The 69,484-nt window shown below is 40.7% G+C and overlaps 1 protein-coding gene across 1 annotated transcript; it reads left to right on the top strand.

Annotated features, from left to right (window-relative positions):
• Positions 1–9,082: 9,082 nt before the first annotated feature.
• PUM3 (pumilio RNA binding family member 3) lies at positions 9,083–48,675 on the top strand. Its single transcript, XM_024734309.1, has 18 exons — positions 9,083–9,120; positions 14,520–14,611; positions 15,535–15,753; positions 18,320–18,455; positions 19,049–19,124; positions 21,180–21,273; positions 21,535–21,601; positions 23,010–23,184; positions 24,169–24,272; positions 25,271–25,349; positions 27,489–27,587; positions 28,500–28,553; positions 32,450–32,530; positions 39,466–39,608; positions 40,275–40,497; positions 42,155–42,242; positions 44,571–44,661; positions 48,367–48,675. The coding sequence occupies exons 2-18, from the start codon at positions 14,530–14,532 to the stop codon at positions 48,497–48,499; spliced, it is 1,944 nt and encodes a 647-aa protein (XP_024590077.1). The 5' UTR covers positions 9,083–9,120; positions 14,520–14,529; the 3' UTR covers positions 48,500–48,675.
• The last annotated feature ends 20,809 nt before the right edge of the window (positions 48,676–69,484 follow it).

Raw genomic sequence — 69,484 nt, 5'->3', positions numbered from 1 at the left:
CCCCAAAAAAAAAAAAAAAAAAAAAAGACAAACACTGGATTGTGTGCTCCCCAAAAACCTAACTTCTACTTTCAATGCGAAGTCACGTTTTGATTCAATAGTTTATATAATTTATTGTCCCAGGAGCTATTTTTTTGAGATTTTTCTTGGAAGACCTATTGCTTTGAGTTGCTAAATACTAGATAATACATTAAAGAGTATATGGTAGAAATTTATCTTGTCCCCCTAAATATAAAAAAGACATAAGGTTAGGCTTCTAAAACCCTGGTGATGGTTCTGGTTTTTGTCCTGGTCTTGACACTAAACCAGTCATATGACAGTGACAGGCAGAATGTGCACCACTCAGGTCTTCCTTCAGGAGAGAACTTGCTGCAGGAGGTGAGCGGTGGGGTTAGCTGAAAGCCTCCAGCTCTCAGACCTTCGGCATCCACCGCAGTGTCCAAACCAAGGCCAGAGGCTTCCGGGGCTGCTCCAAGCCAACAACAGAACGTGGCTGCGATGCAAGAGCCAGGCCGTCCCTGCCCAACTCGGAACTCTTCTAACAGCCAGTTTTTGCTTTGAGTCTCCACACCAGCCTGGCCAAAGCATTCTCAGAGCTGTTCCCTGGGGCTCTTCCTGTACAATCTTTCCTTCCCACATTGCAGTCCGAGGCCCTTCCTCTTACCCCACTTCCTCTTCCCTTTATCTTTACAGGCTATTCCCTGCATAAATCTTATGTTTCTAACTCTGCTTTTGCTTCCCAGAAAACTTGAAATAGCACCACTGGTACCAGGAGCGGTTCCAGAAAGCTGGCAAGAAGATGGGGTTGGAGACGGGGTCACTCACCACAGGCTGGTGAGGAGGGTCCCAATCCAAGTGGTAAGTGGGGCACAGCTAGTCATTGGCACAGATGGTTGTTCAACTACTAAAAACAATCACCACTGATGAGCAGGGGGTCCCCTGGTGGAGAGGAATGCCCTTGCCAGGGCGGTGGTTCAGACATTTGAATGTTACGGGGGGCTTCCGTGTATCTAAGGGGAGTGGAGTTGGAGGACTCCCTGCAGAGTGACAGTGGGGCCCGGAAACAGATAGTTAAAGGCGAGCGGAGGAAGCAGAGGCATCTCTGGTCACTTACAAAGAGGCTCCTGTCCCTTGCGGGAGAGGACAACGTGAAGCGCAAGCCCAAGAGAGTCGTGGATCTCCAGAATCTTTAAAACGCTTAGCCCAGGCAGCCTGTTACACTGAGGCCAGTGGCCCGCTTGGGAGAACTTGAGACCCTGAGACATGGGATGGGGACATGAGTGGGTGCCCCCAGTTTTGCTCTGCTGACTGCCCTGAACATGCAGAGCTTGCAGCGGTGGCCACACTGCCTCGTAAAAATCCACACTCTGCTTGAGCAGGAAGACACTGCAGAGGCCTCTCCCTGCAAGACAGCACCTGCTCCCCGACGCCCTGCTCTCAGGTGCTGCCCCCGCTGCCTTTCCTGGCTGCCAGGCCAGTAACTAGGGTTAAGTCCAGCATAGCCCAGCAGAGGACATGCTGGACCTGATGAAGGAGAAGAGAAACTACCCCCCTCCCATGGGACCAGCACGAGTTGGCCAGCATGTAACTGTCAGGGGAGAAGACTACCCAGGGACTGGGTTAGGAGGATGCTTGACCAAGGGGCTGGAAGGTAAAAGTGAACAAGTGGGAAAACTCTGACTTGGGGTCACTTTCTTGGGACATGGGATTTAATACTCCAGCGAGGACCCTGGAGGAATGGGGCAAACACTATGTTTTTACTCAAATCACAGAGCAGAGGTGAAATGCCTGAGTTACCACAGCAGATGGTAAAATAGGATGGAAAAAACAGATGGAAAAGAGGATCAGAAACAGTTCACACTCCTTGGAATGAACAACAATATTCATTTACAGTTTTGCACCAGGGCTATGTTAGCTCGCCCACCTTCTGTCTTAATATAGTCCAAAGAGATCTGGACCATCTGGACATCCCGCAGAACACCACACTGATCCATTACATTTGTAAAGTAAAGACATGGCTAGCGTGCTAGAGACCTTGGTAAGAAGCATGTGTTCAAGAAGGTGGGAAACAAACTCTACAGAGTTTCAGGGACAGGCCACTTCAGTAAAGTTTTCAGGAGTCCTAAAAAGCTAAAGGAGGTACACATTTTTAGGGTCAGGGGCATGTCAGGATATCCCTCGAAAGTAGACACGTTGTTGCCTCTTGGATTCCCTATTACAAACAAGGAAGTACAGTATCTGGGGGGCCTCTTCAGGTTCTGGAGGCCAAATAGTCCACATCTGGGAATCTTGCTCTGGTCCATGCACTGGAGGGTGTGGAAGGCTGCCACCTGTGAGTGGAGCCTGGGTCAGGAAGGAGCTGTACAGCAGGTCTAGGCTGTAGTGAAAGCAGCCTCTCCACTTAGAGCAGAACAATGGGCAGACCCTGTGGTGTGGGAAGTGTCAGTGGTGAGAAGAGATGCAAGCGCAGAGTTCACGGTAAACCCAAGTAGGAGGATCATATAACACAGGGCCTTGGGGTTCTTTAGCAAAGGCCTTGCCATCTGTAATGGAGAATTATGTGCATCTGAAGAAATAGCTCCTAGCATGTTACTGAGCCCTCATAGACACAGAGTGCTTAATTATAGTGTACCAATGACCATCCACCCACAACTGCCAGTTAGGAGGTAGGTTCTGTCTCACCTGTCAATGCATAAAGTGAAAAGGGCCCAGCAACAATCCATTATAACATGGAAATGGTATATCAGGGATCGAACCCAAGTAAGACCGGAGGGCATGAGTCAGCTGTGTGAACAGAAAACCCAGACCTCCATATCACCCACATGATTACACCAGCTCCCCTTCCTCGTCTCTCCCCGATGGCCACAGAGCAGGGTGCCTTACAAATAGCTGATGGAGGAGGAGAAAGCCCAAGCGTAGTTTACAGGTGAGTTGGCTAGGCTCGGGGGTGCAAACTGAAACTAAATAGTAGCATTACAACCTCATTCAGGCTGAAAGACAGCAGAGGGGGAGAATCTTCCTAATGGGCAGGCAGTGCCCCTGGTCATCCAATTGATGAGGAAGGAGAAGTGGCCCAAGGTGAGAACATGTAGAAATTCCTATCATTGGCCAATGCCCCAACCAGCTGGTCAGGGACCTGGAAGGAAAAGGACAATGGGAAACAATGAGGTCCAGGGTAAAGGCAGATGGGAGTGGACACAGCAAGTGACAATTTTCACATTGTTAATACCCATCAAAAGGCATCTGCAATAAACACTGAACAACCAAGAAGACAAAAACGACTTGGCCGGTTGACATCAGTGAGCTTGCAGCCCTGGGCACTCTAGAGCTGGCCTGATGGGTACATGAACAGAGAGGCCACAATGGCAGAGATGGAGGCTACGCATGGGCCCAACAACATGAACTTCCACTTACCAAAGCCAGTCTCTAGTGATTCCTCTGAATGTAGAACCTGCCAGCAACAGAAACCAGTGCTGAACCCCTGATATGGCACTGTTTCCCAGAGACCAACAGGCCACCTGCTGGAAAGTTGATGACGCTGGGCTCCTTTTATTATGGAACGGCCAGCTGTTTCTCCTCATAGGGATAGAGCCCTATTCCAAGTATGGACTCGCCTTTCCTGCCCAAGAGCCTCAGCCAGCACCGCTATCCAGGAGCTAAGAAGTGCCTGATCCATGCTCATGGAAAACTACACAACGTGGCACCGAGTAGGGAACACACTTCACAACAAGGGAGGTCATGTGATCCACAGGACATATCCCATACTGCACCATCCAGAGGCAGCCGACCTGACAGAGCTTGGCGTTGGCTTTTTAAAGGTGCAGTTGAAGCACCAGCTTAGAGTCCAGAATCTGCAAAAATGGGATGCTATCTTCCAGAATGCAGAATAAAGCTAAATCAGAGATCTCTATATACTGCTATAAGAAGACTACATAGGCCTGAGACCTAAGGAGCAGAAGCAGGAATGGCCTCACTTGCCATCATTGTAAATGGCCCTCTGGGGCCATCTGTGTTTCCTGTTCTTACAGCTCTGGGCTCTGCAGAGTTCGAGGTCTTTGTCTCAGAGGGGCTGTATTCTTGGCAGAGGACAGAGCAAGAGTTCCACTGAACTATGGATGCTACCTGGACATTTTGGACTCACTGTGTCCAGGACCAACAGTGAGGAGTCACCATGTTGGCAGGAGAGATGAACTCTCCCCAGTAGGAGGAGGCAGGGACGTGTGGGATCACTGTAGAGCCCAGGTGATCCACTTAGGTGCCTCTCAGTACTCCTTAGCCCCCAGTATATCTGTAAGTGGACCTCTGTAGTAGTCCTTGCCTTACAAGGGTATGCTTACCAGAGTCTCAGAACCCTCAGTTAAAAGATCTTTTTTTTTTTACCACATCCTTCTCCCTTTGTCCCTCCCTTCACAGGTGTCAGATCAGTATTAGATCAGTATTATGGTCTGAGGATTCCCTCTTACTCGTGTCCCCTCTATCCTTATCTTTCACAGGCTTTCCCCCCAGTAAATGTCTTGGCCTTCTATCTTGGCGTCTGTTTCGTGGAGAATTCAAACTGACATAATGGGCTTAGGTTAGTTGGCTAATCTTTTCTCCCTCTTAAAAGGAGGAGGAAAGTTGGGTAGGTGTGTAGAGCTAGATATCATTGTAAGCCCTGACTTAACCTGTCTATAGTTTTTAAAAGTAAAATGGCAGAAATAGTTAGAAAATTAGTAATTTATTAATAAGCTTGGTTATCAAGTCTTTATTGCTCAGAAATCAAGGAAATCACAAGCCAAAATCAGTCACTAGTTTCCAAAGGAAATACTTCTCATAAAGCCTGAAAACAAAAATTTAACAAAAACTTAAACCAAAAACAGGTTAATTGTTCTCATCCTCGCTAACACCTGGGGCTGGTACGTTTGGCCTGAGGAGTTTTGTTTTACCATAGTGCATTGTTAATGCTCCACGTATAAGTGATAACTCGTGGGCTTTAAGTGATATTAACTAATCTTTGACATGATCTTTCATTAAAGGTGGTATTTTATACTACAGTCAGATACACTTTCATTCTGATGGTCTGGCTCCTGTGGGTGTCACCAAAGAAAGTAAAATTAGGACAAGGTCAATTTTATGTTTACTAGACAGTAACTAGAACATTCTAAATGCACAATTAATGTTTAGACTATATTTGTGCACTTTTTAGCAAATGTGTGGTATTGAAAAACATAATCCACTCTAGTCAGAAGCAGTTCTTCTTTACTAAATGAAAATGTGTTGGCAACTGCTCCGTTTCCATGGATTTATGACTCTAATAGGTCCTGAAAATAAAACCCAGTCTTTGCCAAAATCTCACTTATGCTTTATATCAATAACATGCCCTTTATCCCTGCTTATGCATTTGGGAAACAGAGAAACTATACCAATTAGTTAAAAATCCATTAGTTAGAACTCTAAAGAGCAGATTTGGAGGGAGGGGAGATGTGTGGGAGCTGACACCTAACACTTTATTTTTATGAAAAAGAGAAAAATTGTACAGAATCATGATGAATTGAAAAAAAGAGTGAATATTTTCCAGAATACATTTGGAAGTGTATAGTTCAAATTTAAACCATTTTCAATATCTAATGATGTTAAATCACTGCAGGAGACCTCAAGCAACAAGAGAGATACAGTTATGTCCAAGACATTCTACTTAGAGAAACAAGTGCACTATACATTTAATTCTCTAATTCTAGTGACTGCAAAAGGATTAAACAGGGTTTAATCCTCAGATAACTGGAAAATCAAATCACCAACTTGAACTCCATTCCCTAAATAAGCAACTCTTAACTTTAGCTCACCTTAGCGTGTTCTGGGGGAACTTTCCAAATTCTCAATGCCCAGGTCCCACTTCAGACTAATTAAATCAGAATTACTGTGGTTGTTGTTGCTGTTTTTTAATCCACAGGTGATGTGTGGCCAAGATTGAGATCCACTACCTTGGATACTACAATTGTTTTAAGTTTAAGCTTACTACAGTTATTTTAAGTTTTAAACCAGTTTAAATTACAAATTAAATCTCTACTGTTGGATGAAAGCATATTTGCCAAGTTACCTTTAATTTTACTAGAGCACTGGAAAAAGAATGAACTCCAAATGCCTGGTTAACATTATGTCTGATGGTCTTCCAATCCTTGGGGTGGCCATGTGACTGAGTTCTAGGTGCTTAAATAGAAGGGGAACCCTGCCGGGTCTTTTCCCTCTGAGATAAAAGGATAGCACCCTACTGGGGGGAAAAAAAAGTGGATTTCATCTTTTCTGCATTCTCGTAGCCCTGAACTCTGATATAAATCCGGAAACTGAGAAGTACATCTTGTAGTCAGAAAACAATAGTGAAATAAGACAGAGAAAAACAAATACTGTGTGATCTCACTTATATGTGGATCTCACTTATTGTGAGTCTCAAAAAACCCGATGTGGATCTCACATTGTGAATCTCAAAAAACCTGAATTCATAAAAACAGAGAACAGATTGGTGGTTGTCAGGGTCGGGGGGGATCAAGCATAGGGGAAATGGGTGAAGGTGGTCCAAAGGTACAAACGAAAAAGGAAAAAATGAAATCAGCTTGGGTCTGTGATGACACTGTTGAGCCACTGAACTACAGCAACCAATTGCCTTCAGAATTTTTGTTGGGGGAAGAAAATTATTGATTAAGCCACTATTAGCTGAACTTTCCATTACTTGCAACCAAAATAATTTCGAATGAATACACCTTGGTATGCGCTCGCTCTCTCTCTCCCCCCCTCCAAGCTACAAATCACTAAACATTTACTATTAGCTGATAACTTTATCAGCTTTTGAGTCACACAGCAACCCCAAAAGATAAGTGCTGTTATTCCCATTTTACATATGCAGAAACTGAGGCCCATACAAATTAGTTATCCTGTCCTCAGCATAGCCCAGCAGAGGTCATATATTCCTTGGATTTTAGGCCAGGTTCTTTTGATTCCAATGCCAGTGCTCTTAATTATGTTGCTATAAACCTCTTGCATGTGTACAGGTCTAGTTGTCCTGATTAAATTGCATGCCATATCATTTAGGAAGAGCATTTTAAGCTTCTAGGAATACATATAACATTCAACATTTAGATCATTAAATATTTGAAGAATTAACGGGCTTAACTTGGTCAACTGTAAAATTATAGAAAATTTTGTTGGTGGTGGTGGTGGTCTGCGAAACCGCAAGATACTTCCAACTCACTCCAAACAAATAAAACACTCAAGTCAATCTTTCCTGTCAACTTTTTGACAGCACAGATTTGATAAATAACACCATAAATAATAATCTAGGACTTAGGTATGTGACTTTTTTTCTCCCTGGTGAGAAGGCAGAAGAATATTAGAGTTTGATGTATATGTTTAAGACAGCTACATGGATGTGTCTTAGAGGATATGGGGTGCTGCAGACTGGTGTTGAAAGTACAAATGCATCTCTTCCAGGTAGGGTGTATATGTTAAGATTTTGTTATTATTAGCTAGCACATACCATACTATTTGCCTGATAGGTGCTGTTGATGGACCTCCTGCCATTCCTGTTCTGTATTCTCTCCTTTTGAGCTTTCACTGGAGAACTAATGAATTAGAGAAAGCCGTCCAGGGTCAGTCACGTTGAGTTTGGAGTCAGACTCACTGGATCAGAAATACTGAATGTTTCCCCTTTGTCCATAACATGAGGGGGAAAGATGTACTTAACTGTTCTTATGAGACTTATATGAGCTTATCCAAACATAATACTAAAGGCAGACAATAAGTACTTATCAATGGTCTGTGTGCTGAAGAGCGGGATAGGTGTCTGGGAAGTAATGATGGCCCCCGCCCTCAAGAAGCGTAGTCTAGTGAATCATCAGTCTCAAGCCAGTGCCTTAAGAGGCGGGAAGCAATGTGATTTAGAAGACAGTAAAATCTGATGCTTGACACCCCTGAGATCAAGTCCCATTCCTCAACTTTTCTGAGTGGCCCTCCAAAAGATATGTCAGTGTACCAACCTGCAGAAGCTATGAAAGTGACCTTATTCGGGAAAAGGATCTTTGCAGATGTAATTAAGTAAGGACCTCCAAATGAGATCATCCTTGATTACCCTGATGCGCCCTAAATCCAATGACAAGTCTTTATAAAACGTAGAAGAGGAGAAGACATAGAAGAGAAAGCCGTCTGAAGACAGAGGCAGAGGTTGAAGTCATGCAGCCCAAGCCAAGTAACGCCTGGAACCACCAGAAGCTGTAAGGGGCAAAGAATGCGCCCCCTAGATCCTTCAGAGAGTGCGCGACCTCGCTACCAGCATGACTTCTGACTTCCAACCTCCAGAACTGTTAGAGAATAAATTCTGTTGTTTGACCAGACCAGGTTTGTGGTGTGTCTTCATCTGTAAAATGGGGACAACATCCTAGTCTCATTTCCTGAAATGTTAAGTGGGGTAACTGCTGTCTGGAGGAACGCGCAGACGGTTAAAACGGCAAACGTTTATTGAGCGCTTGTCCTGATCATTCAGTGTGCTAGGCGCTTTCCCTGTGTGACTTAGCCATCTCTATTTTATTAATCAGATAACCAAGGCTCAGAGAAATTCAGTCATTTGCCCAAAGGCATACAGCTAAGAAGCGGAAAAAACCGAGATCGCAATTCTAGCCGACTCCCGAGATTTCCCTTTAACGTCCCCCGCTGGACTGCCAGGGAGGATGCAAATGAACGCACTCTCAAAGCGTTAACTAGTTTAGCCTCCGTTCCAGCTACAAATTAGCCGAGCCAACCAAGCCTCCGCTTCCACAACTGGTCAACACTCGTGGGACGCCGCCGCCTCCCCCGGCCGGGAAGCGACAGGGTTAATGACGTCACTTTTAGGAGCCGCTATCACGTCCTCGCCCCACGGATCCTTTCAAGGGCCAAACCCCGCCTGTGACGCAGCCCTCGCGCTTCTGGACGAAGGGAGAAGAGAAGTGGGCCAATAGAAATACCGAATTTCCGTTTTTCCGGCTAATCCCCGCCCCTTGACCGAACTCGGCCGAGGAAGAAAGGAAAAGGCGGCTAGGGGGCGGGGCAAAGCGAGGAAGCGGAAGCCGTGGCGGCGGAGCTGGGACGAAAGCCTACCTGGGCAACACGTGTGCGGTGAGTGCGGAGGCCGCTCCCGGGAGGGATTTGCGGCTTGCTCGGCGCTGAAGTCGGAGGGTGTTTCGGGTAGAGGTGTTCACACATGTCACCCGCTGGGCGACCTTCTGTGCCTTTTTCTGTTCTGGGAGTTTGGGGGTTGACGGGAGCCTGGCGACAAGGGCGGTTTGCAACTCCTCTCCCTGCCACGCTTTCAGCCTTTTTGTCGTATGTTTGACATCCGCTCTGCGCCCGGTCAGTGTTAGATGCCCAGTTTGCAACCTGAATGTACAGTTGCAGGTTGTAAGCGCTGGGAAGGAAATGACCTGGGTGCCGAGATACAAGATAGGGGAGTCTGACGTGATCCTGAAGCCGAGACCTAGAGCGTGGCGAGAGGCAGCCCCGAAATCTGAAAGCCCAGGGAAAACTACTTTCCCCAGAGGCCGTAACTTGGGCTAAGTCCCTGAGGTGGAAGGGGGGCCGATGTTCGTGAGCTAGAAGTTCAGCCATATAAAATAAAGGAGTAGGGTGAGAGGAGGTTCTGTGGGGCTTTGAAGGCAATGGTGGGAGTTTCGATTTTCTCTACAATGGAAAGATATTCGCGTTATTAGAACGCAGTGAAGGCTTATAAGCAAGGGAGAAACACAGTAGGCCCTGGTTCTTTTTGGAAAATGGATAATAACTTGGATTATTATTGATTATATAGTTGAATTATTGATGATGGTTTGAATTAGGGTGGTGGTACTGGAGATTGAAGTTGAAGGGTTAGAGGTGTTTTTAAAGATTCGAGAAGAATTAATGAAAAATTGAATGTAGCAGACAAGGAAGAGTAAACTCTCACAGGTAAATCTTAGGTTTCTTGAGCAGTGGAGTGGATGCTGTGCCATTGCTGAAATGGGGAAGAATAGGGTGGGGAAAATTAGATGAGGATGTTATTGTTCGGGGGTGGTTCGCAGTGGTCATATAGTTAAAGAATTTTATTTCGGTTCTATTAAGTGTAAGGTGTTTGTTAGACACCTAAACGGAAGTTTCAGGTAGGCAGTTAGATACAGAAGCCTGGAGCCCAAGGAGATGTTCCTAATGGAGAGATAATTTGGGAGTCCAGCATAAAAAGCCACGGGATTGCACGAGATCACCTAGGGAGAAGAGAGAGGGCAAGACTTGAGGAATGCCAGCATTTAGAAGTTGGGTATTGAATGGTCATTACTTTCCAAGTGCAATGCTGAGCCTGCTGAGAGGAGTCGAGATCAGTCACGATCAGTCACCTGTCCCTCTGTTTCTGGGAAATCTGTGCTCTTTTCCTTCACGAGGCGGAATTGGGCTCTTTCAGCTCTGTGGCTCTCTGAACACTTTTTATATACTTCAGTTATAATGCTTAATTATGCCATGTTTTAATTTTCTGCTTGCTTCTCTCTATGACACCACACTTTGATTTTATTTTTGTATATATATTTTTAAAACCTATTAGCTCTCTAGCACATAGTGTGTAGGTATGCAATACATTTCAAGTCCAAAGCGATGTTATAAGAAGGTCATCAAAATGTGCCATAGGAATAAGGAGAATCATTTGAGAAAGAGGGCATCTGGAGGAGGAAGGATAAGAAATTGTCATTTAGGCTGGATTTGAAAGATGGGTAGGATATATATTGATAGAGAATGGCTTTAAAGTTTGGCTCCTGAAAAAGAACAGTGAGGGAGTAAGGTTGGCTTCAGTGTGGTATTGTGATGTGGGTAAGTTAGGACTAGGTTTTGAATGGACGTGAATGCCAGACTGAGTTTGAAATTTTTCCTATAAGCAGTGGGAAGCTTTTGAAGGTGTTAGAGCAGGGAAATGACATGAAATGGCTGTGATAGCGGACGACTAATTGGGCAGCAGGCAGTGGATCATGGCAGACTGGGTCTAACGGCAGAAAACATTGTGAGCAAGAGATAGAGTCTGAATGGGGTAGTAGAGGGAAGGGCAAAAAAAAGAGGAGACAATTCCAAGACACTGAAGTGTGATGGTTGGATGTGATGGTACAGGGTCCCCAAGCAAATGCATTTTGCTAAGTGAGAGAAGCAGGACCCCAAAGGCTGTATATTGTCTAATTCCATTTATAGGACATTTTTGAAAAGGCACAAAGCTAGAGGGTAGAAAAAAGATCAAGCATTGCCAAGAGAGCGAGGAGAGGATGATTGCAAAGGGGCTCCACGGGGGCCTTTTAGGAGTGTGGGACAGTTCTGTAAGGTGCTGTGGTAGAGGATACATGACTGTGGGTTTCTCAGAATCAGCACTGTACACCAAAACGAATGAACTCGACTCTAGGCAGATGGAAAGAAGGTCAACGGACGTGTCCGGAAATGGAACGCAGACTGGAGCAAAATGCGTCTAACTAGTACAGAGGTATAAAAAGACGTCACTGAAGGAGTGGCGGGAAAAGAGCTGACCTAAGTAACTTTGGAAAGCAGTGTTTTAAATGGATACTGTGAGGGAAAAGACAAAAAGAACTGTAAATAAACACATTATAGTTGGTACATTTGTTTTTACCAACTATAACCCTGTGGTACGTGAGTAGAGTTGGAGACATTAGTATGAACTTACTTAATAGGTACAGAAATACAGGTTTGTGTATACACATAGGCTAATATACATACATATATTACCTAGCCCTGTCTGGTGAAAAGACCTAGAAGCAGTGACACCCCAGTGACAAGCACACCTAGCACTCAGATCTCAATAAGAGGGTTTCTCTAGGGTTCCTTGGAGAAATGACTGATCTTAGGGCTTGTGCAAGGAAAATAAAAGGTAAACTTGGAACAAGTGCCAGGAATTAAGGACATGCTAAGGAAAAAAAAAAAGAAAAGGATGGACCATATGAAAAGGACACAGAAGCAACCTTAGAGATTTCAAAGCTGGAACAATTTTAGCAACAAAATACTAAGCAACAAAATACATTTTGTTTAGCAACAAAATACAAAGATACTATTAGCCCATATGCAAATAATAAAATACTATAAGCAACAAAATACATTTTGTTTAGCAACAAAATACAAAGATACTGTTAGTCCATATCGCAAATAATAAAATACTATGAGGCCATACTGATGTAAATAAATGATGAAATGAATGAGGAGAAGGAATAAATGTTCCCTACAGAAGAATACAAAATAATGAAGGTAAAAGCAAGGGAAATAGAATATCATCATGTAAACACCACGGAAATTGCTGCAGGCAAGATCCACTGGAGAGTGCTAAAATCAGTGAGGGATACAGGATATTTGCATGATCTCAAAACATATCCAAAACATTTATTAATTGCTTTGGGAATTTTAATGCATTGATTCAAATTCTTTAATACTCCCCACTCTAGAAAGTGGAGCTTAATTCTCCTCTCCCTAAGTTTGGGCTGAATTTTAGTGACTTGTTTCTAACAGAGTATGGAAAGGGAGACATAGGGCTTCCCTGGTGGCACAGTGGTTGAGAGTCCGCCTGCCGATGCAGGGGGCATGGGTTCGTGCCCTGATCTGGGATGGGCCCGTGAGCCGTGGCCGCTGGGCCTGCGCGTCTGGAGCCTGTGCTCCGCAAGGGGAGAGGCTACAACAGTGAGAGGCCCGCGTACCGCAAAAAAAAAAAAAGAAAGGGAGACACAGTAACTTTACAGCAGAGACACCTTGCAAACACTACAGTAACTTTACAGCAGAGACACCTTGCAAACACTGTGTTAACCAGTGATCAAGGTTAATATCACTAGTCATGTCGATATCATGCTCCTAATGTGATGGGATGAGAAGGGCACTTCATCTCTATGGTATTCTTCCCTCAAATCCGTAAGGCCAGTAGAATCATAGGAAAATGTCAGACAGACCCCAAAGGTAGGATATTCTACACACTGCCTGACCAGTACTCTCCAAAAGTGTCTTGGTCATGAGAAACAAGTAGAGATGGAGAAGCTGTCACAGATTGGTGGAAACTAAGAAGACTTGATGATTAAATGCAAGGTATCCTGGAATTGAAAAACAATGTCAGTGGAAAAACCGGCGAAATCCAAATTTAATAGCATCATATTAATGTTATTTCTTAGTTTGGGTAAATGCATCATGGTAAGATGTTAACATTAAGGGAGGCTGAGGGGTATACTGGACCTTTCTCTGTGTCTTTCCCAACTCTTCTTTAAAACTGAACTTATATCAAAATAAAAAGTTCATGCACAGAAGAGCTAAGGGATGCAGATGTGGTTATGAAGGCTATAGCCAAGTGACAGTGACCCTACAGTCATTAATGATCTAAGGAAACGGAGTAATTCAGAGGCCATTCATTTTCCAGAGTGCTCTTTGAGACCCTACTGGTCCCTTGAGATATTCCAGGAAAAAGTGGTTCAACCACGGTTGGGAAATCCTGCATACTTTAGCTTGTGCTTGGTGATTAATGGCTTAAATTAGCAAAAGAATCTGCCTTTCCTTAAACATGCCTCCTTCATTATTTTCATTTAAGAGTTTCCCAAATACATTTCACCCCAGAACCCCTTGTTTGTCTTATATCTATTAATATCTTGAGAAATTTGTTGTTCTTCAATGGAAAATTCTTGTCTAGAAATATCTGGAATTGTCTAGGGATCCCTAGCATCTACTCGAGAGGGTCAACTTTAGAAATTTTGAAATGAGTTGAATATGCAACTTTGGAAGGTACAGAAATAGACAAATAAAACATAATAACTTTTGCTCTTGATACATTCGGCTGCTTTCAGGAGCCTTGGGCAGCTGAAGGGTTATCTGTTGTTTGCCATGTGCACGGTGGGGTCTCTATCCAGAAGCAGCCTGTTAGGCAGATTTCTTTAAAATGAAATATTAAATATTTCAATAATCTTATTTCGGAGGTCTTTGAAAATTACTTGATTGCCTCTAAAAGAATAACAGATTAAACGTTCGAAGTTAGTTTTTGTTTTAGCTACCTTGGGTTACATAAGGAACTTTTAGATAATCTACTTTCATTAAATTTGAATATATGATAAGTGCAATGTTTGTTGCTGGCTTTTTAGGATAGAGACCAAAAAATCAAGTGGTAATATTGTCATTTTCTCATCACAAAGTCTTCCCAGGTTGTAAGTAATGCAAACACTGACAGTTTTATCATATGCTTAGTGTAAATAATGATTTATTTTTAGCCATTACTATTGCTGAAACGTTGCCTCCAAAACATCACACACTAGCCAAGGTGTGTGTGTGTTCTTAGTTTTTGTATTGGTATCCTATTTATTTTCGCTCTTACAATCTTAGAAGTCATGATTGTGTAGTTCCTGGACTCATGGGTGCCTGTGCTGGATGCAGCTAATTTGTCCTGCATCTGTGACCTCAAGGAGTAAATGTGGCAGTGACCACTAATGACTTTTATTGGATGAGAGCAATTCAGTGATCCTTTTTTGGATTTTGTTTTTGTTTTCCAGAGTTGCTATAATGGAAGTCAAAGGGAAAAAAAAAATCACAGGAAAAGGTACAAAGCCATCACAAGAAAAAAACAGATTTCATAAAAACAGTGGTAAGATACTCAAAACATGCTTCCCATGTGGTTTTTTTGGCCCTTGGAGGGAGCAGTTGGTGGTATGAGGGGGCATGTAGCAGATTCCAATCTATTCATGGGTTAGAGTTAGGATTAAAGTAGTAGGAAAAAGTAGGTGTTACTATATATGAGTTTGCATGTTCCCTGTGAAACTTAGACCTTTAAGAAATTGCCAGGATAATTAGTGAATGCTGTACTTTTGAAAGATATGTCGGCTAGTGATGCTGTTCCCTCACTTAAGTCACGCTAATTCACAACAACATTGTAACGTTTGATAAATTGTGGCTGATTAATACGTGTACTGGTGAGCCAGATCTTTAGGATTTCTCATTGTGATGTCTTTATTGTTCCATCAGGTGTCAGTATTGCAAAATAGAAAAGTCAGGAATTGTGTCAATGACTAGTTTCCTAAGCAATCTTTTTTTTTCTTGCAACTAGAAATTCTGAAAAATAAACATTTTAAATTTGTTTATATATGATATACTTTCTAAATTTTAAATGTTCATTTTATTCTTAGATTCCTATTATGTTATTGATGCCCTAAATACACACACACAGACACACACAAACATAAAAATAATATCTCATCTTGTGATATGTGCTTAAAACAGAAGTACACCTAACTGACAATAGTGGTTATCTCTCGAATTATGGGTAGTTTTTATTATGTATTTCTCTACTTCGTAGGTTTTCTATAATGAACCTGTATTATAATTTTATAATCAGAGTAAGTTTTTTAATTTTGTTTTGATTTTTTAAGTCCTACTGTGCTCCGTTTTTGAGAATAAAACAAAGTATGTTTCACTAAAGAGTGTGTAATTTTCTGTAACAAATACAATCCAGAGGATAAAAGATCTAGGCCCAGGATCATTGAACTAACAATTATTTATTATTGTCACTAGATTCTGGTTCTTCAAAGACATTCCCAAAAAAAGTTGTTAAGGAAGGTGGACATAAACTCACAACTAAGAACTTTGAGAGAACTGCCACAAAACCTGGGAAAAAAGGTGTGAAGCAGTTCAAGAATAAGCAGCAAGGGGATAAAATACCAAAGAACAAATTCCAGCAGGCAGATAAATTCAACAGGAAGAGAAAATTCCAGCCAGACAGTAAAAATGATGGTAAGCACTGATTCCTTTAGCAGAGTTTTTGCAAAAGCGTTGCCTTGCCTGAGCTATTGCCTGAACCACCGTGCACAGGGACTCTAGAAGTCTGGTAGAGACCTTCTGTTCTTGTTCCTTGACAGGCAGCACTTGGGGTGGGGGCAGGGGAAGGTAGATGGGATTAAATAAAAAACAGAAAGCATCTTCCCTGGTCAAAATTGTCCTCTGGTACCTAGAATTCCTTACTTCCTAGGCCCTTGCTGAATTCCCCTAGCTGTGGAATTACGCTAAATTGTATTGGCTTTATGCATTGGAACCTCAATAAAACATTCCTTTCTGTAGGCTAAAATTAATGAACTCATTCATTCAACAAACAAATACTTAAATTTAATACTTAAATAACCAGTGTGTCCCAGCTAAACATCCACCTTGGCTAAGGATGCCCTGGTGAACAAGAAACATATAGACCCTGCCCTCACAGGGCTCAGGCCACTCTAATATCATCAACCCATCAGATGGCTCAGAGCCGGTAAACAGTTCTAGAGAAGGTGTAATATACATGTGACAGATTTGACTTGAATTGGTTGAACAGGCTAGGTTGCTAACTGATTAGAAGTGTTGGCAGGGCTCCTCTTTGTTGAAACAAACTACTAATCTCTTCGTCATGATGTTTAAGCGGTTGTCTTTAACCCAGAGCTTTGCCGTCTGTTGTACAGCCTGCCCTTGCTGTGCATCGTCTCTCCTGCACTGGTCTCAAACGAGCAGCTTCCAGGTTACGCGTGCTGTCATGCATATGCCTTCTCTGCAGCATCATGAGAACTTCTCTGGTGTCTTTCATACTCTTTTCCTCCAGCGTGGCATAGCCTGACACTGCTCCTTTGCTGCCAACTGAGACCACTGCCATGGGGCCTTTTTACTCCAGTTCTTTAGACCTGGTCCCTGTTCTCTGCTCTGCCTAGGGCTGCTCCAAGACAGGGGCATAGGGAGAGAGGAAAGGGGAAATTTTCATTATTTCTCATTAGGCCTGGAGGATTCTTTCATGCTCTAGCTTCCATCTTTTCTCTTTTCCCCTTCTCTTCCAGCTTCTTTTTCCTACCTACTCTTTCCTAGCTGCTCTATTAGGTCCTAAATCTTCCTTTCCACACTGGAGTTCTTGACACCTGCATTTTAAGTGCACACACATCTTCATCTTATTATAGTGGACCCCTGGTTCCTTTTGCTATGGGAGGTAAGTTCCCAGCATCTCAAAATGGAACTGAGGGGAATTGGATACTAGACATCCCCAGAATTGGTTGTATCCGCTGCAACCCGGCATGGCATATGTCAAGGGTGCCCAAATATTTGTAGAATTAAATGAACTCTGGATTGCTTATTATCCTCTGCTGCACAGTACATGATGCCCTAATATTAATGGTAAATATGCCTTCTGTTGCCTGTAATCCTCTCTTACCAGGCTGGGAGTAAGCAAGTGAGCAGAAAGGGGAGTAACTAAATACACTATAGTATATCGAATGCCATTAAAAATTATATTCTTGGGGAATATTTAGTTTCATGGAAGAATGCTTACAACGTAATAATGTTTAAGTAAAGACAATAAGGAAATTAATATAAAACGTGTAGGGGAAAAGACAAGAAGGAAATAAAATGTTAATCCCTAGGTTTTGAGATTATAGGAGAATTTTGGTTTTTGAGTGTATTTCTAATCCGAGAGGGGGAGATATCTGGAAATAACTTATTCTCCTAAGGGTTCTTTGCAGGGTACTCATGTAAATAATACCCATTTTATTAAGTTTTTTTTTGTTTGGCCTCTTTGGGTTTTTTCATTCAATTAATAAGTTATTTAGATTGTGAAGAGCAACAGTAACCAAGAGAAGGATACTCGACTTTTATAGCATGACCCTAATCGTAGAGAACTGAGGAATTTTGATTGTGCATTGTCATGAGTAAGAGACAGCAGAGAATAAAGTTGTAGAGCCACATCTGGGTTTGAATCCTGACTCTGCCACTTAGGAGTTAACGTGACCTTGGACAAGGAACTTACCTGCTCGGTGCCTTTGTTTCCCTGGCATGAAGGGAATAATAATAGTACCTACCTCGTAGGGTTGTTGTAAGAATTAAATCACTTAATACATAACAGCACTCAGAAGAGTGAATTTTTGAATATGGTTTTTCCTATGTTAATTTGGACTAATTTTTGTTTTCATTGAGAACTGATTATACCTAAAGTCCAATGATCTTAATGTTCTAGAGTAAAATTTTATTTTACAATTGAGAAAGATGCTTAAACTTTTAAAATCGCTTTTATAATCTGTTTAGTTCCTTTTGTTTTTTTAATAGGTATCCTGTTAAGATTAAATAAATAGCTGTTGAATAAATGAACAGTTGGTGTCAACCAAATTTAAAATGTGTAAACTGCTCAGAAAGTGAAATAAAGTATACGTTGGTGGGGAATGATGTTTTCCCCCTTCTAGTTTCCTCAGTGAGTATTGATCTTGATTAGTGATTGCCATAGGTGCCTAATTTGTCCTCGTGTATGGCACTGAGAATGTTAAATGTAATTGAAAATAATTTCTGTGATGACTAGACACAGCAGTCAAGAAACCCAAATGGGATGAGTTCAAAAAAAAGAAAAAAGAACTGAAGCAGAGCAGGCAGCTCAGTGATAAAACCAACTACGACATTGTTGTTCGGGCGAAGCAGATCTGGGAGATCTTAAGAAGGTAATGCTCCTTAACGGCATCCTTATTAGGCCCTTTGAGATGATGGAGGAGTAACAGTGTACCTAGTAAACAGTGAAATGTCCTAAGATAAATAACATAGCGCTTGGGTTATTGAGGGAGTACTCATAATACTCCAGTAGAGGCATCAGTGCTTGGATGTCTGCCTGTTGCAGAAATGTGTGGAATCATTCGGATGGTGTCACATCTGCTTATGAAAATGAATGAGAGTTAAAATGGATTTGACGTCCTTCCTGAGAAATTTCTGAGAAAATGAAGGACAGTTCTTTTCGGCTAGGTTTTGAGATACTTGAGTACTTGGTGTCTTGGACTTGTTTTATTATTTTCTTCACTTTTGAAGTTCTGGCTGTTAAGATTTAGATTGATGCGTAAAATTATACCTTGTGAGATGAGTTTCTGCCTTTGAGAAAATTACTTTTCTCTGGCTGCTCTGGAATAGTAATTTTAATGTCCAGTTTGCTCTCTTCGAAGAGAAAATCATACTGAAGTGGGTGAACATACACTGGTATGGTTTTTATTTTTGTGTGTTTAAAATAATGTCTTTACTTAGACTACGTTTCCTGCCTCTCTTATAGAAAAGATTGTGACAAAGAAAAAAGAGTGAAGTTGATGAATGATTTGCAGAAGTTGATTCAAGGGAAAATTAAAACTGTAAGTAGGGCATACTCAGCTGCAATTTTAACAGTTGAAATTGACTCGCAGTAAAGGGTAGTTGACCGTTGTGGCAGGTGAAATTGTTTCTGTTTTTAATGTATTTGGCCTCAAATTTCAAATACCTTTTATAATACTGATTAAAAAATTTAATAGTGAGAGACCTTACTGCCGGGAAATTATAAAAAGGCTATCAAGTGTTTGGCTGTTCATTTTAAAATAATTTACTTAAAATAAATCAGTGTTCTTTTAAAGTTATCTCGAGAAATTTATTAGTTCAACAGTGTTCGTTAGAATGTCTTGCTGTGAACTCTATACTTTTGTATGTTCTAAATTGCTGGCTATTTTGTATGTGTGATGCAAACACATGATTACTTTCTTCCTGCGTTTACAAGCATCATGCAAAGATCTTTAAAATATAATAGATTTGGGACTTCTGAATTGATTTTTGTTGTTGCTGTTTAATCCTGTTTTATAGTAAACTTCTGTTGATTCTTGTGTATTTGGGTAAATACTTAGTGATATTCACTTGTAAGCCAACAGACACGGTATCTTCGGAGACCCTTGAGGGGCAGCCTTTGCCGAACCACGTACGTGGGTCTAACCAGATGCTGTATTGCAGTTTGAAGGACTGTCTTAAAATAGTGAGTTCCCAGCTGCTGCTTTCTTAAAGCCAGCAAGGTCTTTTTAGGTTGGAACTCCTCCTCGTCTCTAGCAGTAGTCTGTTACACTCAATTTATAAATACTTTACACTCAAGATCCTTTCCCAATTACCCTTAGGTTATTACTGCGTGCCCATGGACTTGGGGGTTAGTCTGGTATTCAAATACCCACTCTGCTATTTAACATACGTGTGCCTTTAGACAATAACAGCCTATTTATTGATTATTTACTGTGTGCTAGGAATTATGCTAACCAGTGCATACTTTGTATCCTTTAACTTAGTCATCATCCCTATTAAACGTTTGATACATCTGGGCTCAGAGAAGTTGAGTTTCATCCCCAGGGTCACAAGGATAGCAAGTTCCTTAACTTCTCATAAACTTACTTTAATCTATAAAGTGCTAATAACAACAACCCACTTCTAAGGTTGCTTTGAGTTTAAATGAGAAAAATATATTTAAGCGCATATATTGGTTACATAGTAGGTAATCAACATATGCACAAAACAGCCTTATTTCTTTTTAAAAATTATTTTTAAAGTTTTATCAAAAATGTCTATGCAAATCTCCGTTAAGGAAATTCTTCAGAAATCCATGACTTTGATGAAGGTATACCTTTACCTTCTGACTTGTTAGAATTTAAAAATTTAAAGACAGACTCAGCAACGAGTAATAAGCACTATTAAAGTAGACTGTAGCATATAAAAAATAATAGTGCATGACTGATTATCTGCGGTTATTGCTTTAGAAAATTGATCAGCAAGTCCTTCAGTGAGGATCTAATCCATCCAATAGTTGTGAGGGGGCTTGGGTTGGAGAATCAGATTTGAAATTCTAGGAATATAACTGGATGTATGTTCAGGGATTATAATGAAAATGTGAGAAATGGAGTGATTAGCTCATAATGTAATTGCCAATGTGTATCTAGATTATTATAATAATTAGGTATAATTATTTATGTAGCAATACTTTGGTTGCCAAAGCCAAACATTCTTAGATCATTTATATTTTTTAAAAAATCATAGAATAATAGAATTTTTGCATTGAAAAATTCCTCTTTTAGGGAAAGTAACTATCAGAGAAATGAAAAATGAAGTGTGTATAATCATTAGACAGGTTTGGTTTGAATTATAATGATAGAATCTTGCAGAATACTTAAATGCATTCCTGTCTCGATGCTGTACGGTAGCCAGCAAATCCAAAGAATGCCATTATGAACAATTAAACAAGAATTTCTACTCCCAAGTAACCTAGGTTTGATTAGCTATGAAGACCCTACTTTTTTTTCCTCACAAGGAATTGTAAAAGAGGCAGCAATACAACATAAATAATATGATAGAAAGATATATTTTCAGAGAGAATTTGTCTAAAGGCCCCAACTGTTTTCCTACAGATTGCGTTTGCACATGATTCAACTCGTGTGATCCAGTGTTACATTCAGTATGGCAACGAAGAGCAGAGGAAACAGGCTTTTGAAGAACTGCGAGGTATTTCTTATATATATTTCGTAATTGTTTGTAAGAAGTCGCTTGTTTTCTCTTGAAATACCCAACACTATCCTGGAAAAGAATTCTGTTGAGGGATAGCAGTGTGTCCTCTGCAGGACCTTTTCTGCTTATTTGTATTTTTTGCCTGGGACAAATAGAGAGTTATTCGTTTGTGTTCCCAAGATCGTGCAGTTAGTTCTTCCCTTGTTTCTGGAGGACTGGAATGAGGTTATCATTAATGTAATGTATTTTGTTTTTCAGGTGATTTGGTTGAATTAAGTAAAGCTAAATATTCCAGAAATATTGTTAAGAAATTTCTCATGTATGGGTGAGTTGTTCTATTTATAAAATGTTTTTATTAGTTTTTTAAAGGTGTGGATACCTATTGTGTGCAAATAAGTGTTGCTTAAAAGTTGCATAATAGGAGGCTTAAGCAGATGCTTGTGATGTTTGCGATAAATATGGTCTTAAAAAAATTAATGTTATTAAAATTAATGTACAATGATGGTATTGTCTTCATTGTTCTTACGAGTATATCTTGAAGCCCTGGAAGAAGAGAAATGGTTATAATGAACTTTAAATTAGTCACCAGTTATTTAGAAGATGGAGTGATGGGAGGGGCAGGTGAGTAGGCTCAGAAGCAGGGTTAGTGGGTTAGGAAATGTCGAGATGGGAGGATTTCCTAAACTAGGTGGAATTGATACTTGTCTTCCTGTCTCAAGTATAATAATGGGCCAAAATATGCTAACCAACAACAAAAAGTACAGCTGACAAATTTTCAAAAACTGTATTCCTGACTAGAGTTACTGGCCGCTTGATTATTTTAGGATAGAATAGAAATATTTGTGATTAAGTCCTGTTTTGAAAGAGAATCCTGGGGCTTCCCTGGTGGCGCAGTGGTTGAGAGTTCGCCTGCCGATGCAGGGGACACAGGTTCGTGCCCCGGTCCGGGAGGGTCCCACATGCCGCGGAGTGGGTGGGCCCGTGAGCCATGGCCGCTGAGCCTGCGCGTCCGGAGCCTGTGCTCCGCAACGGGAGAGGCCACAACAGTGGGAGGCCCGCGTACCGCAAAAACAAACAAACAAAAAAAGAGAATCCTGGAATATGTTTTATTCATATTATCCTGCATGTTTGACTTTTACCTTCTCCTTTTCTCCTTCTACCCCGCTTCTTTTAAGCTGAACAATTTACTAATGGGAACTGACATTTATTGAGCACTTACTGTGTGCTGGTTATAGTTCTCAGCGCATCTTAACTCATTTATCCTCACATCAACCTTATTCTTTCTATTCTATGACTAGAGAAGCTGAGGCACAGAGTGGTGAAATACCTTGCCTGGGATCTTTCAGCTGGTAAGACCCTAGGTCTTTTCAAACCTAGGCAGGCTGGCCCCCGAGTCACTTAGAAATGCAAGGTAGAGGGAATTCCCTGGCGGTCCAGTGGTTAGGACTCTGCAGTTTCATTGCTGAGGGCCCAGGTTCCATCCCTGGCTGGGGAACTAAGATCCTGCAAGCCGTGCAGCGCGGCCAAAAAAAGAAAAAAAACAGAAAAAGAAAAGAAAGAAATACAAGGTAGAAATACAAGGCAATTTGATTTTCCTTCTCGTAGCATTTCTCTCTGTTAGCCACCTCCACACACAATGATGAGCTGGTCTCAGAAGAAGTGTGTTATGTTTTGTTGCCACCCATCTTTCTCCTTCTATCACTTCTCTTTTCCCATGGTCACGCTGGGTTTAGGAGTAAAGCGCAGATTGCAGAGATAATGAGAAGCTTTAAAGGTCACGTGAGGAAGATGCTGCGGCATGCGGAAGCGTCCGCCATCGTGGAGTACGCCTACAATGATAAAGCCATCTTGGAGCAGAGGAACATGCTGACAGAAGAGCTCTATGGGAACACATTTCAGCTTTACAAGGTGACATTTCAAGACATTTTTCCTAGAGATTTTACTTTCTCTGTGTGCTGTTCCTTACCTTCCAATGCCCTGTTTTCAGAATGTATTTTTACTTTGGTTGTTCCTTTAAGAGACTACCTCATAGCCTTTATGCTTTTGGATTATTTTGTCTCTGGTGTAATAAGCAAGTGATCATACTTACATTTCATTCTCCCAGAGCACAATCTTTAAATCCCCTATAAATTAAAACTACTTTTGTTACTCCTTCCCAAGTACTGTGTGTAATGCTTTGGTACTTCTGTTTCTACAGTCAGATAGACCAAGGAAGAAGATTCTTAATAGTCAGTGAAGCTCTGTAAACACCCCTTAACCAGCTCTGGTTGGAGGGCATCGAGCTCCCTGTTGCTGCCTTCTCCCATGTTTCCTCATGTTTGTGGATTACCCTTCCCCGGGTCATATGCAGAGAGGAAGCAGAGTAGAGAGACCCAACCTTGGATTTAGTACAAGGCTGGTAATGGGACTAGGACAGTTAAAGGATCAGTTTCAGACTTTAGGATACAAATACGCGTATTTATCTCAAGGGAGATGGATTGATTCCTGAGTTTCTTCTGCTAGTCAGTTTCAGCCCCTGGGATGAACTTAGTGCTTTGTTTCCTTTGTCACAGTCACTGTAGGAATATCCAGCTAATTACAAAACCTGGTGGCAAGAATTTGTTAACTGACTACTTGCTCTTATGATTAGGCACATGCTAGGTGCTTGGCAAGTATGAACTGGCTGGTTGGTTATTTAGCTTGGCTCTGGAAGTACGATGGTGGGTGTATAGAATGAGAATTAGATAATCAAAAATTACCCTGTGAGTGTATCTACAGTGGGGCTTTTGTTATGTAAATATGGGAAATCTAAAAATTTAAGTTTATGTAAAATGACAGTAATTGATTTTCTTTGTTCCGAAGTTGAAGAAACTTGATTAAATTTAGAGGGGTTTGATTTATCTTCTGTTGCAGTCAGCAGATCACCCAACTCTGGACAAAGTATTAGAGGTACAACCAGAAAAACTAGAGCTTATCATGGATGAAATGAAACAGATTCTAACTCCAATGGCCCAGAAGTAAGGAAGCTGTTTTTTTTTTTTTCTTAACAAATGGCATTTGAAGGAGGAAATTTTTACATAGCCTTTGCAGAGAAAAGGTGCATAGTTTCCCAGTTATAGTCTGTTATTTAAATTGGATTGTGAGACCTAAAAGCCCATGCATTTGGCCTTCGTGGAATTTGTACCACAGTGGAGTGGTTAGGGCATTACGTCTGGGACCAGACTTTCTCGGTGTGAATCCTGGTGCCTCTCTCAGTTACTAACTGTGACCTTGGGCAACTTAACTTCTCTGTGCCTCAGTTTCCATATCTGTACAATTACGATAATAATAGTATATATTTCATAGAGTTTTATGAAGATTAAATGGGCTAATATTTCCAAAGTGCTCAGAACAGTGCTTTGCCATTAAAAACAACATGTTTTTGCCGTCTACATGGATACTCCGTGTGAACTTGAAGTCTTTGGTGCCTGATCATTAGCCTCCACTGTACACCTGAATTCACCAAGTGTCACACTAGGAGGCTTGGATCAATTAGGTATTGTTGCAATTGCTGATACTGTTTTCATCTATTTAGGATTTAACTGCTAAAATGATTTTGTGAAACTGACGCATTATAAAGGAGGCTTGACAGAAAGAAAATAGCCATTAAAAAATAGTCTACATGTGGATTTCTAATCACATGTCCATTGTTGTGTAAAAGAATATAGATGTCCTTATTTAAGAAAGTCGAGTGTATTTTGAATGATAATTTCATATTTGCTGATTAGATACTAGAAACTTGTACTCTGGTCTTGGTTGTAGATGGCACCCAAGACCTATATATATTTTAATAGGTCTAAAAGTTTTTTTTTTTTTAGTCTTAGTATTGCTAAAGATATGATTTATTTTATGACAAATGACATTTGCTAAAACCATTTCACTCGTTTTGATTATTTTAGGGCGACCGAGGTTACCTATCTCTGTATTATTGCGGTACCATTTCTGACTTTTTTTTCTTCTTTTATTCTGTTTTCAGAGAAGCTGTGATTAAGCACTCACTGGTACATAAAGTATTCTTGGACTTTTTTACCTATGCACCCCCAAAGCTGAGATCAGTAAGTTCTTGGTTTTAGGTTTTAAACTGAAACATGTAGAACTGTGTAAAAAATGTGGAATACTGCTTTGACGTATATTGGCTTTTGAAAATTTTAAAGAATTGTTTCCTTATTTAGAAAAGATAATGTGCTAAACTCCCTTTGAAGAAGTCTACTAATTCCATTTAGATTTTTGCCAGAAAGACAGTAGAATTGACCATAATTTTATCAGTTTCATTGAATTTTTATATTTTAATTATAATCCAGAGAGCATCCTCTAGCTTAACCTAATCAGAAAATTAACTAACATGGAGGAATATTCGGCATTCAGGGAGTTCAAAATTCACCTGTATTGATACAAAAACAAAAAATTATATTGGTGTTAAAAGGTTACGGGAGGACACTAAGTGAACCGTGAAAAACTGGACCTTACATGAGAGTGAAGGTAAATTGCACTGCCCTTCAAGTCAGTGATGGGAATATAGATGATAATTCATTTAGTCCCCTGAATTTTGCTTGCCTCATCATACTGTGAACTCATCATCCATTTGTTCTCATTCTAATAATAAGCGATAACCAAGTAACGAGACTCACGTCTTTTTAACAAATAGGCCAGATTAAACATTCGTAGGAATTTTGACCCTCTCAAAATTGACATGCAAAATAGTTCTCCAAGAGTAGCCGCCTACCTAAGCGTGTGGTTCAGTGGCCACAGCAGCTGCTGATTCTCTTTAGGGGACTTCTCTCTTGTTCTGGCACAGCACAGTATCTCACAGTTCTGGATTTACTGAGGCAGGACTTTATTTTCAGAACTGAGAAAATAATCATTTGAATATATTCCACAGTAGAAAGTCTTTATCTTTTTAATGTTGAATATGTTTTAGTAATAGCAAAAAATCATTGGGAACTTAGTGTGAATATAAAATAATCAGACAGGTCTTCGTGGCCCCGGGGGCATTTTCAATAGAGAGACTTTAAAAACAAAAACTTTTGGAGGTAAAAGAAGCATAATTGGAATATATGTTTAACTCCCCAACTGGATAGCTTTGAAGAGATTCATAAGTTCAGGTATGTAAGCTGAAAGCTATGTTCTTGAGATTTATCCTGGAAAAAGATTGTGAGATAGTTAAGGGTGAAATTGCTGTTCCTTATTGATAAAAATAGGCCACTTTTCTCCTTCCTGGCAGGAGACTTTGTATTTATTTAATATAAATTTTTAAATTGGGAATGGACTAAACTGGCCCCGCAGCTGTTAGCTGGCAGAACTCACTTATGTCCTATATGCTAGACTTCCAAATACAATTATGAAATTATATACATTGAAAATAAGGAATAAAGATTAAAAATAAGCTAAAATTACCTTGTAATAAATTAGTGATTGGGTTTTTACTTAAAGGTCATTGAGTAAAGGCCTAGTGAAGACCTAGTCTAAATGTTAATGTAGGGATAAATATTTCTTAGAGAAATGTTATTTAAGTGTCTTTACGGTGAATTATTAATATGATTTCCAGAGGTAATCCAGTGATAAATTAAAAAAGAAAAACTTTTTCAGACAAAATTAGTGTTTTGGTTTTCTGCTTGTTATATACATGACTCTTTTAGGGAAGAACATTTTATTTATCTGGCTTTTTTATTAAAAACTCCCTTCTTCCCACAGCCAACTCTTAGATTTTTCTTTTCTTGAGAAGTCCCTTAGAATATACTATACGTATACAGTTGACCCTACAACAACACGGGGGGTGGGGTGCCGACACTCCCGTCCCCCTCAGTGGAAAATCCGCCTATAATCAGCCCTCCCCATCAGCAGTTTTGATTGCGGATTTACCCACCTTCAGATGGTGTAGTGCTATAGTACATATTTACTGAAAAAAATCCGCGTGTAAGTGGACCCGCCTGGTTCAAATCGCACTCGGGGTCAACCGTATACGTACTTTTTTGAACAGACGTTGGTAAAACTCAGGGATTTTAATAGAAATTGCCCGCCAGCAGTACTTACTGCTCTTGATGGAAAAGAATGTTTCCAGGAAGCGGTTGTTAAATTGTTTGCTACCTATACTTTCTGCCTTTCATTCTCTGAGCATAACTGCTCCTTAGTAGACAGATTGTGAGAAAGTAAAAAGAAAGAGTAAACCAGAGCCCTGAACTGCATTTATTCCCCAGGAAGTGATTGAAGCCATCCGAGAAGCAGTGGTATACCTGGCGCACACACACGATGGCGCCAGGGTGGCCATGCACTGCCTGTGGCACGGCACGCCCAAGGTAAGCGTCAGTCAGGGCTTGACTTGCCTTTCCTTAGACGTTTTCGGTCTCCTTGGGGTTTTGCCCTCTTGCGCACAACAGTATCATCTTTGCAAAGCTGTGCCTCAAGACCTCACAGAAACTGGCTCCCCTTTGAGCCTTCTGTTTCTTCCCTACTGGAGTCTTCTTAAAGTTCGAAAACCTTGGGTTGTCTTATATGGGGAGGCGTGTGTCAAGCAAGTAAACACACTATTTATGTTAGGCTTAAGTTTATAAAAGTTTTGGTACCCGTCAGCCTCTTTGATTCCTCATTTAATGATCTTGTGGGAGAGGGAGAGGAAAGAGAAGAAAATAAGCAGCTGTGCATTTGCTCCCATGGTTCTTAAGTACTTTGAGGGAAAAACTAATGATCCATGTTAATTATAGAAGCTTAACAGAAATTATCCTCATTTCCTTGATTGGTATAATTCTGCCTTTAAAAGACAGTTGTATTTTGTCCACTTTTTTCTTTCGTCCACTTTTTAATACAAATTTAATTTCTCCTCAACAAGTAATGTATTGAATGCCATCTGTATGCTAGACTTTTATGCATTTGAAGACAGTTCAGACATTGGAAGAGGGATCTCAGTTCTTACTATAAAAGGAGGTAGTTTCACTAGGTTTGCCTTGCAACTAATAATTTTATGGTTCCATATTTATGTCTCAATGGATTGTCACATAGAAGTCTAAGATTATAATAGCTCTGAAAGGATTTATAGTGTATTGCGTTTTTTGGTTCTGGTTGAATAACTATTTTCACCAATGAAAAGTATGCCACTCCAATGAAAGTTTAATATTATATAAAATTTTTAACTATGAAATACCTTAATCTATAACTAATCCGTAACTAAACCTGTAGCTATAAGTTCATTGAGACAGTTTTTCTTTTTTAAGGACAGGAAAGTGATTGTGAAAACAATGAAGACTTATGTTGAAAAGGTGGCTAATGTAAGTATAAAAACTACATATTTCTTGGGGACTTCCCTGGCGGTCCAGTGGTTAAGACTTTGCCTTCCAATGCAGGGGGTGTGGGTTTGATCCCTGGTTGGGGAGCTAAGATCCCACATGCCTCGGGGCCAAAAAACCAAAACATAAAGCGGAAGCGATATTGTAACAAATTCAATAAGGACTTTAAAAAAAAATGGTCCACATCAAAAAAAAAAAATTCTTAAAAAAAAAAAAAAAAACCTACATATTTCTTTTAACTATTTTTAACAATAAAATGTATTTATATCTATTATAGGAAATTTGAAAAGTTCAGAAAATTACCAAGAAAATTATTTATTGTTTCATTTTGTTATAATCTATTTTATGCATATGCGTGTCTTTTTATATATTATTAAATTTACACAAAATGAATTTCTCCTTTTTTCATTTAACATTGTACTGTGGCAATTTTCCATTTTTATTAGATAAGTTTTGAAGACCTGATATTTAGTGTCTAGGTAAATTGCACTTCAGAAACTTGTTACCAATTTTCATTACCACCAAAACATAACAGAAAGTGAAACTTGTCTCTTTTCTTAGATTAAATTTGTAGTGTGGTCAAAGAAAATTTTAGTTAAGTTTTATAATTCTTTGGAATCTTTTGGAGATGGTATAACAGCTTTTTGAATGAAATTGGAGGATATAAAAATTTTTTTCTAAAGGATTAGTTGCCTCAAAAAATAGTATTTCCGTGTATTTAAATACTAAATAGTTTTCCATAATAATTCTAAAATATATGTAGTAGTAAGCATTAGTTTTCAATTTTTGAACTATTTTATATATTATGTTTTATAGCTTCTAATTTACAGGTGAACTAAAATTAGTGATATCAACAACTATTCCCTCTGAAAAATCCAATAAGAACTACTGGCATCTAGTGAATACTTGATATAGTAAATGCTAATTCAAATTCAGATGAACTGGTGCTCTGTGATTGTATACATATCTGTTGTCTTCTGTAGGATTCAAGACTAGGAAGAGAGTTAGTATAAAACCACATAGAAGGCAGCTAACTTGGCTGTAACAAAATGAAATAAGAGGCTCTCTAGTGAGGAGTTTTCAGAGTATGAGAGAATTTTATGATTCATAATTCATCATTAAATAAATCTTTTTGTATAACATTTTAGTTTGAATATTTTAAATCAGAAATGAGTAAAAATAGAATATTAATAGAAAGTTCTATTAGGTGGAAGGGAGGGATAAACTAGGATTTGGGATTAACATATACACACTACTATATAGAGTGGATAATCAACAAGGACCTACTGTATAGCGTACGAAGTCTACTTAATATTCTGTAATAATCTAGATGGGAAGAGATTCTGAAAAAAAGATGGATATATGTATATGTCTGACTGAATCACTTTGCTATACACCTGAAACTAATACAGCATTGTAAATCAACAATAGTCCAATATAAAATAAAAATATAAAAATAAAATGACATCAGAAAAAAAGTTCTGAAAGGTATTGATAGTAAAAGACACTCTTTTGTAATAAAATTAGATTGTTTTAATTTTACAATTTGGTTACATCAACAGTAAATTTTTTTGGACAACCTCATCCCCACAAGATATTGCAATGTTAGCAAATTAACAATTCAGTGTCTCTTTTATCTCAAGGAGTTGCTTCTAAAGGGGTGAGATAAACTAATGCAACCCATGGATTTGGTCTATGGGTTATTTGGAAGTATTTAATTTCCAAATATTAGGGATTTCTTGATATACTCTGTATTATTTCAGTCTTTTGAAATTTATAATGACTTATTTTATGGACCAATGGATGGTCTGTGTTAATGTCTTGAAAAGAATATGTGGGTGTAGTCCTCTATAAACGTCAGTTAGATCAAAATGGTTTGTAGTGTTTTCATATCATGGATGTTTTTACTGATTTTACTTATCATTGTCTAGTTCTATCAGTTGCTGGGGAAGTGTGTTCAAACTTCCAAGTATAATTGTAGAATTGTCTATTTCTCATTTAAATTCTGTTCTACCTTCTGTATTCACCCAGAGAGATTTTACGCTTGGGTGTGTTTCCGTGTGTGGGACTTAAAAAACCAGAAACCTGTGGTTGTGTACTAGATGCACAACATTCTCTACTTTGTTTCCTTCATTTAATTCATCTCAGGGGTCATTTTATGTCAATATATATTCATCTATCTACCTCTCTCTTGTTAATGACTTTATGATATTTTATTATATGACTTCCATAGTTCATTTAACAAGTCCCTACTATCAGACATGTTAGTTTCTAGTTTTTTATTTCAAATAATTCTCCAGGGCATATCCTTTGTTCGTATGTGGGAGTATGTCTGTAAGATACCTCCCTAGAACTACAGTTGCTGGATCAGAAAGTACATGCATCTAAAATTTTTAGTGTTGTTGTCAGTTGCCCTTAAAGAGGTTGAACCACTTTACAGTCTCATCAGCAACATAAAAGTGTGCCTGCTCTTCCCCAAACCTTTGCCAAATTAGTATATTATCAAGGGCTTTCACTTTTGTGTATAGGACAGGTGGGATATAGTATTTCATTGTTTTAATTATAGTCCTTAATTAATGAGCATTATTTCATATGCTTAAAGCCATTTGTACTTCTCTTTGTGAACTGATTCTTCATGTTCTTAGCCCGTTCTTAGTTGATTGTTGGTCTTATATATAGTAAAAATGTTAGACCTTTGTTGTTTTTCTCCAGTTTGTTTCTAGTTGAGATGTTATTCCTGCCATATTCATCGGATCTGGCTCTGAATGAGTGCTGGCTGGTAGCAAAAGTCAAATCCCTCTTAAAGTAAAAAAAGATTTATATCATCATCTGGGATACTTAAAAGGAATATGCCACAAGCTTTGAAAACTTTTTTTTTTTTTTAACATAAAGTAGAAGTTCTTTAAATCTTGGAACAATATCAGCATCATGGAAAAAATTCTGTTATTTCAATAGTAATGATTCTGAAAGTCCTAATGTATATTTGTATGATCTCGTGCTGCTCTCCTTTTTGAAAGCAATTGTTTTTATCTTATTCTCATATTCAGTATATAAGTATATTCTTCTAGTTTTTTTTTTTAGTGTTTCTATTTTAATTATATAGGATTATTTTAAAGAAATTGTACAATATACCAAAGAAAATGAAAAATTATTTGTAATCCTTCAACACAGTGGTGACAGTGTTTTTCCTTCCAGGATTTTCTGTGTATGTGTATTATGTATATTTTGTATATATAATTATATCTAAGTTTATATATTTTCTTTTTTATGATTGCAGTACTCTAGTTTTTTTTTCCCCACTTGTCACTGTAACTTTCTTTGAGTTTAATTTTCAAGTAGCTATTCATTAACAGGATACCTATTTTTGAGAGGTGTTATATTCTGATTAGTTTAAAAAAATGAGTCTCAGCTATTTAATATTGAAGGATGTGCTTACCTGTTTCTGTCTTTTTCTTACTCACCCTAGAATATAATTAACTAGGTCCTGATACAAGAGCACATTTCTTTGAATGACTTTTATCCATCTCATTTATATTATGCTGGATACGTCGTCAGGGTGATAACCTTTTTTTTTTTTTTTTTTTTTTTTTTTTGGGGTACGCGGCCCTCTCACTGTTGTGGTCTCTCCTGTTGTGGAGCACAGGCTCCGGACGCGCAGGCTCAGCGGCCATGGCTCACGGGCCCCGCCGCTCCTCGGCGTGTGGGATCTTCCTGGACCAGGGCACAAACCCGCGTTCCTTGCATCGGCAGGCGGACTCTCAACCACTGGGCCACCAGGGAAGCCCCAGGGTGATAACCTTTTAACGTAACTCCTTAGGTGGAAGAAAAGGGAGAATCTGTGTATTTTTTTAACCTTTACTGGCTTTCAATTCCTACAGGGCCAGTACTCCCACTTGGTTTTATTGGCGGCGTTTGACTGTATTGATGATACTAAGCTTGTGAAGCAGATAATCATATCAGTAAGTAATTCACATAGTCTTGAATTTAATTTAAATTGATACATCATTTGTGAGTGTGTAAGTTTGATTTCACACGTAGATGTGTAAAGACTTTGAAATGTGTAAATACTTTCTGCCAGTATTTCTTATTTTTTAGTTGCCTTAAGCCTATTTTGGGGGGTTGCTTTATTCCCATACAAACCATAATCCTGTTACTTGATTATTACTAATTAATGCTGCTTTAAATATGTAAAAGACTGCTTAAATTAGGGTAATGTGACTTTTTAGACCACGTAACATACTAAAAGAAAAATTAGCGATGCAGTGTTTAGATTTGATCGGAAATTTATTTTCATAGTAATTCTTCAGTTATTCAAGAACTCATGTCCACCCAGGCAGAAGCTATCCATGACCTTTTTTCTCTCCCTTTGGAGAAACTACCTCTGCATAGCTTATCAATACATCTGTCCTGACTTGAACTGGAGAAGAAAAACTGATGAAGTTCACTCAATGGTGATGGCTTCTTAGAGATTTCATGAAAGCTGGTGTAAAGTTAGATTAAAAATTTTAACTAAAATTAGAATACTAGATTCCTTTTTTCATTTCAGTTTTTTAGCCTGGTATAATGACCATAAAGTGGTAATAATTGAATGCGGTTTACTTAACCCTAAATTTGCCTTCAGAACAACTGAGCTGTTCTCTTATAAAAACTACACCCAAGTAAAAACTGTATTATGAAATAATTTTCTTCTTTCTGCAATGACTGCCCCTTTTCTGACTTGAGATTCTGTGATCCTTATTTTTTCTTCCTTTATTTCTAGCATGCAAGTTGTGTTAGGTGTATGATAGAGGTTTCAGGGGAAGGCATAAGAAATTGCAACATTGGTAGCAGGGACCGAACTTGGAAATGTTTTAAAAAGCACATAATCAGTATAGACACAGATTATTCATTTGAAAGTTGGTACACATGGATGGGGCCCTTGCAGAAATCTTAGTGACAAAAGCGACTTCCACACCATCTGCAGGGAGAAGCATATGGATGTTCAGAAAGAGAATTTACCTGTTGGCCTGTGGTGGTGCTGTGGCCTCTTTGTAGCCTATCTGGACCAGTTAGAGCTGGCTGATTAGGAAAAATGTCCCAACTAGTGAAGGGATAGGAGATTTGTTTTCTCAGATGCCAGCTGTAGGTCCCAGTGTGTGAATTTCTCATGCCCTTGCTGTCATTTTCCAGCTTTCCCCTTGACTGTTTTAAGATTGTGATGACTTTCTTTGGGATAGGATTGTGGGAAGAAACAAGTTGGCAGGACTTTGATGTTACAAACTGAGTATTTTGACATGTTCCTTGTGACTTTATTACCCTTTTGACTCCAATCAATAATGATTGTTTTTCATTCCAGTGACAGAAATGTGAGGCCATAGATTAGCTAATGAATAAAGTTGTTTCATGAAAATGGAAACAGGCTGGGCTATTGAAAGCTTGCTTTTGTTTAATATTTTCATGACAACTAAAATTTGCATAACTGTTCCAAATGGATTTTAAGAGAAACCAAACTTCCTTCAGGATTTGCCACAATTGTCTGCTAGATTAATTTTTTCCAAAGATTTATCCCACTTAAAGCCACAGTTGAAACAGTTTTAATTCTTTGTGCTTATCAGTTTGATAAGCACAACTGTTTAACCCACATTTCTAGTGACTTTCTCATACTTAGGGCAGCTTTCCCTGAGAATGGCCTCATTTGCTGATGTCTTGCCTCCAGCTGACAAATGCTCAACGGGTTTTGTGTATCATTAAACTACGTAGCCAGTGATAAAATTATGGAATGCTAATTGCTCTTGCATTTTCCCCGCCATCCACCACAAAACCTGTTGCAGTATGCAGTGCTTGTTAAAAATACCCAAGAAAGCTTAGTGTTGCAAAACATTCTGTTCAGGGTAACCAGACTCCTGCAAATGTCAGGTTGAAATCACAGCCTGGTCAGTTGAGCCCTCACCTTTCAAAATGGATACACACTGTTTCCCACTTACTTTACTTTCTAAAATAAACATACTTATAAAATCCGACCCTGGAATTGTTGGTATGATGCAACTGCTTTGACAGCAGTTATCCTCTAAAAAGGAAGTAAGTACACTGGCCAATTGCTCTTTGAGAGTGAATATTGATACATACTTTAAAGTGTAGTATCTTTAAGATGCTATACAGAAGATATAAAGGATAATAACAGTGTACACCCAGCCTCCCACCTGATCGGGCATGAAGAAGTAAAACTTGCCAAATACAGTTGAAGTTCAAGCCCTTTGTGTACTTTTTTTTTTTGCATATCCTTGTACCCGCCCCCCTCTGCTGTGATGGATTGGTGCTTATTATTTGCATGCATTCCCTTATCCTTTTGCTATATGTAGATGTTTATGGTATTACTTTGCATGTTTACAAATTCTGTATAAGTGATGTGTGTTTTCTCCTGCAACTTGCTTTTTCCTTTTGGCATTATGTTTGTGAGTCATCATCAGGGAGGGGTCAGGAAGCTTTTTTAATAAAGGGTCAGATAGTAATTATTTTAGGGTTTGTGAGTCATGTATGGTCTCTGTCGCGTATTCTTGTTTGCTTTGTTTTTTGTTTAGCAACTCTTAGCTCACAGGATGTACAAAAACAGGCTGCTGGTTAGATTTGACCTACAGGCCATGGTTTACCCACCACTGTTCTAAACCATTCATTTTTCAATGCCAAATAGTTTTTTACTCTATGAATATACCACAGTTGATTTTTCCATTTTTTCTGTTGATGGACATTTAGGTTGTTTATAGTATTTGTAACTTTAAACATTCATATTATTTTTTGCTATTCCAAATAATTCTGTAAGCATTCTTGTATGTCTCCTCGTTTCTCAAAGGCATTTACTTAGCAGAACTGTGGGTTGCCAGATATGCTGCCCGTATGTTATATAGAGTCATGTGTCTGTGTTTCCCACGCAGCCACTACAAAACCTGTTGCATTATGCAGTGCTTTTAAAAATAGCCAAGAAAACTTAGTGTTGCTAAGCATTCTATTCAGAGTAACTGGATTTCCTGAAATGTCAGGTTGAAATCATAGCCTAACAAACACTCCTTTTCTCTTTAAGACCAGGCTCCAATTCAATCTCCAGATAATGTTCTCTGATCTCTCAGCCAGACCTGCTCTCCCCATTCTCTCAACTCTTATAATTTTTGTCTTTGCCGTCTGTTCATTAGCAGTAAATTGTGATCCGACCCAGGGCTTACAAACTCAGAAACATTCATTGACCAGGCAGGTAAATGAGTGAGGCAGGCCAGGTTGGGAGGGGCTGGGCGGGGCGGGGGAACTAGAATGCACATGCCCTGTCCAAGGCGGTAGCCACCCTTGGCTCCAGCCTCTGGGAGTGTGAGCCCCATGGTTATAGATCTTCCAATTTATTTTTCTTTTTTAATTGTGATAAAATTTACCATCTTAGCCATTTTTAAGTATATAGTTAAGTGGTATTAAGTGTAGTCACACTGTTGTACAACCAATCTCCAGAACTTTTTCATCTTGCAAAACCAAAACTCTGTACGTTTAATAACCTCATCCCAATTTTTTGAGTGCAGCCAAAAAGTTGGACTTTTGTATAGAATCACCACATTTTTTAAAACAAAACACTCAAGAGGCTGCAGTCACTGCCAGTGATCTAACCTTCTTCTTACACTTCTGTTTTTATCCATTATTTAAATCTCTTATTTTTATTTTTAACTTTTAAAGAGTTCCTCTTGCCTCTTCTGCTAGATTTTAGCTCTTTAAGGTTAAGGTCAGCCTGTGTTTCTTTTTGTTCACACACAACCTCCCATAGAGGAACACGCACCATGGATGGGCATGGTGCTCAGTAATGTGTGTTGCATTTTGCATTTCTTTCTTCCACTGAAAATGCATATGTGCTCTAACCTTACTTCCAGTGTTCACCTTTCATTTTGACCTGTACCTTTTCCTTTTAAAAGAGGGTTGGCAAAACAAGAATGCCAAAGAATCTGACAAGTGTCCAACACAAGGTCAGAATGGCCACACATTTTCACAAGGGAGATCTTTTGTTGTTCTTGCACTTTTCTTCTGTTTACATACCTGCTTTAGAGTAAAGCATAAGGGGAAGATATTACAACAGTGGTCCTTCTTGTGATTTTCTCTAAGTAAGAGGGAAAGTGAATTGAAAACCTTTACATTTGAACCTTCATTGTTGGGGCTCTTTGCTCTTTTGAGGATGCCAAACTCATGACTCCCATCAGCTTTATTTAACCTCCATAGTTAAAGATGCTGTATATTGATGGGTGTTTTCCATATGAAGATAATTACTTTATAGCAGTTTCCAGTTTATAGTGTGAATTTTCTGATTTGCTCCTGGTAGTGGCCCACAGGTGGGGCAGGTGTATCATTTCCTTTTGCAGATGAGGGAATTGATGTATAGAGAGGTTAAAGGATTTTCCAAAGGCTACACAGCTTGAACCCAAAGACCAAATTCAGCACAAATCATCTGCTCTGTAGCTGCCTCTTCTCTATCCCTACGTGTTTTGACATTCAGTGTTCTCCAGGTGATCATCTAGAAATTTCTCTCCTCTGTGTGTGACCCAGGTTAAAGAGAAATGAATTAGTACTCCATAAAATAGCATCACTCATACTGTTTTATTTTTTCCGAGATGAATGTTTCTGATGGTAGGAAACAAGGAATAAGGGGGAGTTGGGGGAGAATTAACTGATATCACATTTTTAAGTAAACATTTTTTAGTTTCATATGATTGTTAGTTTATAAACATTGCACTCTTTTAAGAATCTTAGACCAACATAAGTGTAGATTCTAAATTCCTTAATTACAGACTGAAAGGTAGTAAAAGTTCAGTGAATTTGGGCAGTAGTCCTTGAGTAGTATTTTTGCAAGGATTTTATATGCATCTCGTGTTAAGGTGAAACCATTTCTGCCCAAGCCAGATACGATGCACTAGTCCTTAAGTATAGAACCCACAGAGAAGATCAAGTACAGTGAAGACTACATTGCTGGCTTCATGCCACCCCTTTTCCTACTAGGCCAAGAAAAAAAAAGTTAATTAAAAATAAATAGCAGCCATTTATGTTCTTCACTGCCTACTCCCCCCCTCCCTTTTTTTTTTCTTTTTTTAAAGCAAGTGTTTTTTTTTTGTTGTTGTTGTTGTTTTGCGGTACGTGGGCCTCTCACTGTTGTGACCTCTCCCGTTGCGGAGCACAGGCTCCAGACGCGCAGGCTCAGCGGCCATGGCTCTCGGACCCAGCCGCTCTGCGGCATGTGGGATCTTCCCGGACCGGGGCACGAACCCGTGTCCCCTGCATCGGCAGGCGGACTCTCAACCACTGCGCCACCAGGGAATCCCAAAGCAGGTGTTTTAAAGGTATAATACCCCAAAGGGTTTTTTAAGGACAGCAAAGTTGTGGAGATTTTTTAATGATTGTACAAATTGGCCTAAGCTATGTATCATTCTCAGTCTCCTCTTTAAACTGATTAAAGCATTTATCTTCTTTTATGAGTTGGTTAAACCTTAAATAAAGCCACACTAAAAGTAGCCCGTATTTGTGGCACTAAATGCCTCTTTTTCAAAAATGCATATCTTGAGTCTACTTTGGGACACGTTTACCTTTAAATTGCAAAAGAGCTCCCATCCCCATGAAGTGATGTACATTTTTTTTCTGTCTTCCCCTTTAGTACTGAAATTTTACGTCATTTTTTCTGAGTGGTTAAAATTTATATTCATTTTCAGGTGGTTAGATCTGTTGCACCTATTTTCTAGCTTGTTTTTTTGTTTTTTTTTTCCCTGCACTGAAATTACTAATCTCGTTGTAATCAGTAGGCACTCAAGAGAATAGCAGATCTGAGTATATCATCTCCTGGAGAATTCCTTTCCTTAAGAATGGGGTGTATGTTTTCTTTGAAAGAGACTAGAGTTGAAGTCAGAGGAGCAGAACTAGTGAGAGCCCTTGCACTGCCACTCTCATGTCCTCCTGCAGGTCACCTCCCCCCTTTCTGGGCCCCTCATCTGTAAAGCTGGGTGGTTGGACTGAATTCTTTCTGTGGCCCCAGCCAGTTCTGAAGAATCTCTGGTGTTCAGACACACATGGCTTCGAATATTAGGTTTGCTATAAGAAATAGGAACGTTAGAGAGGGAAAGACTAATGATTTTTCTGTTGCATACGTAGAATAAACGAATTTTTAAACAATGATTTTTCTGTCTTTGCAAATATCGCCAAATCTACACAGGAGCTCAGTTGGGGTGGGGATGACATTGCCTTTGTTCCTTAATCAAACAACTAGAAAAGGAGGTTACTGTTCTTGTTAAGTTGATTGGAGATGTCATAGAATGCAGTTATTTGTAACTGCTCCATGGAGTCTTTCTGCATTTATTTCCCTCCCCGCTCTTTTTGTTTTCCACGGGATACTTAAACAGCCTTCATTTGCCATGAGTAAGTAACCTAACTTTAAAAGCCTTTATCCACTTGTTCTATTTAACAGAGTTTCTTTATCTCCTTTCACATACATCTCATTAGGGAAATTCTAATAAGAATGGTCGTCATCAATGCTGCTGCTCCATTTAAGTGCAGCTGCAAATTAACTGTATCTGCTCAGTGGGCCCAGCAAGCAATGTCCCTAGTAATAGTGGCCTAAAAAATATTGGTTACAATGAATGAGATAACTCCTTTAGACATATATTTTTTAAGTTCTTGAGCTTGGTTGGTTAAATACAGATGGATTGTTCAGTAATGCTAGTCCCAGTAGAGAGGCAGTTCTGTATTCCGAGTGTAAATTTCTTTGTGCTTTAATGAGACGACTCCAGAACTAGCTGTACATTTTTCATTAAGTACATTGGGGAAAAGTTATGTATCCTTCTTTACCATTCAGATTACAATCATAGTTTATTTTAAGCATATAGATTCACTTTTTGTTTCTATAATTTTACAGGAAATTATTAATTCCTTGCCTAACATAGTAAATGACAAATATGGAAGGAAGGTCCTGTTGTATTTACTAAGCCCCAGAGATCCTGCACACACGGTAAGAGAGATCATTGAAGTTCTGCAGAAAGGAGACGGTAACGCACACAGGTGAGGGACAGTAGAATAAAGGGCTTGGGCCCTTTATTCCTCTGCTCTGATTGTTCATTCATTTTGAGTGGCATGTGCTTCCATAAATCTACTCACATGTGTACACCTCTCATGCTCCCTCCCTCTCTAAAACTCCAAAGGTGAATTCCATTTTTAAGCCTGTAGTTTTGGCAGATTCTTAAAGTTTTTATCCTGAAAAGGAAATGAAAGCATCATGCCAAAAGAACGCCTCCGAGGCCCGGCACATAGTAGGCACTCGGGTGTGTGTTTTGCTTTATGTTTAAAGCAACTGGTACCACTTAATCAAGTACTCTAGGGAGCAGAATCCATAAAGTAGTCTAAACATGTGTTGAAAGATATTTTGTTATTGTCGTTATTTGGTTTGGGGTTGGTTCGGGTTTTTTTTTTTTTTTTTTTGTATTACGCAAGGCAAGCTTCACTTATTGAGCGCTCATTCTGTGCCACGCACTGTTCAGATCCTGGGGACACAAAGATGAAAGACAGATATCCCGCCCTCAAACTGCTTATCTACATGCACAACAGAAATTAGACAACAGAGCGTGGCACAAACTGTTATAAGCCCTTAGGGATTTCTGTGATAATAAAACACCATATTTCCTTTGCTATTTATCTTACCTTAATTCTTCATTCAACATGTTACCACAGTAAGAAAGATACAGAGATCCGCCAACGAGAACTGTTAGAATCCATTTCTCCAGCTTTGCTAAGCTACCTGCAAGGACACGCCCAAGAGGTGGTGCTGGATAAGTCTGCGTGTGTGCTTGTGGCTGACATCCTGGGAGCTGCCGTTGGAGATGTGCAGCCCGCCATGAATGCCGTCGCCAGTTTGGCAGCGGCAGAGCTGCATCCTGGTGGCAAGGATGGAGAGGTACTGTGCTATCGTGAGACAGGCGGGAAAGCCACAGTGGCTGCAAAAACTCCAATCACTGGGAACATTGCTATAAAGAGAATTTTAGTGATAATTAACTCACCTCATACCCACAGTACATTTGGAAATTGCGAATTCAAAACAGTGCTGTTAACACTCACTGTCTTCTGATGACTCCACATACCTGTAGAGTAAAAACAAAATCCTCTTAATGCTGTCCATGATTGACCCAGGCTGTCTTTCCAGCATATTCTGTGTTCTTAATTTTGTTTTGAATTTGCTGTGGACTTTTGCACTTCCTTCATTTGTATGTACTTCTTTTCTCAACCTCACGTGCTACTTATGTTTCCATTTTCCTGCACTCTTCCTGTAGAAAGCCTTATTAACCCTTCCAAGGGCCTTGGAATCCTTCTCTGTGAAGTCTCCCTTAATTCCCTCTCAATCAGAAAGTTTTTGCTCTTTCTGAAAGCTCCTGCCTGTGTTATTTGGGCCTTGTGTTATTCTGCCTTGTATCTTAAGTTTCTTGGTTCATGCACTGGATATGTGCTAGGCAGTGGTCAACACCCCCCCACCCCCAAAAAGGAGAATACCATTTGGGGAAACACAATACTTAAATAAATATGCACACAAATGATTATTTATTGTAGAATAGAGATACGTGCTGTGAAGGAAAACGCCAGGTTCTATGGGATTATATACAAATGGGAGCCAGCCTGTCCCAGGAGGGCTTCCTGAGGCAGTGAAAGCTAAGCTGAGACCCAAAGGACTGGTAGCTGAGTGAAGAAAGAAGATTTTAGGCAGAGAGAAGAGCGTGTGCGGCCGCCTTGGAGGAAGGAAGAAGCTCGGCATGTTTGAGAACAGGAGGCTCAGGGGGCTGGAAATCAGTGAGCAAAGGGAAGAGGAAGGCGGAAGCCAGATCCTGCCAGGCCATCACCCCGTGCTGGGTTGTGAGCTCCTGATGGACCCACATGGATGGAGAGCCCACTGTTTTCTGACACAGGAGATGGGGAAAGAAATGGGCCATGGATCTTAGAGACACCCTGGCTCCTGCCCTCACGGGGCAGATCCTGTTAACAAATTGGGACGATGCATGGGTAATGAAAGTTCCTCTGTAAGGACCCAGGGCCTGTTGTCTCCCGTGCTGGACAAGGAGAGGTCCTAGGAGATCTCTGTGCGAGCAGTTGGTATGGCCCTTGAAAAGGAGTGAGGTTAAGCTGAAAGATGCTTTCTTGGCCTGCTCGTCAGCTAGTGCTCCTCGGGCATCACCTTAAATGATGATTTAAACATCATTCAGCATTTAGGTTTTAATGTGTCTGCTGTAGTGTTCTGTCCCATCGGTTTCTTTGCTCCTCAGAATTGCGTATGACAATCTGGAAAGTGGTTAGCGTGATCTTAAGATGAGCCTGGTGGTGGAGCTGTTCAAACTGGAGCTCGTGAAGCTGAATGTGAGCTGCCTCAGTGGCCATGCTGTGTTGAATAACCATCTTCATTTCAGTCAGGGTTGGAGTAGATCTCTCGTCCCTCCAGGATAGTAGTCGTAGATAAAGACCTCTTAAGCCTTTTGGAACTTTCAACTCGCCTGAGACTTTATCTGTATGTGGTGATATAGAGTGGATGAAAACAGCTTTTTAATTAATGTGTTCTTGACCCCTCACAGCTTCACGTTGCAGAACATCCTGCAGGACATCTAGTTCTGAAGTGGTTAATAGAGCAAGATAGAAAGATGAAAGAAAGTGGACGAGAAGGTAGGCTGTGCAACTTGACCTTTTCTTGTATTGGGTGTGGAATTTCAGTCATATCTGGCATCCCTGAACTTTATGCCGGCCATTTAAGTTCAAATGAGAGTCTGTTGAGTTTGTGAGTAAGAAATGATTTAGTGGTTGCAAATAATGCTTTTTCCCCCTGGAAATTTGTCTCCTAGCATCCTTTCATTTTCTTTCCCTTTCCCACCCTCCCTCCCTTTCTCTCCTCCCTCCTCTGCTGCTTCAGGCTTCAAAACGGGCTTGTCCAACATTCTAAAATGCCGTTTTATTCTTTGAGGATGGTGAGAGCAGAGTAGGAGGGCCAGTTTGTGAGTATCATCATCCCAGTTGAAAAGCATATTTATCTTTAGTTTTGAGGAAAGGATAAGCAGAAGAAAATTACCCTCATCAGGGAATTTTGAACTGGTGCCTATTTGGCATTGAAATATATATGACCAAAGAGCAAGCCAGGCCTTGGCACTTCCTGGTTTTTCATAAACCTTACAGCTGCTCTGTAGAAACTCAGCTCTCAAGAGGAGGACAGCATCTTTTATTTATTGATGAGTGAAAACTTGCATATCATTCCCCTCTCAGTCCTGTCTTTGACCAGACCTTCTCTTTCTAAATTCAAACTCCATCTGGTATTTTAGCCACTAAAGAGGCTTCCTCCCACTGAGTTAAAACAGTTTGGGCTTTCTGTTACTGTGTCTGAAAAAAGTGACAGATCATGAATTTATGTCTTGAGGCAAGTTGCAGTTCTAATGGCTAATGAGGCAACCAGTATAGTAATAGAACTGTTACTTCTCACTCTCACTTTAAGAACAGAGACTTGGGCCTATTTCTCACTGTAAATTTTTTAGAAAAGAGGAAGCTTCTGGTAATAAATTTTGAAGAAAAAATAATGTATTGAATTATCTTTTTATTATTAAAAAGTTGGTGCATATGTCAGAAAAGTCATCTTGCTTTTAAAATCCAAGCAATTTTCTAGTGACTTTTCTCCTCATTTAGATTGCCATGGCAACCCTAAAACACATCTGTTTGAACTTGATGTATTTGTCATTTTCATGTAGCACCAAATGAGTGGCTAGCTGTCCTGGTGATCTGTTGCCGTGTAACAAGCCACCTCAAAACTTAGTTTTCAAAACAACAGTCATTTGGTCAGTGTTTGGTGGAGCTCAGAAGCTCTACTCTGAGTCATCTGGGGCTGCTTGGCTTGGGGTTGGATTATCCACTTTCATAATGGCTGGCAGTGGCTAAGTCCAGCAGCCTCGCTTCCTCTCCCTAGGCTGTGGGTTTCCTCACAATATAGTGGTTGAGTTTTAGAAGGACAAAGTAGGTGGATGGTACTTTCATGATTTAGCCTCAGAAGTTATTTAAGGGCAGTTGTACTGTACTCCCTTGATTAAGTCAGTCACAAAGGCCCACCCAGTTCGAAAGGAGAAGACATCAATTCCACCTTTAGATGAGGGAGTGGCACTATTCTAGAAGCATACACAGACAGGAGATATTGTGTGGTCACCTTTGGAAAACATTGTCTGCCTCACCGGCTGATTTCTGTCCCTCTTGAGCATGTACCACGAAGAGTAAAATCGTCGCGGGCCTCTTGGCTTTTAAAGGCTCCTCATATTTGGGTATCTTTGAATTTTACAGCTACCTACCCAAGATGTTTGCCTTTAAGATAGGTTGTCCCCACCTCCGTCTGTACCAGATCCTAGTCTTCAGAATTTCTCCTTTGTCCAAGAGTTAGTTAACACTTAGGTGGCACAGGGAATAAGATAATACACTCTGAGACCTTGGGAATCAGATATACTATAATAACAAAAGATGAATCGTATTTTTGATGGGTGAACGAATGTTTAGTATTGTAGAGAGAAATTGCCAGGTGTAAGCCAGAATAGTCATTTGACCGTTAATTGTGTACAAGGCACCTTCTGAGTGAGCATTTTCCTTGAGGGGAGACTTGATTTTAACCAAACAGGAGGTGCTGCTGTCAAACATTTACTTCCTGAATAATTTTCAGGTCAGGGTTAAATCATTAAATAGTACAAAGAAATGCAAACATGACCGAGCGAGCATTTTATAAGAAGTCATTGTTTCTCTTGAGTAATTACTGCTAAACATAGCTGAGGATTTGGGTCAGAGTGGCGAGAAATGGCTGTATTAAAAATGCATTGCATAAAGCTGAGCTAGAATTTTTAGTGTTAAGTGATACTGGGTGAGAACGCTTTATTAGCTTTCTCGTTAAAACAGGTTTCCAGCTTTAAGCGTAGTAGGGAGAGAGATTGGGAGTTTAAATCTGGGTATATGATGTTCATTAAGTTTATTTTACAGGTTGTTTTGCAAAAACACTCGTAGAGCTTGTTGGTATGAAGAACCTGAAGTCCTGGGCTAGTGTCAATCGAGGAGCCATTATTCTTTCCAGGTGTGTAGCAAGTGTGCCCTTTTTCTGCTTAGGGTCCTCGTCCTCAATGCCCGTGGGTGCGCAGCATGCTTCCTTCACGCTTACTTCTCAGTTCTAATGTCTGTTTCCGATAGCCCAGCATTCCTGTCAGTTACTCTTGGTCTAGACAAGTACACCAAATATTAGAGAGCAAATGTAACTCTTTGCATCAGTCCTTACAGTTTTTTTCATATGCCCTCCTTCGGATGGCGAGCACCATAAAATGAGGGCATTCACAAGGCATCATTTGATTGTTTCACCACATTTAGGGTTTAGACCAAAGTTTACTTGTATTCTCTTTTAATGGATTAGTTTTGTTCCTGTAAAAACTGACAGAGTTGTTTTTCAAATCGTGACTGACTCTTCTGACTTTGATTTCAACTCGTCTAAAAGGATTCGAGAAGCATTTGCTATTAAAGTCTGCATGCTAATTAATCTTTGTTTCTAATTACAATGACAGAAAACTGATGATTTGTGAATTGAGACATATGCTTAACTTGTATATTGTTGTTTGGACATAGGTTGAGTTTATAATTTACAGGTCATTGAAATTTCCATCTATTCTATTCCCAGATAAGATCCTTTTATTAAGGATATTCATTTTAAAATAGGTTTGTGTGTTGTTTTGAAGTAATCACTGTTGATTTTTTTTGCCCTGCTGTGTTCTCGAGATTTGGAAAAACAGTTACCAGTCTCAGCTTGAATTTCCCGCCGTATTTCACATGCAAGTTACAGTGCAGTTTAATTTGTATATGTTTATAAATGTTGTAGGCATTTCTTCAATATATATTTTGATTTGGTACACATATACTCACAAATACGTACATTCCAGACGGGCATTCATTATTTTTAGGTACATCAGTATCTCCAAATACATGGGTGATACAGATCACTAGTTTATTTCTCATTAAAATTAGCTAATTTTCCAGTTGGTGTTGAACAGCCAGAGTCTATTAGCTGAAACATGAACTTTTTGACATGAATTTCTTTACTGGGCATTTGGAATGTTAACACCTACTGACACATTCTTTCATTACACTCAGTTAGCTAAAAATTATGGCAATGCCATAAAATTAATTTTTTTAACATCTTTATTGGAGTATAGTTGCTGATTCACTTTGTTATACAGCTATATGTATACATATAACCCCATATCCCTTCCCTCTTGCATCTCCTTCCCACCCTCCCTCTCCCACTCCTCTAGGTGGTCACAAAGCACCGAGCTGATCTCCCTGTGCTATGCGGCTGCTTCCCACTAGCTATCTATATTTGGTAGTGTATATATGTCAATACTACTCTCTCACTTCGTCCCAGCTTACCCTCCCCGCTCCCCGTGTGTTCAAGTCCATTCTCTGTGTCTGCGTCTTTATTCCTGTCCTGCCCCTAGGTTTATCAGAGCATTTTTTAAAATTTTAGATTCCATATATGTGTGTTAGCATACCGTATTTACTTTTCTCTTTCTGACTTACTTCAGTCTGTATGACAGACCCTGGGTCCATCCACCTCATTACAAATAGCTCAATTTCGTTTCTTTTTATGGCTGAGTAATATTCCATTGTATATGTGCCACAGAACCAGGAAGAAATAGAAAATATAAACAGACCAGTCACAAGCACTGAAATTGAGACTGATTAAAAATCTTCCAACAGACAAAAGTCCAGGACCAGATGGCTTCACAGGCGAATTCTGTCAAACATTTAGAGAAGAGCTAACACCTATCCTTCTCAAACTCTTCCAAAATATAGCAGAGGGAGGAACACTTCCAAAGTCATCCTACGAGGCCACCATCACCGTGATACCAAAACCAGACAAAGATGTCACAAAGAAAGAAAACTACAGGCCAATATCACTGATGAACATAGATGCAAAAATCCTCAACAAAATTAATTTTTAAAGATTGCTCATCAATCAGAGCTCCCCTTGGGTGGATTTGAAACATAAGGAGGATACTGTAGGTTTATTATGGAATATTCCTTAAAACGGGAATATGAAATATCTGAACATGAAGTATCTGAGGTTCTAAAGGGAAGTGAAACTGGAGATAAATTAATAATTGATTAATATAATAATTATTTTTATTTGGCGTTAGAATATTGTCATGTGCTTGTTTGGCAAAATTCTTTCCTTGTTTATATTTTTCTTTAAAACTCATGCAGTATGTGTATGTGTGCGTGTTTGTTTTTGTTTGTTTGTTTTGCTAAATCTTTTTTAGAGTAAGTGACAAAGTGTCATTCTGGGTGAAAAAGTCAGCCTTGTATGCAGTCTGAAAAATAACTCAGGGAAGCATAATTCTCTAGCATTTAAATGCATGAGCTCTAGACAGACTGCCTGGGTTCCAGTCCCAGCTCACTGTGTGGCCTTAGGCAAATTACTCAGCTTTTCTGAGCCTTAACTTTCTTGGATGTAAAAGGAGATTAATAATAATCCTAGGTTGTTATGAAAACTAAATGGGATGATGCATACATAATGCTTAGCATTATGTTTAATGCGTGTGTTCAGTAAATATTAACTTGTGTCACTATTATGCACTGTGTGACTGTGCGTTTAGCCAAGGTTTATAAAATAAGAACACCTATGAGTCACAAGTCTATTGGGAGGGCACTTTACTTTTCAGCTTTGCAGGTGGCAAGCAGTACTTGTTGCTTGTCTTCCACAAGCATGTCCTCCTCTCTGTGGACATGATGGAAATTATTGGGACCAGGGTCTTTCAAACATGCCAAGTGATTTCTTTCTCGGTTGTGTTTCAGTGGTCAGCATTTCAACGTGGTCATGAGGACGTCGTGAGAGAATAGGAAATTCGGCCCTGGGGTTTGGTGGTTGAGTGCCTGTAACTTGGCCCCTATTTAGAGAAAGGGGCCTACTTGTTGCCAGTCTGAAGAGCTCTGCTCTCCTGTGATAAAGTACGCCAGCAAGGTCTCAGAGAGCAGAGCTGACCTCATTTTGTTGAACGAGTCACACTGATCGAGTGGTTAACTAGGAGCCCGGCTCTGGCTATAGGTGCTTCAGATACAGGATCATGTGAGCCTCAAAACACAGCCCTGTGAAGAAGGCGGGTTCTTTTGTTCCCATTCTGCAGGCCAGGAAACTGAGTCTTTGAGAATTTAAATAGCATGCTCTTGGTTGTATAGTTACTGAGTGGCAGAGGCAGGTTTCAGATCTGGGCAGTTAAGCTCCAAGGTAAAGCTCTTTACGCCTTCACTCAGTGTTTTGGCAATAGAGTTCAGTAAGAAGGCCATTCATTAACTGCTTACCTTTCATGCTCCCCACCGTTCCTCCGTGTACACCTATTCACGCATGTTAATTCAGTCACTCAGTGAGCATTTCTTGACTGTCTGCTCTGTGTACATGGTGCCATGAGATAAATAAAGCACAGGGTCCTTGCTCCTGAGCTTTTCTAGGTGGAGAAGGAAAGGTAGAATAAATGTCGTAAACAATTTTAAGTGGGAGAAGGGTGTTCGTCCTAAGACAAAGTGAAAGCAAGACCTATTATGTGGTTTTAGAATATAGGCTACTAGCCTCCATCATTCATCTGATCAATGGGGAAAAAAAAGTATTTATAGTTACACAACTTGTCTCACAAGTCAATGACTTTTTTGTACTGTGTGCGAAGGTAGTATTTGCAGACAATCTAAGGGTTTTTTATGAAATTTAATTTTTTGCTTGTTAATTTTTGTCTTCTCTCTTCAGCCTTCTCCAGAGCTCTGATCAAGATGTTGCAAATAAAGTCAAAGCTGGATTGAAAAGCCTTATTCCCACATTGGAAAAAAGCAAAAACACCAGCAAAGGAATAGAAATGCTACTTGAAAAACTGACTGCCTAGTTAGAAACTGTTAAGAACAAGTTGGAGTCATTTTTCCTCTTCTGTTTCCCCAGTACAGAAAAGAAGGGCTAGGGTCCATCTTACTGGTAATTTGGGTGCTCTGTATATGTGTTTCTTCTTTGTATAAGAATCTATTGATAAAATGATTTCTAAAAATGGCCTTTTTAAGAAAAAAATCTCAGCCTTCTCTTTTATCATATTGAATAGTAAGCAGATTACAATGTAAAATGTTTAACAGTCATGCACAGTGAGACCAGCCAAATTTATATAAAATAGTTGTGTGCATTGATTCAGGGGAGAAGACATCTTCAGTGAACAGTAGTCTGAGAGGGCTTCATGGAGGAGGAGGAACCTGAGAGTTTCCTGCTTCAGAGGAAGGCAGGATGTGGTAAAGGAGAGCCACGGGGAGTCCCTGGTGGGAGCAGTGAGGTGGCAGTCAATGGTTTTGAACTGAACTTCAGGAAGGCTTGGGGCTTGTTGGGTGCAGTCATGGGGATACTCTGCATCCAGGACAGCTGCATTCCTAGCTGCCTTATGGATTGGGTGCCATGTTAGATTTTATTTGAAACAAGCCACTCCAGGAAGTTAAGATTTTTAAGAGGAAATGTGCTGAATGAATTAGGGGATCATAGTGGGTAGCAGTGTTAAGGTCATTGTCACAGGAGAAATCTTCCCGTCTTTGAAACTGGGCCTTCCAAGTAAATAGCTCCTTGTAGTGAGACTTTCTTTCTTGGGACTTTCCCTAAAGTAGTTGAGGCCTACAGGGTTTGAGTTAGAAGGATATGCAAATTTGTTAATAGTGCAGAAGTTGGAATTTAAGTACAAGTAGGATGTTTGAATTTTAAAACTACACTTGGCTTCCAAGCAAGAAAGCTTGGAAGGATTGGTAAACCTTGGAAGAATTCATAGCCAGGCTCATGTAGCCCTGCCTATGAATACCTGACTGCTTTTGAAACTGAGCCTTGGGGCTTCCTCTAAGTAGCCTGATGTAACAGGACACCCACTCAGGTCTGTCACTGCAGTTACACCTCAGGTGAACAGCTGTGCCTTTCCTACCAGACCGCTGGGTCCCAGGACTACTCCCAACGGATGAGCTGCCAGGACGTTACCTGCTGCCCTCTCCTGTGGGTGCATTGAACCCTGCAGGAGCAAAAGAGCCGATGCCTGTAATTCTCTTTTGGCATGGATTCTCCTCCTACCCCCACCCTGTACCCCGCCCTCCACCACCACGACCCAGCCAGGTCTAAGGGTAGAGGTGGGACCGTTGTGGGAACTGGGGGTGGTGTGGGAGACAATGGGGAAGAGCTTGCTTTTGTTTGACTGATATGTTGTGTGTTTGTTTTCCGTATAAAGGGCCCATTTGGAAAGAGAGGGGGACAGAAATTCTGCTGTTTGTTCCATCTGTAAGACTAAAAAAATAACATCCGTAGTTTGGAAAGTTAGAATATTATGAAGCATATAACGAAAGAAGAAATTCTTCTTCTGCCCCACTCCTCCACACCCCTGCCTTGTCCTCCCCAGAAGCAACGACTTTCAGTTCTTTTTAGCTCTGCTAAGTTTTTAAATATATGATTTTTGTGGGTTAAAAAAAAAAATCTATCCGTTTTAGGCATTTTCTTTTAACTTCCTGTTATGGAAAAATACAGATTGAGACTCTTCACCACCACTGTCTCCCTACTTCTTTTCTTTGCATTTTCCCAGTAGAATTGGCATCATCTTTGATAAATTGATGTTCAGTTTATATGATTATGTTGACGTCAATTGTTAAATACTGAAGGAAGTAGTGAGTTGTCATGACATTTCCTATACCATTTTTTTTCCTAGAATTAATAAATTGCCTCATTTATTTTTATTTGCTTACTTTCCTACATTCCTAAAATTAATTTTTCTCAAACTGTCCATCAGAATTGCATACACTCTTCTCCAGTAGGCATTTTCCTCTTTTTTCAGTCTGGCAAGGTTCACATGTTATTCTGGGGTCAACCCCTTTCCCGATGGCTCCAGTATGTCCCATCTAGTGTGCCTCCAGTGGGTCATAGATGTGCTGAAATTTTAACAGCTTCAACCCTTACTCCAGCAGGCCATACAAACATTTCCCTTGTGTGGTTCATGCAAAAGATCACTGGTATGAACTAATCCCAGGGGCCCTTTCCTTAAGTCAGTGATGGATTTAGGAAGGAGCCTGGCCAATGGACCTCAGAAGTATATTCCTGGGAGAGGTTCCTTTGGTCTCACACCCACAAGGAACAGAGTCCCTTTCCTGCCGGCTGACTTTAGTATATGCAGAAAGCATACTGAGGATGGCTGAGCAAAACGTTGAAAGAATCTGAAACAACTTTGATGTTGAACTGCTGAATAAATCAACTCCTGGAGCTGCCCTACCCCTGAACTTCCTGTTACGTGAGAGAATTAACTTTCATTTATCATTTAGGCCATTTTGAGCTGAATCTTTAGAAACTTGAAGCCAAAATTGTGCTAACCTGTCAGTGAATACTGACTTCCACGCTATCCGGTACCTCAGGTCAACTGGCAGACACCTCCGCTGGAGCCACCTGGCTTTCTGAGTGTCCTAGGAACCTGCAGCACAGCCGTCCTCATCCCAGGCCTTCCCTTCATGTCTCCTGTGGAGAGCCCGTTCGAGGATCCCATGCAGTTCGTTTTCTTGCTTAACGTCCTCTTTTGAATGGGGCACAATCTCTAGTAGCATCCTGAGAAAGAATGCATGTGAGGTAAAATTTTAAAGTCTGAATGTCTGTTCTACCCTTTCACACCTGGACACCTAGTTTAGCTGGATATAGAATTCTAGTTTGAAATTAATTTTGCCTTGGAATTTTGAAGACATTGGTCAATACTTTCTTTGGCTTGCAGAGTTACTATGGAAGTCTAATGCCATTCTTATTCTCAGTCTTTTATATGTGGCCTGCCTTTGTGGGGGGGGGGGTTGTGAGGGGTTTCTCTGAAAGGTTTCAGGACTTTTTTTTATCCCCAGCCTCCTTGTATTTCAGGATCATGTGCATTGCTATGTGTCACGTGTGTCTGCTGTTTATCCTTCGTGCTGGGTACTTGAGGATTTTAGTCGGAGACGTGAAGGCCTTCCATTTGGGGGCTGTATCTGTATTGTCTCCCTAACCCCCTCCTCCTCCAACCCTATTTTCTCTATTCTTTCTCGTTGAAAGAAATCTGTTTTGCAGATTTCGAATGCTGATTTGATCCTCTAATTTTCTTTTTCAATTCTTTGGCTCTTTGTTTTGCTTTCTGTGTGAGATATTTCCTCCACTTTCTCTGTCAGCCCTTCCATTGACCCGTTCTTTTTTTGTTTCTTGAATGAAGTATCTCTTAAATCTCTGGGAATGTTGTCTTTTTTGTTTGTTTGTTTTACCTTGCTTTCTCTCGTGTCTGCATTTTTGTTTATTTTGGTCTCTCATGTTTGAGACTTTCTGGGAGAGATCTTTGGCTCTCCTTTATATACTTAAGACATTTAAAACTGATCAGAAAGGGGGCAGGCCCTTCTGGACTGTTGACTGCTCACTACACAGGTGACGAGGTATGGATGCTCCTGTTTCACTGGAGTCCTCCAGATGTCAGGATCCATAGGCCTTGTGTCTGGGCCATTCTGTGCCTCTAGAGCGAAATCCGCCTGGCAGCCAAAATTCTGGGTGCTCAACACTGTGTGCAGATTTTCATTAACCCACCTGCTTTGAGTACAGCACCTCTCCCTCATGTTCTCGTATACCTGGGACCCCCTTGTCTGAAGAAATCGAACCACTGTGAGTCCACAAAATAAACTCTCAGCCTTCTGCCGATGTGTGGAGTGGTAGTCAACCAGTTTTAGCCAATCCCCCTGTTTTCCATCCTAGGCCTCCCTCCAGCTTTTCCCAGTACTTAGCACCTCTACTTGCTGGGATTTTCTGTAGATCAAAGTGAGAATTAACTTGCTCCTCTGCTTACGCGTGGTATTCCGCTTTCTTGGCCCTGATACTTTCTCCGTGGCTTCCTCTTTTTCCAGATATTTATTGTTGATCACTCACGATGGCTTCTCTCCTGTTTGTTTCTTTCTTTGTTTTGACTTTCTACCATTTTAATTTATTCTTAGCAGAAATCAACAAATGGTTTTAACCAAATTGAGAACAGCCTACCTGGCTGAATGGAGGATGTATTTTCCATGGAAAAGTTTCCTGCTTTTGAGAATGTCTTTAATTTTAAAATTTAGCTTTTGTAGCTTTCAGATTGCACCCCATGGTTTTCTCAGGGATCAATCTGACATTGCCTAGAATGAAGGAGAACCTGTTCCCCTTTAAGCCTGGGGGAATGTGTGTTTGCCTAATGGAATAAGGCTTCCTGCTTGCCTGAACGCAAAGGATAGGCTCTTTAAAATATGTGATGGCACTTCTGTTTCTGTTGGGAATGAAATTTTGGAAAGGTTACATCTTAATTATAGCAGATTAGTCACTCTTAAGAGTACATCTTACAAAGACAAGAGTGTGTGTATATTTTTAGAATAATGGTTAAGAGAGTACAAGGTCTCAGAAAAAGCAGCAACAGTTTATACTGAGCCGCTAATCAAACTATTTCTAAAACTAATGAACTTAAACAAGCATAAAAATCTGCCACTTGAACTTTTTTCTCACCTATGAAACCGTTTAACGTAAGGAAACAGGTTATAATCATCTCCATCTGTTAAGGACTGAATTCATCGTGTCCCCTTCAAGTGTGTGTGTGGGAATCCTAACCGCCACTCCCACTTCTGTACCGTACCTCAGAAAATGACTGTATCTGCAGATAGAGTCTTTAAAGAGGTAATTAGGGTAAAATGAGGTCTTATGGGTAGGCCCTAGTTCAGTATGACTGGTGTCCTTGTAAGAAGAGATCAGGACACACATAAAGAGAAGAACATGTGAAGGCAAGAGAGAAGAGGGCCATCCCCAAGCCAGGGAAAGAGGATTCCAAAAGAAACAAACCCTGCTGACACCTTCATCTTGGATTTCCAGCCTCCAGAAGCTGTTTGAGGAGATAAATTGCCGTTGTTTTCGCCGCCCAGTCTGTGGTATTTGTTAGGCAGCCTTAGGAAACTAAGACACCTTTTCTAAATTCAAAACCTCTACCACCACAGTGCCTTCAAATTCCCTACCCTTTTTCCCAGATGAATTCTTAAGGGTTTAAATGAAGTCAACCAGTAGATACGTTCTTTGGATTGGTCTTTTATGAATGGTAACTAGACGGCCCGCTCTGCTCTGCATTCCAGAGTTTGCAAACAGACACTGATTGCTGTGGGCATGTTTGTACCCAAAACAGTGACTTGGAAAATAGTGCCGATGTTTCCACTCGCAACCTTGTGAAGGAGTGGTGTTTGGAATCTTTCATCAAAATGATTTCTAATGTTTAAACATGGCCTCATGCCCGTTGCTGAATGTAAGTGGACGAAGAGAGCTCCAAAAACATGGTAATGAGAAATTTTGGTCCATGCTGTCTTGTTTTTAGGGGAATTAATTCTATCTTGGGGGAAATGATTAGTTCTTCGTTGTGCCGATATGTGATAGCACTTAAGTGGAAGGTGATAGAAATCTGGTAAGGTTATGAGAATCACCTGACTGTGCTCTTGATGAGTATAATTAAGCATAATGAATAATTTAGATACTTTAAATGACTTCCAGATGCTTGAAAGCAGACTTCGCTTTTAGATAGAAATCCTCTTGCATTTAAAACTCATGTTCTTATTGATAAACCTGCCAGTAAACACACTGACTTGCTGCTGTTACATTCCACAGTAGACAGTGATAGAAAGAATGAACATGATTTTTAAAGACCTGTGTAACAGCAAGGGAGTGCTTTTGAGGAGATGGACAAGTCTCAGGTATTATTTTTCTTGCCCAGTCAACTGTTCTGCCCCATCTGTATTGCTTAATACTTAAATCTAGCTCTAAACATAGATGGATTGAAACCCATTGCATCTGCGTGTAATACAACCTGGTGGACGTGTGTTTTGGTCTGGCTGGCACCTCTTTGGGGGCTCCCCTCCTCTCACGTTTCAGTCGTCCCGTTTGTGTAGGGTGAGCCCGTCATGACCTGCCTTCATCAGATGCACGTGACCCAGGGCTCCCAAATCACAGCACCATTCACTTGGCCACGATGATTAGTTAATGGGTAAAGTACGCCTTTTAATAAATAGCATCAAATCAGAATCTGGCGTGGGACCAAAACAAGAGCATTTAGAGCTCTGGGGCTTCACTGGATCACTGTGAGGTTTAACTCAACTTAAATTGAGTTTACATGTGAAAAGGACCTAGAACTGGGCCTGAATACACAGGTTGGGGCTCACTCCCAGGGCCAGGCTTTCTAGTGGCCAGGTAGAATCATGGGAGATTTGGAGATTGCTGGAAAGCTTTGTTGTCACAGAGCCGTGACTTGGAAGTCAGAGTTCCCATTGTTGTTTTTTTTGACATCAAACATTTCAGCAACCCTTGCCCCAAAATGCAGTATGACACTTGCACTTTTGAGTTTGTATTGGCTAAGAAATCACATAGGAAGGTCCATGAATTCATTACCACTTCTAAATACGTATTTTACAATCAATTTAAAGCAGCTGTGTACCTTTGAAAAGCCGTCACTCCATTTGTAGCTAGGGCTTGGGGCAGGGTAGGGTCTGCAGGCCCCCTGCAGTCTCTTCTGCCCACAGGTTAGGAAGCAAGGGTGAAAGCACTTGAGCCCAAATTGGCTGTTTTTTAAATGCAAATAACGCTGATAGGAACAGCACCTTTAGCTGTAGCCTGTGGTTAACACCTTCCTTTAAAGTCTATCAACTTTTCGGGTAGAATGCTGAGAGCTAGGCAGCTTGGAGGGGGAGTTGTTTCCTTGGGAAGGAGCAAGGGGTAATTTGAGGTCATTCACCTGGGCCAAAAAGCCTAGGAACAGCAGAGAAGTCCAGGGTTTCAACTTGCTTAGTGGTCTTGTCATGCAGAGATGGGTGTGAGTCAGCACCGGGAGACACTGGGCCAACTCCAGGTGATTGCTTTGTAGAGGAAGTTGCCTTGGATTTGTTTGAGAAGCTTGGACCCAGCGTGGGTTCTGCCACTTACTAGGCAGGTGATTTTGGTCCTCAGTTTTCTCATCTACAAAACAAGCCACCTGCTTCACGTTCCCTCAATTAGTAGACTTCTTTAAACAAGAACATTCACTACAAATGGGAGGGGTTTTTGAGGGCAGTACCGCAGTGAAAAGCACTTGGAGTTTGTTTTCTGAAGATCTGGCTTTGAAGCGCGGCCCTGAGTCTGACCAGGAATGTGAGTCACAATCTTTAGAAACTTCTGTTTTCTTATTTATAAAAATAGAGATAGTACCTGAAAATTTCAGAGGGTTGAGGTCAGAATCAAATGAGATTGTGTATGTGAAGATGCCTTGTAAAACTTTGTAGGTGTTCATGATTCCCGAGATAGATTGGATATTCCTTGCCTTGTTTGGTTCCCAAGTCACAGGGTTGCAGTGTGCCAGGGACTCGGCCAGGGGTGCAGGGTGGAAGAAGGGGAGAAAGGACCTTCTCCAGGGGAAGAACCTTCGGTGACTTAAGTTAATACAAGGAGTACACAGCCCTCCTCCACCAGGATTGTGGGGGGACAGGCATGTCCTGACTCACCTTAGAAGCAGGTAATACGTGGTACTTTGATTCTACAGTACAACAAATCATGCATTTGGGAAAAGGTGAGAGCTCAGCAAAAGGCGTTTGAGGCCTGGCCTGGCCTGGGAATCGAAGGATTAGTATGGTAGAACGAAAGGAGCTTGGGATAGATGTGAGTTCTAACCCACAAGCCACCAGTAGATCAGGTGGTTTCTAGATGGGATGCTCCAAGTCCCAGCTTGCCCTGAGATGCCTTGGGGAGCAGCACTGTGGTAGGAGGTGGGGGCAGAGCCGATGGGGCTCTCGACCAGCCACCTAGGCTCCAGTGAGAGCAGCCCCACTAATATCTGTTTAACGCGTTCAGATTTGGAGTTAGGTTTCTTTTTGTAACAGGGTTCTGCTGTTAAAAACAAACAAAAAGCTAGAAAACCACTGAGATTGCAATCTCCTGCACGGTGTCCTCAGTGCTACATGCAGTCAGCAAGCTGGGCCAGAAGGGAGGCATTAGACTGCGAGCAGATTTCCTGTGAAGCCAGCGAGGCTTAAGCATCTGGGCCGCTTGCTTGCTTGGCATTCCAAAGCCTGCTACATCATTTTGTATTCATACTTTAATTTTTTCTTAAGGGGAGATCCTAAATTGTACAGGCTTTAGGCCCCACGAATCCTGGATCCCTTGCGTTAGACGCAAGCTTCTATTTTTTTTAGAAATTATATTTATTTATTACTTTTGGCTGTGTTGGGTCTTTGTTGCTGCGCTGCGGGCTTTCTCTAGTTGCGGCAAGCAGGGGCTACTCTTCATTGTGGTTCCCAGGCTTCTTATTGCGGTGGCTTCTCTTGCGGAGCACGGGCTTTAGGCACGTGGGATTCAGTAGCTGTGGCGCACGGGCTTAGTTGCTTGCTCCACGGCATGTGGGATCTTCCCGGACCCGGGCTCGAACCCATGTCCCCTGCATTGGCAGGCGGATTCTTAACCACTGTGCCACCGGGGAAGCCCAAGATGCAAGCTTCTTAATGTACAGACATCACTACACACCCGTCCTAGTGAACTGAACGTGCACCCTTAGAAAGAACAAACCAGCCATTTGGAATGGGGTGGGTGTTGCTTTGCAAGCTCAACTTTGTTAAGTGATGGCAAAACCAGTGCTGTATTATTCCTGCTAAATAAGAATGCATATATAATATTGGTTATTGCTCATCTTCTTTCTTCTCCTCCACCAGCATTGTTCTCAGAGTAGCATAGCTTTGAGGCTAAGAACGCCTACTGTGTAACGATTCCCCATAGAATACTGTCATGTGATGTATTGAACACAGTGCCTGGACATGAAAAGCGCTCGTAAGTTTTCGTTTTCCTTATTATCATCATTGGGTGATTAGTCGAGATAGAAACAACTAGTTTCCTATCTCAGTACCTCAGAAACAGAACGCCAGTTTTTGGTTGGGTGGACTGCCCAACTCAAAAACATTTCCGCCTTCTTCACAGAAAAGTTTTTTTGCCAATGAGATGTAAGAATAAATGTACTCATTCAGGAAGTCACGTTAAAGGAGAGAGAGTGCCCTCCTCTGGTCTTTTCTTTCTCTCACTCCTTTGAACTTAGATGTGATGGCTGGAACTTCAGCATCTGTATTGGAGCATGTGGACAAGGTTTTTACCCTATAGGCGTGTGAGCAGAAGGGAGCCTGTGTCCCCGCCAGCTTCATGGAGTTGCTATATTAACCTTGGACTACCAGCTCTCAAATGCTTTTATAAAGGCAGGGTTCTCAAATCACTTGGATGGCTTGTTAAAACAGATTTCTAGGCCCTACCCCAAAAGTCTCTGATTCAGTAGATAATGGTTTGGAGCCAAAGAGTCTGCATTTTTAAAAAGTTCCCAGGTGATACGGATTGTGCTGGTCCCAGAACCATGTTTTGAAAGCCAAGGTTTTACGCACTTAGGGAAATAAACTTTTCTTGTTTAAGGGGTTAAACAAGATTTGGGGCTATTTTGTTATTAAAGTTGAGTCTTACACATTATTTAACTTTAGTAAGTAACTCTTCTTGCTCTGCTGAGTGTTGAGGAGCACCAACACGACTAAAATGCCCCTCAGAGTGAAGCAGAGAGATGGGATGAACTGCAAAAGGAGTTTTGGGCCTCTGCATCGTTCATCTGTCAGATGGGTACTGAGCACCTAGTATGTGCTAGGCATGTACAGAAATAACTGAGACATGGTCATGATTAACAGTAGTTAACCTTCAGGATTTAACAGCTGATACTCATGTGGAAGTCCCGTTGAATTAGACTCATTATAACCAGCGTCTGCAAGAGAGTGATGAAATGAGCAAATGACTTCTCATCATTTGATTAGTCTGGAAACGGGGAGGGGCACAGGGCTGGAGGGAGGGGTCCTTAGAGGCCATCAGAGGCAGTGGTAATCCACCTTACCTGCACGTCGGAATCACCTAGGGAGCTTTAAAATACTGATGCCTGGGCCCCGTTTCCAGGGATTCTGATTTGATTGGTCTGGGGTGGAGCCAGGGTACTGAATTGTTGAAAGTTCCTGTGGTGATTTTAATAGGTTGAATAAGGCTGAGCTAAACCAACTCAGAGAGATGAGGTGCCTGCCCCAAGGTGGCATAGAGGGTCAGAGGCAGGCCTCCTGCTATCCAGCCGAGTGCTCGTCAGATGTCTGGCTGGCCCTGGAAACCTGCTCGAGGCCAGGTACACGGCCAGGTTAATTCTCCTTCGCCTTGAATTGTCCGTGACATAGGATGTGTGGTGCCGTAAGCGTGCATCTGCTCCCAGCTCGGTGACAGAGAGCTCGCTGCAACTCATCAGTTTCGCTAACAAGGTTTTCCTTGGTGACAGCAAAACAGATCATTTTAATTAGCATTAGATAATGAATTTAAGAGCATTGAAGTAGTTCCAAAATCTCCCTTAAGTTCCCTAAATAACATCATTCAGGAAGTACTCTAGTGGGATTTATTGTTAAGAAATATCTGTGGTAAGGACACAGCAGATGAGTCTCATTGCATGGGATTATTTTCCCTGGTTTTACTTTGGACGTACAGACAGAACCACAGGCTATCAGAGCTGCAGGGACTGAAATGTCTTCTGATGTCCTCATCCCTTATCGGGTTTGCACATCTCCTTGTCCAGTTGTCCCCATGAGTTGGCTGTGACCCTGAGCTTAGACCTGCCAGTAACAGGGAGTTCATCCCCAATCTCCTGAGAAGCACCTTCCACTCAGAAAGTCCTTCCTTACACTCAGCTGAGAAGGACCCCTATAACTTCGCCCCTTGATCAATTCTGCTTTCTGGGAATTCACTCCCTGCCCTTTACCACCGGGGAAGCAGGACAACATCTCTGGGGGCATCTTAAGGGATTTCAATAGATGTTGTGTTGGGGGGATGAATACTGCTGCTGTTGGCCTCTGACTGAAGGGGCTGGGAAAAAATGCATTGTCCTTTCTGCCCTGAAAGAGCTTGCAAGTGGATTTGCCCTCTCTCTAAATTTCTGTGAAATTGGCAGTGGATATTTTTGATTCACATCTCTCTCAAAGAACAAAGGAAAAGAAAAATCTCGCCAAACTTTTAAGCCGTTAGGCGTGGGAGTGCCCATCTTGTTATTACGGTGCTAGTGTCTCCTGGGTCATATTCTGATTGATTTAGAAAGAGGGTGTCTGTTTTCCTTTCCTAATTGACCCGACCACTGTGGAGAAGCTGTTGCATCCCTAGACCTTGGCTGCTCTCTGGTAACCTGAATCAGTAATGTGCAATTGCATGGTCCAAAGACTCTCAGATTCCAGTTTTCTTGACTCTTCTTTTTTGTTTTTTAATTTATTTTTGGCTGCATTGGGTCTTCACACGGGCTTTCTCTAGTTGTGGCCAGCAGGGGCTACTCTTCGTTGCGGTGCATGGGCTTCTCGTTGCGGAGGCTTCTCTTGTTGCGGAGCACGGGCTCTCGGCGCACGGGCTCAGCAGTTGTGGCGCCCGGGCTCTAGAGCACAGGCTCAGTAGTTGTGACGCACGGGCTTAGTTGCTCCGCAGCATGTGGGATCTTCCCGGACCAGGGCTTGAACCAGTGTCCCCTGCATTGGCAGACAGATGCTTAACCACTGCGCCACCAGGGAAGCCCTCTTGCCTCTTTTAAACATAAATTTCGTAAAGTAAGATAATACAAGACTATTGCCTATTGGCTTTTCTATGGGCCAAGGTAAAAGTATAATTTTGTTAAGTCTGTAGTTTAAAAAAGTAGACTTTTGGAGTTACTAGAGAATTATTGTTAGATGTACTGTACAATCACTTCCCATATTTAAGTTACGCTTGCTCTGACACCAACTGGAATACTGCTGTGTGCTTTTGATGCTAATCACCCAGAGTTAGTGTCATATCCATAGACTTAAGGGCATGGTTCCCAACAAGACTGCCCTATCTTCAGATGCCAGCCACACTTTAGGAGTCCCCAGGCCACCCACACTCCTGACCACTGGCTACAAATTCAGAAGTTCACACAACCCCTCAGGTTCAATAATTCACTAGAAGACTTACAAAACTCAGGAAAGCACCATGCTGTGACTATAGTTTTATTGTAAAGGATACAAATCAGGACTAGCCAAACGAAGAGATGCATAGGGCAAGGTGTGGGAGTATTGTAAAGGATACAAATCAGGACTAGCCAAATGAAGAGATGCATAGGGCAAGGTGTGGGAGTATTGTAAAGGATACAAATCAGGACTAGCCAAATGAAGAGATGCATAGGGCAAGGTGTGGGAGTATTGTAAAGGATACAAATCAGGACTAGCCAAATGAAGAGATGCATAGGGCAAGGTGTGGGCGGGTCTCAAATGCAGAGCGTCCATACTCTCTCCTGGTGGAACACATCACTCTCTCAGTGTGTTCCCTAATCAGGAAATTACACTTAGCTGATCTCTAGAGTTTTTAGTGGGCATGATAGATGGAATCATTGGTTATGGGATTGGACTTAATCTCCAGCCCCCCTCCCCTCCCTGGAGGTTGGGCTGGCTCCAAGTCCCCAGACTCCAATCATGTAGTCTTTCTGGTGACCAGCCCCCATCCTGACTTATCTCATCTCGTAGCATAAACTCAGGTGTGATCCAAGAGGCTCATGAATAAATACATGCTCCTATTACTTGGGAAATTCTAAGGATTAAGAGCCCTTCTCCCAGGAAGCAGGGACAAAGGATGTGCTTGCAGAGGAGTGGGAGGCAGGAGTGATTGTCACACCCAATCGGTATGTGCCCCAAAGTGAATGTGAAGGGGAGACTTGAATCAGTGGTGCTTTTATTTGGTCGTCACACACTTCTCAAAGGTTTTGTGCTCTCTAGTATGTTGTACATTACTAAATACATTGTCTGTCTATACACAGATATGCAGGCACAAACCCATGATCTATATTAACCATCCTTTACAGGTAATTTTCAAGGTGGTTTTGGCTGCATGTGATTTTTGCCTTACCGACTATAGAGTCTAACCTCCATGAGCTCCCTGATTTGAGGCAACCCGTTCAGGTTGTTGGGCAGCCTTCAGGGTCAGGGAGTAGTTTCTTACGTTGAACCAAGTCTGCCCCCTGGTCCTGTGACTCTACCCTCTCGAGTCACACAGAGGACAGCCTCTGTTAGAAGAAGACTTTCAGTACTTGAAAACAGAGATCCCATATGCTCCTAAATCTTCTTTTCTCCAAAGCAAACATTCTTTGATTTCTTCAGCCATTTTTAGTACATTCTTCTACATACATGGTTTTAGGACTTTCTCATGAATATTTAATGGCCCTTGTAAACTGCAGTGCCAAGAACTGAATACAACACTCCGAGTAGTTAAGTAATTATAGAACAGCTCTTACATTTCCTGATTTGGCACTCTATGCCCATTGATTCAGTCATCCCGAGATTACACTTTTTTAGCTGAATTGTAATTTCTCAGTCTTTTTCACAGATCAAGTCAATGCACTTTGGACACACGTTCCTTAGATGCCCAGCATTCATCTCCCTCTCTCGGGGTAACGTCATCATGATTTGGCTGGTTACTTCCGCATTCTCAGTCTCTATACCCAGAGATAGGAACACAGCCCAGGACTGAACAATCAAAACACTATTCCCTTCATCATAGTGTGTAGATCGTGCGTGTAAATTATTGAGGAAGAGGGCCTCTCTTTCCACTGGCATTTCAATACCAATATGATAAAAACCTTGAGTTACTACTGAATGAAGCCAACGTGGAGGAAAGCAGAATAGAGGGAGAGCAGTAGAGGGAGAGAGACTGAGTCTTTGTGACACCATTTGTGCCAGTGTCCAACTCTGCCTAAGGCTCTGACCTGGACTTCCCAGTTACTTGAAATTGCTGTTCTTTTGTTTGTTCGCTTAAACCGATTTTAGCTTCAGTCAAATGAGTCCTAACCAATACACTGTTTTCTGTTTAGTGGTGTGGTAGTAAATATTGAACAACCAGTTCTCGTTGGGAAGGGAAAGGAACGGCCCTGATTTACAGTGCTTGCTAATTTCTATAGTCTAAATACCCTGCTGTGACCAATTACAAGCTAACATGTTAACCTGTTCACAGATTTTCTAAGAATTTAATGATCTATGCTCATAAGCCGGCTTCAGCACACTACGGCTTCGATATCTTTACTCAAGATATTAATAAAAATTTTGATCAAAACCAAGCCAAGGATCAAGCTCAGAAGCCAACTAGAGAAATCTCTTCTGTTGTCCAAGTTGTTGTGGATACGTCAATCATCATTCTTTGGGCAAGCCCAACAAGCTACAGATTTAACTCTTTTTACTGACATCCAGCCCATGTTTCTAAATACTTTGTCCACTATTACGAGAAAATGTCAGGAATTCTGCTAATGGCAAGTCCTCTACATTCTTGCATCCCTCTGTGCTGTCAGTCCAGTCCTTGTAGGAAGTGGAGTCACCTTGTCATGGCTTGCTTCAGTGACCCATGCTGCCTCCTGAAGACCACTGTTTTCCATTCTAAATGGCAAACCACCTGCTAAGCACTCTGGGGGAGGACTTTTATTGCTTGCCAGTTGTTTCTGGAATCTCTCCTTCTCCCCACTTGGAAAACTTGAACATGGTCTGTGTCCAGTCTTTCTTCACTTTCACAGATTATTTTAGGTATGTGCCATGGGAGAAATCAGAAATGACTAGAGTTGGAATTTTGTCTAACCTTTATCATTTTTATTTTGCCAAAATCTATTTTCCCTCCAACAGATCTGCAATTTCTTATGGGTCTAGAGGCCTGCCTTATGGCAAGAAACTAGAGTTCTAATCGGTTCTTCAGTCCTGACATTCGTGTCTCTCTTAATAATGTTTGCTGTAGCCTTTTTGATAAGAAGCACACTTCCACTGGTGGAATTTTAGTTCCCTCTCCTTTTGCTTCACCCACATGTTCTTCATTGTGTCTATTTCGGGTCTATGGATTTCCAACTAAGTCTACACCCTCTTAACATTTCATATGATTCTTCTTACTCCTCTGTAGATATTTCTTTTCAATGATTGAACTTTCCACGGGGTCATACTTTGTGAGATCCTCAACCCACCAAGTTTCCTTGACACTTGTAAGACTGTAGTTCCCTCAGATTAAAATTCCGTGTTTGCCGTGGTCATTCCTTTTGTACATCATTATAAAGACATCTGAGGTCATCAGTGCTATAGCTGAACCCACTCTGTGGTTTCCTAGTGGGAATTATTGCCATTTTATCTAGTTAGTTTTCTCTGTTGCTTTCATCTTTCAGTGTAAGGAACTCTGTTTCAGGTTAGGGATCATGAGTTAGCAAATGCATTCTTCCTGATCCCATGATACAGTGATACACCACATCCCTGGCCTGGGACTCAGTATTCTCCTGGCTTTACCATAGGCTTCCTAACCAAAATCCTGTTCCCGGACATCATCTTCACAGCCAGCTCTCCACTTCCCAAATCTTCGATACTCCAACTGTCCTTGGGGAAAAGGACATGAAAGTAAGACCTATGCAACCAAGTCTCTCACTTGCCACACTAGGACCAGCAGGGCATAATGGCTATGGCATTCAAAAGGGAGTCATGTTCTTGGGGTCTAGTCCCACCTTGGCTACTCACTGACTCAGTGACCTTGGACAAGCCACTTTAAGCCTCTGGGATGTGGTTTTTTTGTTGTTTTTTCCTCTCATTTGATAGGTGGAAATAGTTGTCTCCCTGCCTATAGCTCAGGGTTATGTTCAGAATGAAGTAAGATGGTATGTGTGAAAGTGTTTGTGAACTGAGCACTACACACAAGTGAGCTTCTGTTAGTAACATTACCAGGGCTTCTTGTGACATACAGGATGTGAAATTGTTGAAGGTGAGGATTATAATCAGGTTTTCTGTCTCCAGGCCAGTTCTCATTCTCCCACAGGAATTTTTGAGCAGGAAGTAAGGAAAGTGAAAAAAACAGGAGTGGCTTTATTTGGGTGGTGGAGAAAATGTAATTTGAAACTTATGAAAAGTTGCAAGAATCAACATATACCCTTCACCCTGATTCACCAATTGTTTATATTTGCCCCATGTTCTCTTTTTTTCTCTAAACATATTTTTGTACATGTGTATTTTGGAATGATTTGAGAGTAAATTGGAGATACGACCCTTTATCCCTAAATACTTCTTTGTGTCTTTCCTTAGACAAGGACATTTTCTCACAAAATCATAGTACAGTTCCCAAAATCAAGAAATATAACAGTCATGTAATACTACTTTCTGATCCACAGTCTATATTACAATCTTGTCAATCATCCCAGTAAGTTCCTTTATGGCTTCTTTTTTTTAGTCCATGGTCTATTCCAGAATCACATATGGCGTTTAGTTGTTATGCCTCTTTAATCTCCTTTAATCTGCAGTAGTTCTTCAGCATTCCTTTGCCATGATTGACTGTAACATTTTTGAAGAGCACAGAGGAGTCACGTCCCTCATCTTGGGTTTGCCTGATTTAACCCAGAGTTTGCTGTATCTAGGCAGGAGTAGCACAGAAATGATGCTGTGCCCCAGGTACATCAGGAGGCATCTTCAGTTTGTCCTGTTTTTGCTGATGTTAACTTTGACCTTTTGGTTAAAGAGGGTCTGCCTTCTTAACTTGAAAGCTACTTCTTTTTAAATTAATAAGGAATTTGGAGGAATGTATGCTGAGACTATGTAAATACTACGTTTCTCCTCAAACCTTTGCCCATGAGTTCTGGCATCCTTTGATGATTTTCTACCCCTACCACTTAAGTATAGCCGGATAATATTTGAAATATCCCCTGATGTATTTTTCCTTCTCAATAATTCTTCTTTGTTCTGTGTTCTTTCCATTGTTGGGACTAAGGCTCACTGCCCCAGGGAAGGGTGGATGCTGGGGACCTTTAAGAACAGAGTAAAATTCTTGACTTGTTCCAAAATGAGCTCTTGAAAGCCACAGCTGTCAATTTTAAGAGATGCATTTTTACAGGAAGAGGGGTGTTCCCTCTTCCTCCTTCCCTGCTTTCATTCTCACTTCTTTTAATTTTAAAATGTTGGCTTTGATGATTAGTACAGCAAAGCCTAACCCCACTGGATAATTAATTCAGGAAAGAAACGTCAATGGATGCTAAAACCTGTTGGAGAATAGGCTATTTGCTTGATGTCAAAAGGATTACATCTCAGATTGCTTACAAATTTCACGGAGAAGATGGTACCTTTGAAGGAGAGATCTTGCAGTTGTCACTTTATCCAAGTAATAAAACTAGTAGCAGTACCACGTGACATTAAGTGCCTCCTGCTATGCTGCTTTCTCACTATTTAACATGAACATCACCTATGAAGTGATTTTGCCAGAATGGCTCAATCTGAATCATCTAGTCTCTAGACTAAATTTCCAGTTTATCATAAATACATGGGAGAGAGGAGCATGTTAAGTGATACCACACACACACACACACACACACACACACACACACACACACACAAATGGTCATGAAGAACCTAGGGGCAAGACGGGAATAAAGACGCAGACCTACTAGAGAATGGACTTGAGGACACGGGGAGGGGGAAGGGGAAGCTGGGACAAAGTGAGAGAGTGGCATGGATTTATATACACTATCAAATGTAAAACAGATAGCTAGTGGGAAGCAGCCGCATAGCACGGGGAGATCAGCTCTGTGCTTTGTGACCACCTAGAGGGGTGGGATAGGGAGGATGGGAGGGAGCGGCAAGAGGGAGGAGATATGGGGATGTATGTATATGTATAACTGATTCACTTTGTTATAAAGCAGAAACTAACACACCATTGTAAAGCAATTATACTCCAATAAAAATGTTTAAAAAAATAAAATCAAATCGATTGTTAATAAATAAATGATATCACAAGTAAGCTATCAGATGAATTCAGAATGTGAGATTTTTTTTCCCCAATAGGAAAAAATAGAGGGGGTTGTGCTAGACAAGATGATACTAAAGAGACAAAACAGCCAAATGTAATGGTTAACCTTTATAAGATTCTGTTTTGGGTTTGTTTTTTAAGCCATAAGACAGGTTATTGGCATACTTGGAGAAATTTTAATATGGACTGGATATGAATGGCTGGAGTTGTGATTTATGAAATCATTGTCAAATTTCTTATTTGTGATAATGTTATAGTAATTCTACAGGAGAATTTATTTAGAGTACACATGCCAAGATATTTAGAGGTGTTGTGTCATTACTGTGGGGAGACAGTTCTTTATCAATTTCTGCACCATCTTGTGAGCAAAGACACTAACAGCTTTTGTGCCAGACAGTCTTTTTTTTTTAATAAATTTTTTTTATTTTAGACTGCATTGGGTCTTCATTGCGGTATGTGGACTTCTCATTCCGGTGGCTTCTCTTGTTGCGGAGCACGGGCTCTAGGTGCGTGGGCTTCAGTAGTTGTGGTGCATGGGTTCTAGAGCGCAGGCTCAGTAGTTGTGGCCCACGGACTTAGTTGCTCTGCGGCATGTGGGATCTTCCCGGACCAGGGCTCGAACCCGTGTGCCCTGCATTGACAGGTGGATCCTTAACCACTGTGCCATCATGGAAGTCTCACCAAACAGTCTTTTCAATGACATTTGACTAGCAGAAAGCTTTGGAAGATAGAGTGTCTCTCTCTAAGTCAAAGGGAAAGGTTTTTTTTTTAGAGTGTAGCATAATAAAAACAGAGTCCCCCTCTCGGGTAAATGTCAAGCAGGTTTTCTTGCAGCCCATTATAAAAGATTTGAGCTTCCTGAGCTTGGAGTTCCTTAATTGTGACACAAACCCACTGTGTGTACAGCACCCCTCCTCCCAGGCTTCTCTGTGTTACCCCCCTGGGAACTGAGGGCAAGAGAAGCCAACGTGAACAAGAAGTTCATGCCACTTGCTGTGCTGAGAGTAGTAAAGTCCTTTGTCTCTGACACAGAAGTCCTGTGTCTTCTACCAGCATCTATAAAACTATAGTTGTTAGCTTGCAGCCTGGGAGAAAGTCCTTCATGTCTGATGAAGGACTTGTATCTAAAATATACAAAGAACTAATTCTTAAAGCTCAATAATGATAATAAAAAAAACCCCAACCCAATTCAAAAGTGAACAAAAGATCTGAACAGACCCTTCACCAAAGAAGATATACAGATGGCAAATATGCATATGAAAAAGATGTTCCACATCATATGTCATTAGGGAAATGCACATTAAAACAACAATAAGATACTACTACACACCTATTGGAATGGCCAAAATCCAAAACATTGACAACACCCAATACTGGTGAGGCTATAAAGAAATAGAAACTCATTGCTGGTGAGAATGCAGAATGGTACAGCACTTTGGAAGACGGTTTGTCAGTTTCTTAGAAAGTTAAACAGTATTACCATGCCATCCAACAGTCACACTCCTATTTACTCACACTAGTTGAAAACTTATGTGTGCACAGAACCTACACACAGATGTTTATAGAAGCTTTACTAAGAATTGTCAAAAACTGGAAGCAACCAGCAAGTCCTTAAATAGGTGAATGAATGTGCTACATCTATACAATGGGATATTATTCATAGAACAACACATAAAGTGAACCCTAATATGAACTATGGACTTTAATTAATAATACTTTATCAATATTGGTTCATCAGTTGTAAGAAATGTACCACGCTAATGTAAAATGTTAATAATAGGAGAAACTATGGATGAGGGTGGTGGGAGGGTGGCAGGAAGAGTAAATGAGAACGTTGTGTACTTTCGGCTCTATCTTTCTGAAAACCTAAATCTAACTTTTTAATAATTTTACTATTTGAAAACTATTTTTACATAATTAATGTACACTTTTGTTTATAAATGCCTGATTTAAAAAGAAAAAAGTATAAAGTGTGGCGAGAGAGTGCGTGCTAGAGTCATATATAGTAAAACATTAACTGGCGTTGAATCTAGGTGGAGGGTGTGCAGATTTTCATTTTACTATTCTTTCTACTTTTCTCTCTGCATTTCCTAATGGAAATGAGTGGACTGAGGCCAGATCTAGAGGACTGGAAACACTAAGTATGTGTCAGTGGGGAAATAGGTGGTGATACAAGGCCAGGTTTTCTGCCATGCAGAGGATGACAGAAACTCATTCTCATCTGGGCTTGGGTGGGGGTGGTCCCTGAGAGGATTTAATGAGGAGAGTGAGGGTGAACCAGTGCTGTAGGTTCTTGAGAAGGACATCAATAGTCTTCTTACCCGATTGAGTCGGTACCTGATTGGGTTGAAGGGAACACAAAACCTCAGATAACTGATGACCTCTGTAGACAGAGAAAATTTGTATCTTGATTTCTAAGAGTGTATCTGAAGGAGACTGCAGATGTCTTAGAGGAGCCCCAGATACAGGGGTACTGATCACAGCAAAATGGAAACAATGGCATGTTTAGGGAAGGAGCACATAAGATGGTACTCCAGATCTGATCTCCTGTGATGCTGCAAGGGACAGATAGCAGCCAGAATGACTGTGGGCTGTCTGAGAGGCTTTGTGGTAGGCATGAGAAAGGCATGGAACAACCTACATCCACCGGAGGCAGGATCTCCGAGGACAAGGGCACCTGAACAGTGGATTCCTTAGGTTAAGAGATGGGGAGCAAAGGACAGATGGATGAGTTACTTCAGTGGAGGATGCCTGCAGAGAAACAGCCATGGGTCAGGTGCCCGCCCTGCTCCCATCCACCACATCATGGTGTTATGTAACCTCCTGTGTGCCCAGGTGCCACTTTTAGGATTAGAGAAAGGAGGAGAATAATCCAAATTAATCAGTATTTTCCCACTTAGACTGGGTTTAAATCAGAAATGTATGAGTTACCTCAAATCAGTTAGCCAATACAGTGATTAAAGGAAAGCTACATTTAGCTACACATTAGCGAGCCTGAATCTGTGGGGAAAGATACTACATTTGTTTAAAA

This window comes from Neophocaena asiaeorientalis, unplaced genomic scaffold (assembly GCF_003031525.2).
Source record: "Neophocaena asiaeorientalis asiaeorientalis breed wild unplaced genomic scaffold, Neophocaena_asiaeorientalis_V1.1 scaffold256, whole genome shotgun sequence".
Taxonomy (NCBI): Eukaryota; Metazoa; Chordata; class Mammalia; order Artiodactyla; family Phocoenidae; genus Neophocaena; species Neophocaena asiaeorientalis.
The sequence above is the reverse complement of the archived record's forward strand: the minus strand, read 5'-3'. Positions and strand labels throughout refer to the sequence as shown.

Coding starts and splice junctions, on each gene's coding strand:
- PUM3 (XM_024734309.1), top strand. CDS start 14,530: ATGGAAGTCAAAGGGAAAAAAAAAATCACAGGAAAAGGTACAAAGCCA. Junction 21,602..23,009: donor AAGAAATTTCTCATGTATGG/GTGAGTTGTTCT, acceptor CGCTGGGTTTAG/GAGTAAAGCGCAGATTGCAG. Junction 28,554..32,449: donor ATGTTGAAAAGGTGGCTAAT/GTAAGTATAAAA, acceptor CAATTCCTACAG/GGCCAGTACTCCCACTTGGT.